We start from the raw sequence: 72,089 nt of genomic DNA on the forward strand, positions 1-72,089 counted from the left end.
CGGCTGGAGAGGTGATCTGACCCATGGAATCAATTGCCAGTGATCCACCAATAATCCACATTAAATGCAATACCGATTCGATGGACTGTAATGATCTATATCTAAGCCTTAATTCAGTAACTTTTCCCTCACTCAATATGTACTCGATTTGTTTGAAAAAAAAACACTTTCTTATCCATGTCATAATCTATTGAAGGTCCTGCATTTCGAATATCTCCAGCCATCAGTCGTAATGTACATGCATGTATGGTGCGGGTGTCGCGGGAAAGAATTTTGCACACGAAAAGCAGATCTGTAGGGCCTGTAACCCCCTGTAACACAAAGCTTAGTATTGATTGTAGAGCAGTTTTCTACGTTTGATTCTATTGACTATAATGTACAATCAAGCTTAAAAATCAAGTGTATGATTAAGCGTTAACTTTTGTGTTAGGGGACCCTAATATTAGCGTCCGTGAGGATTGCGAAAGGTCCCAATTGAAGGAAACCACGCCTCAAGTAATTGTAGACTTGATTTTGGTAGCATCTCGCCGCTATTGTTAAATACAGTTTTCTTTGTCATTTCTGGGAAATATGTAAAGTATTTACGATCAAAGCGATTACAATATGTTCCTTTTAAATCTATATTTGATTGAGACATTGTCTAAGAGCGTTCATTAGAAACGAATGATAAAATACTGATACATTTTAAGTAATTCACACTTCATCAAATGAAAAAAAAAATATTTTCCTTTGAAGCTGGGTTTTCGGAATTATTATTTTGTTGGGTTCCTTATTTCAGAAAATACATATTTCACGATAGACTGTTTATAGAAAGACTGTATATTTGGTCATTTTGATATATGTTTTGATCTGTTTTATATTAATAAAATGATTTCGATTTTACTTTCATTTGTGGTGAACCGTGTCGTTTAGCATGTTAAGTGTTATTTCATCCTCAATTTTATTTCCATCTCGCCTATTTTTGGGGAAAATTAATAATCGATATGATCGAGCCTCAAAGTGAGTCAAAATCAGTGGTTTATGATGCGTGTTGAGGGATATTTCCCGACAAAGTATTTTAGCTTCCTGTGTTATGACGTAGTCACACCAATGAATCTTACTCCAGACCGATCAGAACTATTACGTTATTTTGAATGGCATATCATTGATTTTTGTCTGGACTAATTTCGTTCCTGTGACTGTGTCAATACGGTTTCATGACTTTGGATCTCAAAAGGGCATGACTACATTTTTTTAAATAGAAAAATGATTAATCATACTTCATAGTGCGTAATAATTTTGTATATCCATTGACATATAGATGAAGGATGTTTTCATCTGCCATTTTTACTCGTGCTATTTTCATCTCTGTCATTTCTATTTGGTACTATGCAAAATGATAGCAAGGTCGTGCTAGTTCTCTTTCATTACCTTTGTTTTATTTTCCAACGTCTTTCTCTATTAATCATGCATGTATTCTATGAGGCGCCGAATGTACCATTATTATATAGAACAATTATTTGTTATATAATCATTATTTATTAAATAATAACTATTATTTATATATAATTTACATTTTATTTGTAAATAACTACTATTATATAAAATATCATTTCTAATTATTTATATATAATTCCAAGTAATACTTCATTATTTGTAAATAATAATAGTTCGACATTCCATTATTTATAAATAATGATTATTTGTTTTTCATTATTTATAAATAATGATTATTTGTTTTTCATTATTTATAAATAATGATTATTTGTTTTTCATTATTTATAAATAATGATTATTTGTTTTTCATTATTTATAAATAATGATTATTTGTTTTTCATTATTTATAAATAATGATTATTTGTTTTTCATTATTTACAAATAATGATTATTTGTTTTTCATTATTTATAAATAATGATTATTTGTTTTTCATTATTTATAAATAATTTGTTGAGTTTTCCATTATTTATAAATAATGATTATTTGTTAAATAATGAAAACGTCTACTTCATTATTTATAAATAATTTTTTCGAGTGCACCATTATTCTCATTATTTATAAATAATCATTATTTAATGTTCGAGTTTTCCATTATTTATAAATAAAGATTATTTGTTAAATAATGAAATATCTACTTCATTATTTATAAATAATAATTTTGTTTCAATATCCCATTATTTATAAATAATCATTATTTATAAACAATTTTTACAGTTTGCCATTATATACAAATAATCATTATTTATATACAAATAACCATTATTTATTAAATAATGCCATTATTTATTAAATAATGCCATTATTTATTAAATAATGCCATTATATATTAAATAATGGAAAACTCGCTATAACATGCAAATGTGGGACCGCCCATGATATGAATATTCATGATGCGATTTCCTTTTTCGTGATTTTTCTTCACAAATTTTTGTCAATTTCCTCTTCATAATGACATTTCTTGAAGCAATTTTCTAGGGATATGGTCTGATTGTAATATTCTTCATTTTCTATATTACTTCGTCTTCGTAGAAATATCAAAAAGTGTAATTTTATACGATTTTTCCTACAGTTCACAATCCCCATAGGCGCGCGTGTACGGTAGGGACAACCGGTGAATCGACGGAGTGCTCTTCATCGAAATACTACGTTGGTTGGTCCCCGGAAGTGGCGGGCGGAATTTAGCCCGAATCCTCGATGGAAGTCGATCAAGTGCATATGAGCTGAGAGAGTGAAATATCAGTGTACTGGTGTACTTGTACAGGCCCTTCTACTTTTTATAAATATTTCTTGTTGCTTTTTTTGTTAAGTTAATTTTTCCTGGTGTAGAAATAAGTTTCAGTTCTAATAATGCACTTCAAATACATTTTGGAGTGTCTGTTTGAGGCGTTTGGGGCGATTTCACCCTGGCCCCAAAATGCTCGCAACGACAATACAGGGGCATGATGACCCCTAATTTTTAAAAAACTTATTTTTCTATTGAAAATTATCACAAAATTCACCAAAAGTGTGCACGAAAGCCTTCGTATTTCACTTTTAAAACTCCAAAAAGTGCCCAAATGACAAGCTTGGTCGCTTCGCTGTGTCGCTTTCAACTTGAGAACGTTTACGCGTCTGCTTCCCCCCCCCCCCCCCTCCTCCGAAAGAAATTCTGTATACGGCCATGCTCTAAAGAGCCCGGCACATTGATTTATGTATACTTTCATTTTCATTATCAACATGGCCTTACGCAGAATTTTTTCCAGGGGGGCCGGGGCCGGAGCATGACGCGCGTAAACTTTCTCAAAAAAATCTTGAAAGCGAGACAGCCACGGGACCAAGCCCAAATGACAAGCTTTGTCGCTTCGCTGTCTCGCTTTCAACTTGAGAACGTTTACACGCGTCTGCCCCCACCCCCCGAAAGAAATTCTGTGAACAGCCATGCTCAAAAGAGCATATGGCACATTGATTTATATGTACTTTTCATTTTCATTATTTTTATCACATTATCATCATGGCCTTACACAGAATTTTTACTGGGGGGGGGGGCAGCTAGGACGCGCGTAAAGTTTCTCAAAAAAATCTTGAAAGCGAGACAGCGACGCGACCAAGCTCAAATGACAAGCTTGGTCGCTTCGCTTTCTCAAGATTTTTATGAGAAAGTTTACGCGCGTCCTGCTCCCCCCACCCCCCCCCCCCCCCGGAAAAAATTCTGCGTAAGGCCATGATGATAATGAGATAAAAATAATGAAAATGAAGTATACATAAATCAATGTGCCAGGCTCTTTAGAGCATGGCCGTATACAGAATTTCTTTCGGAGGAGGGGGGGGGGGGAAGCAGACGCGTAAACGTTCTCAAGTTGAAAGCGACACAGCGAAGCGACCAAGCTTGTCATTTGGGCACTTTTTGGAGTTTTAAAAGTGAAATACGAAGGCTTTCGTGCACACTTTTGGTGAATTTTGTGATAATTTTCAATAGAAAAATAAGTTTTTTAAAAATTAGGGGTCATCATGCCCCCGTATTGTCGTTGCGAGCATTTTGGGGCCAGGGTGAAATCGCCCCAAACGCCTCAAACAGACACTCCAAAATGTATTTGAAGTGCATTATTAGAACTGAAACTTATTTCTACACCAGGAAAAATTAACTTAACAAAAAAAGCAACAAGAAATATTTATAAAAAGTAGAAGGGCCTGTACAAGTACACCAGTACACTGATATTTCACTCTCTCAGCTCATATGCACTTGATCGACTTCCATCGAGGATTCGGGCTAAATTCCGCCCGCCACTTCCGGGGACCAACCAACGTAGTATTTCGATGAAGAGCACTCCGTCGATTCACCGGTTGTCCCTACCGTACACGCGCGCCTATGGGGATTGTGAACTGTAGGAAAAATCGTATAAAATTACACTTTTTGATATTTCTACGAAGACGAAGTTATATAGAAAATGAAGAATATTACAATCAGACCATATCCCTAGAAAATTGCTTCAAGAAATATCATTATGAAGAGGAAATGGACAAAAATTTGTGAAGAAAAATCACGAAAAAGGAAATCGCATCATGAATATTCATATCATGGGCGGTCCCACATTTGCATGTTATAGCGAGTTTTCCATTATTTAATATATAATGGCATTATTTAATAAATAATGGCATTATTTAATAAATAATGGCATTATTTAATAAATAATGGTTATTTGTATATAAATAATGATTATTTGTATATAATGGCAAACTGTAAAAATTGTTTATAAATAATGATTATTTATAAATAATGGGATATTGAAACAAAATTATTATTTATAAATAATGAAGTAGATATTTCATTATTTAACAAATAATCTTTATTTATAAATAATGGAAAACTCGAACATTAAATAATGATTATTTATAAATAATGAGAATAATGGTGCACTCGAAAAAATTATTTATAAATAATGAAGTAGACGTTTTCATTATTTAACAAATAATCATTATTTATAAATAATGGAAAACTCAACAAATTATTTATAAATAATGAAAAACAAATAATCATTATTTATAAATAATGAAAAACAAATAATCATTATTTGTAAATAATGAAAAACAAATAATCATTATTTATAAATAATGAAAAACAAATAATCATTATTTATAAATAATGAAAAACAAATAATCATTATTTATAAATAATGAAAAACAAATAATCATTATTTATAAATAATGAAAAACAAATAATCATTATTTATAAATAATGAAAAACAAATAATCATTATTTATAAATAATGGAATGTCGAACTATTATTATTTACAAATAATGAAGTATTACTTGGAATTATATATAAATAATTAGAAATGATATTTTATATAATAGTAGTTATTTACAAATAAAATGTAAATTATATATAAATAATAGTTATTATTTAATAAATAATGATTATATAACAAATAATTGTTCTATATAATATTGGTACATTCGGCGCCTCATAGTATTCTGTGATTGATTTGCTATTATTTAATTCTCTTATCTTCCCTTTTCTGCCTTTCTGGAATATCTTTTCAAAAACTTTCTCTTATCATTCTCTCCCTACTTCATAACGTCTTTGGAAATATCACTGTGATAGATGCGCTCGATAAGTTCGAAAATAATATATTTTACATCGTGTGGTCGACATCGCTGCTTTACATGATATGGATCTGGGGATGTCATATAATTGAATTATAAGCTTTATTTATAAATAGGCCTAATTTGACTAAGTTTAGGATCTGTAACGTTCGAGATGATAGCGTCTAACATTATCGCCGTTGAATAGAAAAGTCCACAATTATTTAATGTTCGTAAGAAACATTTATATGATTCAAATTCCATGAATTTGATATTGAAAGAATTCGTTGAAACAAGTTTGAATGTATAGCAAAAAAAGACTTGGCTTTAATGTACAGTGATCTTGAAAACCATTGACATTATACTTTTGTCTAATAATAGATGATACGTCTACCATTGGTAATATCAAAAATTTTAACCGATGTCATTTAGTGCCGTTTTTCATTTTTGGACATCTGAAAAGTTTATGATTCTAGAAGATCCAAAATGGTTACCTTCCAATTTTATCCGAGGAATATCATTTTTGAACACGTCCAAGATGGGTAAAAGGATGGTTTAAGAAGAAAAGGAATTGAAAAACCATTCTTATTTCTAATTTAAAATGGTGAGGTGATGTTTGAAGGTTTGCATGGTAGTATACACAATGGCGGAAGTGATTTACAGTACCCCATGTCATAGAAAGACTGGGTAGAGGTAGATGTGAAATGGAGAGTCGAGAGATTGGAGGTAAGAAAGCTGACTATCTTTTCATAATGAGTGCAGATATTAAAACTACAAGACACAACATTTAAAAGGTAAAACCAAAACGCAATTTAAGATGGCTCCATTTGACTTTATTTTTAGTACGGAATTTCATAGATCAGTTATATCGAGATAAACAGATAAAATAAGGAGTACTATGAAAGAAACCTTTATTCCCCACAAGTTGATACCGTATTTATGAGATTTGAGATGATGATTCTGGAGCAATAACGATAATTTGGAGTGTTTAAACAAAACTGTAAGCTGTAAAAAGCAATTCGTAATGTATAATGAAAAAATTAGGTGATTTATAAGCACCTTAGAATAATTAACGAATATACACTTAAAGGTATTGTTTTACTTTGTGAGCAGCCGATTTAAAAAATTCTCAAACCAAGATAAAACATGTGTACAAGTGCATGTATTAGAACTAATAAACCCTGAAAACAACCATTATTGAGAATGAAAAGCTAAAATTACAAGGCAAACCCCGATTTTGTAAATAGGCGTATTATAGACGCCTAAATAGTACACATAAGTGTATGGGATGAAATTAAGATGGTGTTTTCGGTCACTTTATATTTCAATTTTTGAAGCACTAAATAATTATTTTTGAATGCAATTTTTTCTGGGCTTCATTTTTGTAACATATCACAGACACAGGTGACAAGTGTGACCTTCTAGCTCAGATTTTAAAAAAGTCAAACCAATATTAACCAATCACTTTAATACTGTTTAACGTTTCAGCAAAAAAAATCAGAAAGCACTAAAACTTTGTGTTTTCAAAATATAAAGCCCCAAATGTGGTAGTCTGCAGGCACAGACCCTGATTGAAACTTTGATCAACAAGTGTGTCTCCAATCAAAGACTAGCACATACACAACTGTTATAATTCAGGCGAGAGCTAGAGGGCCTTCAGTACACAAGGCATGAGTAGGCTGCAATTCAGACCCTTAACTCGACTAAAGGGTTTGCACAGCAGACTACAAATGTGGGACCATGATGTACACAGTATAACATTTCGGTCGGAATCTTCTGAACACAAGTGGTGTATAATCAAAACTGGCCTCAGTTTATTTATTCTCTTAGGCCTCTATTCTGAAGTCAGGTTTAACTTTAATAGACCATGGTCTAACTCTGTGCTATAGTTATGGGGAGCCATAAGTGTCAAAATTTTATTAAGTTGTATGTTTCTTATATTTACTGTGCTCTATCCTGATTCTTCAATGGTGTAGACATTCATCTATGTATACTTCTTAGACCATTATGAATGATTTGAGAGCCAAATGAGCTGAAATATGATATCTTTTACTGTTAGTGATTTATGTAACAATTGGCTATCCATACTTAAACCACAACTTTAAACCTGAGTTTAAGTTAAACCCGACTTCAGAATACGGGCCTTAGACTCTGAGGCCCGTATTCTGAAGTCAGGTTTAAGTTAAACTCAGGTTTAAAGTTGTGGTTTAAGTATGGACAGCCAAAGTATCATTTTTTTATTAAGTTGTACGTTTCTTATGTTTGCTGTGCTCTTTCCTGATTCATCGATGGTGAAGACAATAATCTATAAATACTTCCTAGATAATTATGAATGATTTGAGAGCCAAATGAGCTGAAATATTATATCCCTACTGTTAGTGATTTATGTAACAATTGGCTGTCCATACTTAAACCACAACTTTAAACCTGAGTTTAAGTTAAACCCGACTTCAGAATACGGGCCTGAGGCACCAAAATAGTTAATATGTAAGACTGTGCTAGTTTTCATGGTGGACTAACACACATGTACGACTAGTATCTCAACGTCTTACATTCTCCGTTTTCATTTAATCAGAATGAATTAACGTGTTGTTTTTCCTGAACAGGAGCTGATGAAAGAGTCCGTCTATGCCAACGTCAATATTTGAGGCAACCCTTTGTAACTCTCCCCTTCCTACCATTGACATACAGAGTGGGTCAGAAAAAATGTCCCATCAGTTTGAAATTGTTTTGCCTGAAATATTGCCTGGATATGAAATCACTGGTTATTATTAATATGTCCTGATAGAGTTATCCTCCCTGCATATTTTTCATCCTGACCTTTGCATGCATGACTGACTACGAGATAATCTCCTAAAGGTCGTAAAATCTCAATTGCGTCAAGTTGTTATGGGTGAAGAATCAAACAAAGTATGAAAAAGTCATTTCACCCACAAACTCACACTCACTCACTCATAACTCCTCCCATTTCTCGCACACACACATAATAATGATAAATAAAACATTTGTAGGGCGCTTAATATAGACGTTTCTAAGCGCTCAGTTTTCTGCCTTTCAATTAAATTCCCGGGGGAAATAAAAACTGAAAACATCATGAAAACTTCGTAAACACATCATAAAGCAGAGTTACATTTACTAGTTTCCCTAATGTCTCATTGGTTCTGTCTTTCGTTGATAAATAATGGCCAACTATCTCATTGTTTAACTTCAACATTGCATGCCTGGTTTGGAAGCAGTTATGTTGAGCCCTTCACAAGTGTATGGAGATGAGGATAGATGTGTGCATGGTTGGTGATGGGTGTGGGAGAGGTGATGTGACTTGTATGTGAGAGAGGGTGTGGGTGTGTGTGAGGGTTTGGAGGAGGTTGTGTGTCTGTGTTTGGAAGAATGGGTAGGTGTCTATCTGCCTACACACGAGTTATAACTTTTTTCACACTTTGTTTGATTCTTCTCCCAGCAATATGGCGCAATTGAGATTTTACGACCTTCTAGAGACTACCTTGTAGTCAGTCATGCATGCAAAGATCCGTATGAAAATGGTACAAAATGAGCGAGGGACATATCAATAAACCAATGATTTCTTTCGACAAGGTAACTTCAATCGGATGGGCCCTTTTTGTCTGACTCACTCGGTGATTCGCGTACACAAAAGTGTTAAAGTCAAGAGAAATTCCAGTTGTGGGAACGATCTCAAAATGACTTTTTACAGAATTTAATATAATGATCACCAAAGTGTCTGTTAGTATGAATAAAAAATATGTGCCAAAGGATTCTGGAAGAAATTGTGTAATTGATGAGAAATAAGCAAAATAAGCGCGGATTCGGTCACTTCCGTCGGGTCTTTATTCCAGCAATAATAATACACTGTCCCACGTGCGCCTATCTGTGTTGGCGATCTTCAGTGTGATCGTTTTTTAGCTAGATATTATGATTTCACAAAGTTTAGTTTATGTGACTGTACCAGATCTAGATCCACCATGATATATCAATACTTAACCTTGGTTTTACAGACTTTCTCACTAAATCAGTGTTTTACTGCAACTACGTTCATTTAGCTTTACGGTTTAGGCACCAACACCAGAAAGGACAAGCTGTACACCAGTGTGTGACACTATTGCCATGTTTAAAAAGTGACTCGGCTCGGGGGTGCGCCACGCGAGCCGTGCTCAACATAGCCTCTTGTCGAGGCCCTGTCAGCTGCTTTCCGAGCGAACATGGCAAAGCACGGGAGAGAGCGAAGCAGAGCGCCGCGAGACAGGGCCTCTGGACATCTGACCCGAATTTCACCGACTTTCTTTTGTTTTTTATTGTTTTTACCAATTCACCGACCAAAAACTGGTCGGTGAAAATCATCCAATGAGAGCGCGAGCTGCTATGACGTCATATTAAATATTCATGAGCTCATCTTGAATGGCGACTCTTGGATTCTTGGCGAAGAGTGACGACGAAATATCAAAGAGCACTGAATATGCCTCTAAAACGCTGAATATTGACCGATTTAAGGATTTGCAAGTCGATGAAATTAACTCTGCACTGAAAGGACGAGATGTCTTTGTAAATCTACCCACAGGATATGGAAAAAATGTAATATTTCATCGATTCCACCGGTCGATCCGGGGCGTCGATTATCGATCTCCGCTGTGCAGTGCAGTGAGGGAAGCTGGGGTGGAGTTGCTGGGAGTTGACTCGAGTCTGACCAGCGGCTGAGCAGTATCTCCCGGGAAGTTTCGGGGCGGTGATGGGTCTGCTACGGCCAGTAGTAATAGTAGTAGTAGTAGTAGTACCACTACTTGTAGCATTTTGCTGGTTATATCCCCTTTAGTGTCCCGCAATTAAATGAATCCCCTGCAGAATAGTGGACTACTATATAGTATTCCGAACCTTAACCCAAGACGAAACAGCTCTGACATTTCATTGGTTTACTCGGTGACCGGTAATGTCATGACTCATGTATATTCATTAGGAAGACGTTCCTCATGAATATATAATTCAGTTCAGATGTCAAGAGGCCCTGGCTCGCGCCAGGCCTAATTCGCTTCGCGAATTAGGAAAGCCCTCGCTTCGCTCGGGAAGCAGCCGCCAGGGCCTCGACAAGAGGCTATGCTCAACACGGCAATGCGATCGCGTTTATACTGAAACAAAAAGGCGAAATCTACACGGCTCGCGGGTTGAAACCTACGATTTGGACGGATAAAAAAAGCCGTGTATGACACGGCTCGCGGATCCCACTGATCGCGTTTACACATAATAAAATTGCCGTGTTGAGCACGGCTCGCTTGTCGAACCCCCGAGCCGAGTCACTGTGTAAACACGGTGTATGTTTTACACTGCGGTCACACTGTGTTGATATATACAGTCATTTCACTGTGGTGAATTGGAACACATTTCCACTCTGTGGTACGCATTAAACGACAACTAACAAGGAATCACGTAGGCCTATATTCTGTCAGAGCAAATTTATGAGAAAGGATACATTCAATCATAAATGCATAAAAACCTAAAGTAGTAGCGTCCTCCCTCCTATCTCTTAAAATAGAAGTACTTGGCAACTGATAAGGGTGAGGTTAAAAAGTTTTAATCAGGAAAGGAAGGATATGACATACACAGTGACCTTTTTGCTATATGTAGTCCCACCTTGTTAAACTTGATGTATGCCCTTCAAATCTACACTTTAGTGTAGTTATTTAAAATAGGATAGTTATTTAAAATATTACTAGATGTTCTGGAGACTTGGTTTTTAGTTCTATTTGAACCAGGGAAAGTTGATGTGTTCAGCATCTATCGTATGTAAAAAGTCAAATCTATTAATTTTACGTTGGGAGAATATTTTGGTATAATGTAGATATATCATACACTGCATAACTTTATCGACTGCACGAATTACGAATTCGTATTCATCTTTCTACGCAAATGTAAAAGTTTAACAATTGATAATTAAATCAGAGAGGTATGGTTACTTTCATTAAGACGGATGCATGTATTATAATGGATGCCGGCGATCACTCCAAATATAGTCTGTTTCTCTCTCGTTTCGGAAAGGCGGAAAATTGCCAAAGTGCCTAAAAATACATAAAACTAACTTTTGCCAAGGAGGCGAGCCAATTTAATCTAAGAATAGACTGTGATGTAAGCTGCCCATTTAAAAAGGGAAATTCATCGTCAAAATTCAGGACATTTTCCTGGCAGTAAAATAATCAAGGAGAGTGCCAAAGTGAAGATAATAAGCCAATTTGTTTATTTTAAAATTGACAGTGCAATCTTTTAAAGGAAATTAAAAGATTTCAAAATGAATGCACACATCAATTTAAACCATCAAATTCAAACAAAATGAAGTATGTCGATTTGCCTTGACTTTTGAGACCTCTTTCTATTACATTTTTTATTTTCTTTTGGAAAAATCGTCATTCTGTGATATCTAGATTAGATCCGTTAAACCGTGAATGAGTTGGTTAACTTTTCTCATTCTTCCTTTGACGTGCCACTTGCAGCCACGAGCAATCTTCGCTTCAACTTCACCATAACCCCTTAACCACCTTAAACGTTTGACGTATTTCGTATAATTTGACAGGTTGGGCCGAAAATTCACTAAATTTCAACTGCAAATGAGTAACTGGAGTTGTTTGGCTTGGTTTGAGGGGCATGGGGTTATCTTCAGTAACGGAGAAGGGGCAGGAAGTTCCGGAGACTCGTCGGGGAAGGATGAGGTTTATTTAGGGTATATCACGTGGGGGAAGTAAGAGGTCATAAAAGATGACAATTTTGTGACCCTCTAATCATTCGAATTGCATTACTGTACCCCCTTTGCTTTGACCTAATTGTTAGAATAGTTATTAAGAATACCCATTCCACCCAATATGAATAATTTCAAAATATTTTTGAGGACTAGTGCAATACATGAAAATTTCAATAATTCAGGCCTGCAATAATTACACTGAAATTAATAACAACTGAAATAACCTAGATAAACGTCTTTTTTTTAATCTGTGAAAAAAATCGAGTCAGGTATTATTCATTTGTCACAGTTAAAAGTTCTTAAACGGAAATATTTTTTACTTTACTTGATTAACAATTGGCTTCTTTATCTGTTTAAAAGTGTAGGCTATTCACAAAAAATGACATGTTCCAAATGTTTCACTCGATGAAGAGTGACTTTCATTTGTTTGTAAAGTCAATTTCACTCTTTTGAAAGTAAAATTTGTATGAAACTTTTGTGTGTGTAATATACATTCATTATTAAAAATATACGGGGAAAAAATCGTGTCACCCATTTGCCGCAGTTGACACTTTTTACAACGGAAATTATTTTACTTACTTTAGTGATAATTTGCCTTTCATCTCTTCAAAAGTGTAATTTGATATTTGATTGAAAATATTAATTTAATTTCATTTCAAACTATTTCTCCCTTTCATCATTCTTAGATGCCAATGCATATACATAACGTATTTGTTGAGGTCCAATTCACAAGCTCTGCTTTACTTTACACCCCGGATATGAATTCCTCGTAAAAATACTTATACTAATTCATTTCAGAGTGAGCTTAATGTTTTTTGTTTTTAGTTTTGAATTTTTGGAATTGGCAGTCGAACAAAAATTATAATAATGCAATGTCTACATTCCTCTGCATGCGTTGAATTGGTAAGTCATTAGCACTTTCAACGCCCTTGCGTCACTGTTAAAGATAGATTTCGATGAAAACCGACGAAAGATTCCTAATGATCTCTCAGGTCCCAATGCGAATCTATTGTCTTTCAATCTGAACCTACTCACGAGTATTACTCATCGGCGTGATGCACAGTATGGTGTCTCTACTGTGCCAAACCGCGAGTAAATGATTGATCTTGACCATGCTCATAAATAGGGCAAAAATATCAAACCCAAAGACAGGTATTCCAAAGACTATAAAATACATGTCATACTTCTAGATAAATGAGACTAGATTTATTTTTGTTTCCTAATATAAAAATTGTTTTTTAAAACAAAGATTTGTGTTGAATTATTTTTTAAATTCCTTTTATAAATTGTCCCAGAATTAACATTGCTGAAAAAAACATGTAATGATGAATACACCGAGTCAGATCAAAATAATGAAGTTTACTCGAGACTTGATTTATCCTTCATTCTTGAAAAAAATATACAATTTACAGCAGAGGAGAACTTAGAACTGTTGATATTCAACCCCCTAGACGTTTCGGCATGGGACATTTACGGCCTTTGCCAGCATCATTAGCTTTAATTTATCAATTCTATTATTGATTGACAATGTGATATATGACATTTAAGGCAATGATCCAACAATAAAAAAAAGAATGCATTTTTCATGCAATGCATTACTTTTTTTTTTATTTGTTAAAAAAGAAATAAGGAACATAGAAGAAACATTTGAATCACAATATATTTCATTTCAAATCAATTTAGAATAGTAAAACAGTAAACAACATTAGTAACTTAACCCCTTAATTTGGCTGTTTCCATCTGACGAATAGAAAATACATACTGGTTTTTTAGTGATTATAGTTTTAAGTCCCTCTTTTTTTAGCATGACTTATTTCTTTATATTCTCTTCTCACAATTCCCTTTTCGCCATTTTTACCTTGTCATTTTCCCCTGCTTCGTGAGTCATGTAATAATCTGTTGAACTTGTATTAAAAACATTGCCAAGATCTAGGGTTCGATATGTTACCTTGTTATCGAGGGGGGAACCTAGAGAGTCAAGGCGGGGCAGATATGACCTCCATTCGTCAAGTATTGCTCAGCAGCAAAAAAAGGGAGACCTGTCTTGGGAAAGTTTCGTTCCATTCATTATCAAGACTCCATACACTCTAATATCCCTTTTAAACTGGCCTCTTCTTTTTTCCCCGGCGAACTTCTCCGGCACGAATTCCTCACTTCCCCGGCGAAGAAAAAATGTACCCTTTCGCACTGACATCACTTCCCGGCGAAAGTCGACGGGTGATTTGCTCGGACGGAATTAAATGCAGACCCGTGTCAATGAAAGCGCGCGCTTTTTTAATTTGAATTTTAATCGTACTCTTTCCTTATTAATTGCAGATACCTAATTGATTTTATCAGTGAAGGTTTAGAGATGACGGCTGGTAAACACTTCTCAGCTGATCAGCTCACTCGGCATGTGCATGCAGAATTAGAACGAACGAAAAGAAAATTGCAAACATTGCTTCTTACCGATTATAAAAAGGTGTAAAAATCTAAATTACTACATCTTTTAGAAATGTTAGAAGCAAAAAAAAAAAAAAGTATTTTGATATTTTAAACGCATTTTCAGCATGTGAAAGAACGCTTTTATAATACATATCGTTAGTGAGGGAGATTTATTTGATGACAGAATTCATCCTATTTACTGAAGATTAAAACAAGAATAAGACAATGATTTAGTTCAAATTTTTTTTTTTTAAATAAGGTGCATTATTATTTTATTGTTGCTATATTTTTATTCTTCTATTATTTGAATCTAGTGTTGTCATAATCTTTGAGTTTATCTCTAGTTTGCTAGTAATCCCCGAGTAAATTGTGTCGGTTCGTGGTTTAGTTAGCATGCCTACCAAATTATGCGCGTACTTCAACTTTATGCGCGTATCTGGACCTACCTAAAAGCAATACTGCAAAGTGTTGCTGCCCTCTACATTCGTTGGGCATTTGTATTTATTACGTGTGATGAAAATGTTGCCCATTATAAAGTAATTGCTGCTTATTTTTTAACCTTACTGGACAGTACGCTTCCCGCATTTGGTAAAAATACTGCTCCCAAGTGGTTGGACACATACTTACCCTCGTGTTGGTTAAAATTTGACCCAATACTTTTTTTTACAATGTACATATATTTTCGGGAAATAACGATAAATATCCTCACTTTGCAAGAAACGAATTCGGAAAATCGTCTTTCGAGAGGGTCATTCCAAAAATTTCATTAAATTTAGCGAATATGCTAAAACAAACCAGAACGTTTCTCTAAAGATCTTTTTCCAAAGCTCAGAAAAGTTGTATCTTTTTGTCTTCTAATCTGACCAAACGACCCGGCCCCATATCACAAACGTATTGGCCTCATTGACGGAAATATTGGCGTCACTTCCCAATCTTCGTTCAAGTAATGAGTCCCTGTACACTGCTTATCAGGTACCAGCATATGGCGACTTTGACCAAACATCAAGCGCTGAATCTCCTAAAGCAAGCTTATAATTTAATTTCGAAGGTCTGTTGTATGAGGATGGAAGACGCTAATGAGAATTATCAATTTGACAAGTATCGTGAAGTTTTCGAAGAAGACAACAAAGGCATACACGCACCCACGCACACACATACACCCTCACCCAAATAAGATCAAACAAATACACGCACATACCATTCCACTTTACCTGAAGAGGGGTAGGTTGTCCTCCCTCTGACAAAAATTTAATTACCCTTTTTATTGTTGCAATATATTTCTGAGGGATAGTGCTTAGCAATAATTGGGGTTTTTTAATGAAATGTTTGGCCCTCCTGACGAGATTCTCCATGTACACCATTGCTCCATCGAGTTCACACACACCCATCTTCACACACAGACACACACACATGCACATATACCCAAGACGTGAAGGTATAGTATATATTTCAAAATGATATGGATTACCCTTTGCTCCTTTTTTGTGTTGTTATTTATATCAAATCTTATCTTAATTGGCATTTATCCATTTTCCAAAAGGCAAATATGCATATTTTAAAGTTTATGCATTGAATTCATTTTTTATTTTGGAAATAGAAATCAAATACAGTAATATTGTAGACCTCTTAGGGAACAAAATCCTTTGAAAGAGCTGGCAGAATGGATTTGATTTGTACTTGCCACATAGCAGCAGAGAAATCCAACTTTATTCTAAATTCAATGTAGGGGGTGTATTTTGAAATCACATGAACATGAGTTATCATGCAACATAGTCTCCAAAGAGATCTCATCAACTCCTGATTAACAATTTCCTTGTCTCTCTTTTCGAATTGTTTGTTAATTTTGGACTAGGAATATTAAGAAACATAGAGATCTTGGGAGAGAAGCAATGGAATTTCAATGAAATTATGTGTAAACTAAAAATAAATGAAGTACACAAAATCAAATGGCAAATCGAGTGGGTGTGTGTGTGTGTGTGGGCGTGTGAGTGCGTATGTGAATGAGTGTGGGTGGATAGATGCGATGGAGGGAGGGTGTGTGTGTGTGTGTGTGAGTGAGAGATAAAGAGAGAGTGGAAGAGATGGGAGGTAGAGAGATTGGAGGGTGAGATGGGGCAAACGAGTTTGAAAACCGATTCGATGGTGTATTACGATCATGGTGGGGGATAATACATGTACGTCGCGCTATAATAATCCTTCTAAAAGAGATATGAAAATATCTACAACAAGTATTCCCAGCCTAAATTATAGGAAATTAACCTTAGTTATTTTTCAGATGAACATTTAGATTAGAATGTTCAGCCGTTAGACCCACGCAAATCTAACCGGGCTGTGACGCACAAACACCCGTGCCTTCTCGGTTTTTGGCAGAGCAGTCTTGTAAACCCCCTCGGGGCAAATTTCATCTTCACGTGAAATATATTCATGGGTATCACGACGTCCATTTCAGAGTGGCTCAGGCGATAAGTCGGGCAACCTTTTGGATACCACATTTGGTCATTGGGTACGACTTCCCTTAGAAAAAAATGCAACATCATTTTGTGACAGCATTTACAATAGCCAGGAGCACAATGAGTCTGCAAAACTGCATTAGACGAATGTGCATGTGCTAAAGCGCGGATGACTTGTAAAAGGTGTTTTAAATGATGTTATTTTTTTTTCAATTTTACATGATCATTATTTTTTGTTCTCACCTCGACCAAAATGATAATAACTGCGTTTTCCTTTTGGTATAAAACCAGTTTTAACTAAGTTTGCTATGTTTGTATACATGCTTGATTGATTGGTAACAACACAAATAATTCATGACATATGCATCCACTTTGTGACTGATCCCTTCGGCAAACATTCACATTTTAAATAACTTAGAATCCATACTTCAGCTAAGTTAGCTGCAGCCTCAATTGCTGATCATTAAGCATGCCTAAGGGTAAATTGGGCCTATCCTTCCTAACTTTAGGCCTATCCCATCCTAGTATTCGGTTGATTTGAATAAAAAAAAATCAAATTAACCGTAAAATCGCCGATCAACCCAACCCCCTCGACATTTTCCGCGACCATTCCGCTGTGCGGTACTCGCGGATTTTTTTTTTACTTCGACATCTTACGTATCTATTGAGACCAAATTATAGATGTCCAAGTATAAGAATGAAAAATTACGCAACATTACGTAAATGCATGGCAGACCCCAAAATTGCCACAAAACGTGATTTTTTATATGATTATATATATATGATTATTCTTACTATAATCATCTGAATTTATTGAATTATGCATAATTTTGCTTCTAAAATTTTCTGCTATAAATTTGGTGAACTATAAAGAAAAACAAAAGGTCGAAAAACAAAGAAATACGTAAGAAGTTTAAAAAAAATTAAATACTTAACAAATTCATTTTCAAACAAGATGTTTTTTTCATTCGTAATTGTTAGCAATGCTATAAAGAATATCAATACAGAAAATAAGCATTATAGAAGCTTTGTTTTTAGTGAATTAGAGAAAAAGGTATGATTTACGCATGAATTATCATCGTTGATTCACTAATACTAAAAAATGTTATTTTGGAGAAATAACCATATAGCCTTGTAAAATACCTCCCACACTTTCATCATGCCAATTTTCACGGCAGCCGAGACCTCTTCTTCTTCTTCTTGCTTCTTGTTCTTCTTATTATTGTTAGTATTTTTTTTTGGCTACTGTTATTGCTATCATCACAATCATTATCAAACTACTATTCTTATTGATTAAAACATAACATTTAACTTTGCAGGATGTATCAAACATCTTGTCAGAATCCCAAATTACTGATACGTAATACTGATTAGGTGGGAAGGAGTCTGTCATAAATTCTGCCACGTTTCATAGGAGGGACTAAACAGTCAGCTATCGAATATGATAACGATAATTTCGTTCGTAAACCTGAGAATCGATATCCTTCAAGTCTAAACGATCACAGATATGGATGGAACGATCTATCGTAACATAGTTAGTGTGTGGAAGCAAGTATCATGCTGTGTAGTAAGAATATGAGTGTGTATGTAAGAATTTAAGCAAGGAAGTAAATAAATGAGTAAACAATCAGTTAAATTGGTAGGAATGTTATTAATCAATGAAGTAGATGAAGTATGTACATTTAAGTAGGCCTAATTACATATAAGCCTAAGGAAGGGTGTGAGCCCGAGTTTGGGTTTAACTGACATATCAAACAAATTAGAAGATTGGTTGATATATTCAAAAGTTATTAGTGATCGTGTATTTGATTTGGAGAGGAAAGTTAAAAATCATCGTGACATCATCATGACGTCATTAGTGTTATCATCCTCATCCCGACATGCTGGCTCAGTGGTAGAGTGTCTGTTTCATGAACGGGAGGTCGTGAGTTTGAGTCCTTGGCCGAGTCGTTTTAAAGACTTTAAAAATAGGATCTTCTGTCTTTCTTTTGGGGTAAATATGTATTATTATTATTATAATGATTATCATTATTATTATCATTATCATTATTATTCTTATTATCATTATTATTATTATTGTATATATTATTATTATTATTACCATTCACTACTATATGGGTGTTATTATTGGAATGCGCATAAGAATAATTGGCATCATTATTTTCACCATCTCCACCACAACGTTCATCATCATCATCATCATCATCCTCACCATCATCACCATCATCCTCATCATCACCATCACCACCATCATCATCATCATGATCACCACCACCATCATCATCATCATCATCACCACCATCATCATCATCATCAAAATCATCAAAACCAATGGGATGTACTTGTATTTGATAATCCTTTTCATATGAATCATTCTTACTCATTACCATGAACACCATCACCACCATCATCATTATCATTGTTATCATCATAATAAGCATCACAGTCTACCCCAAGACATTTTGATAGGGGGAGGGTAAGGCAATATAAGAATTTTCCCCTTCCCCTTCATTGATGATCATAGTTGTTAATCCCAGGGCTGCGACTATCTTGACCATCAATTGTTGATCATCTTCAACATCATCATCATCATCATTACCATTGTGATTTAATAATGTACGTCACTCACTCAATTAGACAAACAATTCATCAATCAACCAGACAATCAATCATTTTATCATTCAACCAATCAACAAAACATATAACCGAACGATCATTCAATTAATCAATCAATCAATCAATCAATCAATTATTCACCCACTCATTCACTCGCTCACTTAATCAATCAATCAATTAATCAATCAATCAACCAACCAAACATTAAAACAATACATCAATCATTCACTCACTCACACAATCAGTCACCCACTCCCTTTTTCTCTCATTCATTCACTCACTCACTCAATCAATCAATCAGCCAAACATGAAAACAATGCATCAAGCATTCACTCACTCACTCTCTTCTTCTCTCATTCACTCAATCATCCACTCACTCACTCAATCAATCAATCAATCAATCAAACAATCAATCAATCATTCAATCAATCAATCAACCAACCAACCAAACAAACATGAAAACAATACTTCAAGCATTCACTCACTCACATAATCAGTCACCCACTCTCTTCCTCTCTCACCCCTCATCCACCCACCCACTCACTCAATCAATCAATCAAGCAATCACTTTATTAATCAATCAATAACTCAAACAGTTGATCAACCAATTGAATGCATATTATCAAATATATAAACAATACGTTACTACCAACTCAGTCCTCAATAGGCAACAAATTGGAAAACTCATTCAATTATGTACAATGAAATAAATTCGTTTAATGTAATTTTACACTTGCTGCAAAATATTATATTGTACATCTTTTTAGTTCAAATGTAACATAGATACATCAACATCACAAAACTACACTCTGTCATTGCGTCAATTTAACTGGCTATAGTTGAAATGAAAACTAAAATAAGAAATGAAATCATTGTAAAAGTATTGCTTGTTTAAAAACTGAACAAATATTTCTTTTCTTACTGAGAATTGCACAAACTATCATCTGCAATTGAATTAAATATCAGTGGATAGCAAATTCTGAGAATAATGATCTGAGAATTGCTGGCAAGGCTAGGTAGGTGAAAATTCCTTTGTTAATAAGTTCTCACAGTTTTATTTCCTCCCTGTTTTTCTGAATGTCCTTGGGTCAAAGTTAACACGTCCGCCATTTTGAATTCTTAGGTGACGAGAATCAGGGCACATTATTAAAAAAAAAGATAAAGAGTTTGTCAGAGTCTTATGCGCCTCCAACGTTGTCCCTCATGAGTAGACCGCTTTCGAGCTGAATGTATCCGTTGCGAACCTGAGCTGGTGTTTCTACAAGCATACCCATTCCAGGATTCGAAGGTACTGCACCGGTAAGTGGTGGACTGACTGGCATAGAACACATGGAATACATAGGCTCGTCGCATCGTCGGACAAACCACGCACCCATTCCGTTCATGGCTGCACAGTATGAGTGCTGTTGATCCAGGAGTTGATTGTTAGGTTCCCCTCGTGCCCAGTTAACGAACGGTAGAGGCTGTTGTGTTGTGCTCCAACCGGAAGGCCACTTCCACCCTTCATACCTCTCAAGAAGCTGGTTCCATTTATTGTGAAGACCTGTCCAGAACGGGATGTCAATGCGCATATTTGTGGTTGAAAGGCTCTTAAGGTGGTTGATGACTGCGTTTGATGTTTGGATATCGGGAATTGTCATTACACCAGCGAGAATAGGGGTTCCACAAGGGGCATTCTGCTCACACATCAACTCGGCATCATTCCATTTCAGCGCTCTCGGCATCATCTTAAAACATTGCTGTCCAATGAGGAACCAGCCTCCTTTACATTGTGAGCCAATAGCTTGTCCTTGCCCTGGGCCCATACCTGGCCCCATTCCTGGGCCCATTCCTGGTCCCATTCCTGGACCCTGTCCTGGCTGTCCTGGCCTCATTCCTGGCCCTTGTCCTGGCTGCCCTGGCCTCATTCCTGGCCCTTGTCCTGGCTGTCCTGGCCTCATTCCTGGCCCTTGTCCTGGCTGTCCTGGCCTCATTCCTGGCCCTTGTCCTGGCTGTCCTGGCCTCATTCCTGGCCCTTGTCCTGGCTGTCCTGGTCTCATTCCCGGTCCCTGTCCTGGCTGTCCTGGCCTCATTCCTGGACCTTGACCTGGTTGATTTGGTTGATTTGGTCTCATTCCTGGCCCCTGCCCTGGTTGGTTTGGCTGATTAGGTCTCATTCCTGGTCCCTGTCCTGGTTGATTTGGTCTCATTCCTGGGCCCTGCCCAGGCTGCCTTGCTCCGGGGCCTTGTTGCTGCTGGGCGATACATATCGCCGGCAGGACAAGTAATAATGCCAACAACTTCATGGCTAAAAGGTGCGCTGTCGTCTTCCTCTCAGGCAAATATCAGAATATATTGCCCTGCCCAATGTTCAAACCAAGTGAGAGTGAAATTACAGAATGTCCTACTGTAGTGAGCAACCCAGCGTCGAATGCATATTGGCTTGCGTTGAAGGGGTCGGGGGGATGTTTGCACACGGTCCGCAAGCATAGCAGGCCGCGCCCCTTTTTCAAATGGGGGTGGAGCCCATGTGAATGAAGGAAATGCGCAAAGCATGGGTAATTTGGAACTGAAGTACGCACAAGGAAATCCCGAAAGGGGGGCAAGTTAGCTTCAAGAGTTAATACGGCGTCAAGTATGTACATCCACATGATAACTATTTTCATCAAGACCTGTTTTATGTTAATCCCTCATTTGCTATTCACCCCCCCCCCCTTCATCTTAAAAACAATATCCAAGGTATATTTGTAACATTTCATAAAAAACTAAGATTCTCATATAGTACAAGATGGTATGACAATGTATTTTCAGCCCCTTCACAATCAAGGGTCATATTTAGGACATCATTGTTTAACCTCTTCTCAACAATAATCATTTCGACACCATTCCTTGATATAGTGAAATTTATCCCATTGTTCATGCCGTAAAAAAAAAATACTCGTGAATGAAACTCAATGTTTAATCATTTGTTGCTCGATATTATTGGTATGTACAACAAATTCGTCAAATTATATTAAAGGGAGATAGGGAGGGGGTGATTTTCAAAGGTTTTGATGTTACTCCCTGATTGGAAATATTTGCCAAACCTGTTAATGTAAAAACAAATACTGTTACATTCTCGTCTTTACGAAAATTGTTAACGGCCAAAAACAAAACTAAGCAAAATTTTTTTTTTCTCAGTGTCTAAAACCCCACCTTTAATGATCTATTCTCAAATGTTGCGACAAAAACTAAAACGTGTGGAAAGTGCAATGTGATGGTGTATATCATCATATTTGAAATCTAGTTTTAGGCAACTTTCTCGACATGCCAAACTTTCAGTTATTAGATCTTAAAGTCATCAGTAACTACACGAGCATTGTTCTGAATCGGTCGTTGACAGAGTATCTGTTTAATATAGATATTATCATTGAAAAGTAACTCATTATAAGCTCATCTATCCTTCCACGAAGAGACCCTGCTTCATAAAATGCACTGTTATGGTGTTTAATATTCAAAGGTAACTCCCTCGAAATCCTTTAGTTTGGATGATCATTGTTACCATGGTAGTAAAAATTTGAGTAGCAACAAGATTAACTGTATAGTGTTTATGCAGAGGAGCCCGATTCGATAGGCCTAGATTACAGCATACAATAGCATTAGTACTGTTGGGATGAAAATTGAAATGAGTATTAATTGTTTTCGTACGTATGATTATGAAGAAAAGCTCAGACATTCATTCCCGAACTGTCCAATACTTCTGATATGTAAAAGTAAGAACATATGGATGGAATTTCAGACTAAATGACTCACACCCCTAAACAATAATGTACAGTATTTGAATACTGGAAATTAAACGTGTGAGATGTCAATTTAATCTTTTTATTTATAAATTTGACATAGACATGCATGCATTGGATGATACTGTACAACACATCTGCAGTTTATTTAAAGACAAAAAACACGATAATATCCTCTTGTTTGTATCATACTTACATGTTTGGGTAAGTATATTATACTTACAAATGAACAAATACATTAATAGAATGCAGATGATTATTGCAGGAGTGGATATTGCGGATCAGCTATAGTCCATTTGCCTATATGCTTATCCCTTTATTTGAAACAATCAAGGACTGAGCAATGGATCAATAGAAAGAAAAAGCAACTCTAAACTTCACATAAGATAAAAATATCTAGGCGGGCGATTTGATTATGTTTAAGTGTTACTGTAAAAAACAGTTAACCATTTGCATTTCAATTTTAAACAGGAGAAGGCCGGCAATTCTATAAATTCATGTATAGCCAAGAATGCATATTGATATTTCTTAAAAACTAATTATTGATAAGAGGGATATTCCAATTACAGGATTTACGAAAAACACTTAGCCTACCTCACATTTATCAATTCTGTTTGCCGCAAGATTCTAACAAAAGAGGCGAACACTCGTTATCAATTTCTACAATTATTGTTCTCTAGAATTCTAGATTAAGTAGATTTCCCAAGGAAAAGTGTACCCGATATTTAGTAAGCGGGAAAGAAAAACATGTATGACTGTAGGGTATGATAACGCAAAAAAGGTCTACATTTGACACCAGCCTGTGAGCCAAATTACCTATGGAACAAACTTTTTACCCAATATTTTACTGAATAACCATGCATGTCCTTTATTTATTTACATTTATTTCATTTATTTGATAGACTTAACTGATTTTTTGACAGTCCATTAATACAGCCATACAGGTAAGGAACTCTCTTCTTGGTAATGCAATGAAGATGAACATGTTTCATGGATAACTAATGAGTAATACGTTGTTGTTCTAAACAAGTAATTGACTTAATTTAGGGGAAGGAAGTTTTAAATCAGACAGGTAGCTATAGAATACTGCGTGACCCCATTAAAGGGAGGGAACGATGGGATCCCTTACTTTGATGAACACTTTTCATTTTTATATTTGATATTTAAGAAGAAACCTTCAAAGACCATTAATTGTTCGGGTTTGTGGTACTTGCCTAATGTTGGCCTGGTTTTCACATGTTTATATTTTGTTACTCCAAACTATTATAAAACTGAAGTACAACATTAATACGGGATTCGGTATAATATCTCAAAACGACGAATCTTAGAAGAACCATTAACGTGGTCAGTAATGTGTATGGCATTTATAGTATCATTCAAGTTTTTGTATTAAGGGTAAAACAGGCCTCAGTTGTTGCATTATCGGTTAAATTTTCGATTATTCTTATTTTCCTTTTCCGAATCGATTTAAACTAGAACGCCTTTTAAATATTTTAAACTGCATTGGATATTTTTATTACAGACATGGACCCCCATATACAGAGGCCGCAGAACGGTTTTGAAAGTGGAAGGGGATGGGATTTGATTGACCATTCAAATATTACAATCAGATGGTATTGTCTACATTTTCGTCCTATACATGGGTCAAGCGATCTTAATAGTTTACATTTATTTAAAGAAACAGACGTGAAATGAGAAGGAATGCGAATTACGACATGAAATAAAGGGGAAATGCAATGCCTTAACTTTAGCAGAGTCACAGAAGTTTCTTCGGGGGCAATAAGGGAGACTCCCTCTAATGACTAAATTGATATCCCGCGAATGTCTAATGTATTACGATCTGTATTGCATTCTCCTTACGAAAAGGTATTAACAGTTCCAGGAAAAATATCATTAACACCATTGCTCTATGATGGGGGGGGGGGGGCATGACAGGTGTATTGTTGGTGTCGTTATCGGATATATGTCAATTTGATAACGAGAATGAATTTCATATGTGTAATAACTTTCATAAAGATACAAGCGCCGAATCTTATGATTCATTATTATCACCATGATCATAACCACCACATTCATCATTCATCAAAATATTTTTTTTTGTTTATACGATAGCTTTAGTCGATTAGCTGGCCCTTTGTATTGTTTTATGATTTCTTCTCATTTGTTTGAAAATTGTAAAATCTGTATTTGTGTTGGAGGGACTCGAAGGACATGATTATACCAGTTACCTATGTGGTTACCATATGAAAAAAAGACTTATAGATGAATAAATGAATAAACATAAATAAATGAATGAATAAATTAATAGATAAATGATTGACAGAATAATTTAATAAATATATACATAAGTAAAATGAACAAATAGAAATAAGAGTTGAAATCAGACCCTGTATTATATCATATCAACCTGTCAGAGGGTTCTGAAGTGTATGGTAACAACGATGGTGTATGCGTATAGATCGGAAAGGTGTGTGTGTGTGGGTGTGGGTGTGCTTAAGAAGGGGTAGGGTGGGTGATTGTGCGTGTACCGTGAGATTTGAATGTGAACAAAAAGGATGTTGGTGTAACTGTTGATTGATTTTGTACTCTTTCTTTTCTATTTCCCTTTCTCTTGGGTCAATCTAATTTGCAGATTTCTTTTTTTTTTCTGTACCAAATGCCAAAATCAAATGTTCATGAACATATTTGTATATATGTTTGTTTATGTATGTGTTGTGTGTGTGTGTGTGTGTTGGCTGTGTCAGTGTACGCGCTTTTTTGTGGAAGCTAAATTTAAAATGGATTAGGACAATGATTCCTTTTTTTTTTTCTTCAAATAATTCAATATTAATTACATGAATTATCAGGTTACATAGAGGGTCGGGCTGAGCTCATTTTTTTAAGTATAAACATATATTGTTCTAAGGTATTTAATTCCATCATTATTTTTTCTTTTTTGGGGGGTAATTTTTTTTTTGTATTTTCTTATTAATGTAAAAATGAAGATTTGTCAATTGTTTTTGTTGTATTTATCTTGAATTTATTTGAATGAAATCCTTAATAAAAACAGGCTTTAAAAAGGGGTTATGGAATTAAAGATGTATTGCGCCACCTGCTGACAGGTATATGTCAGTCATAACAGTTTAACAGCTGCTTGATCTATATATAATAAGAAGAAAATTCCCTTGGGCTGGGTTATTGATAAGAACATATGCATCATGGGTAAGCATTTTTTCCATACTAGACATGCTAGAGGGGGTAAATCTTACAGTTGACTCAATTGGAATTAAAGGGGATAGACACCTTTGTAACAAGTGGATTGTGTGGAAACAGAAAAATTAAAGAATAAGATCAAAGAAAGTTTCAGAAAAATCGGAAGAACAACGAGAAAGTTATGAGCATTCGAGTATTGCGATCACTAATAACTTTCCCTTTGGTGGAGTATGAAATACCCTCAAATGTATCTTTTTAATATTTCTCATGGTGATACGAAAATTACTCTTCATCCATTATGCACTTTTTTAACTGCATTACATGTACATGCCCTCTTTTAGAAAGAATACATGAGCTACTGATAGATGTGATAAAAAGGGCAGTATTAAAAGTGAAATATATAGCAAAAAATTGGGACAGTTGTTCACGTCACATCACACATCTTTGTCGCATTGCCAATTGGAGGATCTATAACAATAATGATCTAAACTTCAAATACTTATACCTTTCTTATCATTTATTCAATTTTTCTCAAACTTTCGTTGATCTGTTTTTTTTTTTTTTTTTTTTGCACTTATCTATCTTGTTCTAAAGGTTTCATTTTCCTTAAACGAGCTAACGATTATACACAAAAAATCATTTCTTTTTTGACGAAAAATTGTATGCAAATTCAGAAAGGTAACCTCCATGGCAGAAGCGAATTCAATATATAAAACGCTTACTTTTATGTCTTTGTTGTGAGTAAGGACTCCAAATCTAATTTTCTGATTTCGGGAAAAATGTCATGCAAAGCTAAAGAGAGGTGCATGACAAAGCAAGTTTGAAGAGTCAACCCCAATAAGAAGTTGATTTGAACAAAAGGAGAAAATTCCAACTACAATGTAAAATTTAATCGAAATCGGATGTAAAATAAGAAAGTTATGCCATTTTAACGTTACTAAGCTTAATTTTAGAAAACAATCACATTTATGCACATCCTCGTCGGTATGCAAATGGGAGACTGATGACATCACCTACTTACTATTTCTTATGTATTCCATTATATGAAATAATTTAATTTTCTCCTCATTGTCATTTGAAAAACAGAATAACTCCTACCTAAACATGTGGAATCACCATTGTTTCAACATTTTGTAAATCAGTCAAGTTGCTTATTATTGTCATATTTTTGTTAAAAGCGCAAAGCGATTCCGCTCTTCAGGCTTAAAAGTGAGTGAAGGACATCATCGACCTCTCATCTGCATATCACTAAATTATGTATATAACTGTTTTGTGAAAAATGAGCGAAAGTTTAAAATGTCTCATTTTACATTCGATTTTGATAATATTTTCAGCGTTATGCTTGTTTGATTTTTTTCGATCAATTCTATCAGCATTCTTCTGGAGTAGACTTGACCTTTAAGAAATCTTGAAACGTCTACCCTCAGGCCTTTAATGTTTGGACATTGTGAGCTGATTAAAAGATCAATTATTTTCGTCGTTTTTGTGGTTACATTTATTTGCTACTTAAATCTAGAAACTGTGCGGCACCTGATATTTAACTCTCCAAACGGTTCTGAGGGCATGACATGTGAGTAAGAAATAAGGTGACTGTCCCAATATTTTTTTTCAAGTATTGAGGAGTAGAGGAGATAAAAAAAAAAGAAGACAAAGAAGGTAAAAAAAAGTAGTAAAGAAGAGTATGAAACTAAATGTCATAGTCACGTAACTTTCTCTGTCCTTTTCATCATATTGAGAAAGAACGACATAACTTTAAGGTTATCTTTCACCCTTCAAAAATATTTTGACATCGCTCTGATACCATGGATACAGACATGAAGTCCACAAAAGATCCCTCACGAGTTCTAGAAAATATTGTATTTTGAAATCACAATAAATTATCCTACTCTAAATGCAAAGGAGCTAATCTGGTTCCTAATCACACTCCTCTGAGAGCTAGATGAGAAACCAGTCCTAACGGAGTGATATTTCGGTCTTTCAAGAGTGAATCTGCACCTCTTTTGGAGTGAAAGTGTGAAAAAATGCACATTTTCACTTTTTAAAAAAAGGAAAAAATCACTCTTGGAAGACCGAAATATCACTCAATTCGGACTGGTCCCTTATCTTACTCCGAGTGGAATGTGATTAGCAATGATTAGGAATCAGATTAGCTCTCTTGCATTAAAAAAAAAAGAACTTTTTGTTAAAACGTATGTTGTTTAAATGATGCGGTTATTTATGCATTTTAGGGAATGGATGATCTCCGAAACATAATAAATATACAGGTTATGGGCAAAAAATAATGTTGCGATAATAAAAATCAGAATATATTCTCCCCCCCCCCCCCCAAATGATGTTTATGTTCATTTTGTCGACTATTGTATATATTATTGTTTTGTTGTTTAGATTTCTGTTGATACAGGGCCCCTTGGTCGAGCAGTTTTTATAACTGAAAAGGGCTACCCTGTTAAAATAAAACGACAAATAAATAAGCAAATCATGCCATACATGTACACCACCATATATATTTTCGGTGGATTTACTAAGAACTATAATGATGTGATGTGCCTATGACACCGTCTGACAGTTTGTTTCTTTGTATTTTGCTACTCAGATTTTTGGGAAGGAAAATGTCGACCTATTTTGTGGTTAATAATTATCATTTTTATTCATTCTAAGAATCACAAAATCCTTTCCCATACTACCTACAGTAAACAATTATTCTCCCTATGAACTCCACCCCCCCCCCCCCCTATTATGAAAACATGAATCTGCCGCACATTTTTATTTACGACGGCATTGTAAGTATTACTGATTATTCCATATCCCTTTTTTTTCATTCGGAATAGTTTAATGATGATTTCTTATACACATTATTGAAAATGTAATTTATTCACTATCTACAGTATATAGATTTATGAAAGTCGAGACCACAATTGAGAAAAAAAAATAGGTCGTTGTGTAAGTCCTGAATAATTTGCTATTTTTGGACAATTATTTTCCTGCATAATTCCCTCACCGCTGCCCCCTTCCCTCCTCTTTTCATAACTTTCATCCAATTTGGATTTAATTTAAACCAGTGTGTATGCGTCATTTCCTCTTGCACGTGTTCATTTCAGCATGGTTTCATTTTAATTCCATGCCCTAATATGTGTCCTAATAGCTTTAGGAGTTTCTGATTGAGGTTCCTGTTTAATTCGGTACTCACAACTGATAATAAAAACTAAATGAATAAAATTCATTTTCACGTGATTGGATAAAAGCCTACTTCTTTACGAAAATATCTAGTAAGCGTTTATCGTGGAGAAAAATATGTCCATATTCTAAGCATTCATGTGTGACGAATTCTGGTTGTAATATTTATCAATAAAAAACAAATCATCAGACGAATATAGTAGATTAAAAATAATCGTCATAACTTACTACTACTACTACTTCTCACTACTGTTACTACTACTACTACAACTACTACTAATTATATTACTACTAGTAGTACTACTACTACTACTACAACTACTACTACTACTACTATTACTACTACCACTACTATTACTACTACTATTATTACTACTACTACTACTACTACTACTACTACTACTACTACTACTACTACTACTACTACTACTACTACTACTACTACTACTACTAACACTACTACTGCTACTACTACCACTACCATTACTATTACTTCTTCTCCCCCTCCAACTACTAATAATTCTACTAGTTTCACTACTTTTACCCCTACTTCCATCACAACTCGCTCTTCCATTACCAGAATAGTTTCACTAAACCAAACGACTTCAAGTCGACGCCGTTTTCATGAAACGTCTCAAAAAGATTTCAGCGAACAAAACAGACATTTAGATAAACGCTTCTAAACGCAATTTTGGAGGATAGTAAGTATATGACTGAATTTGATATTATTTTGAGACTATACACGATACACTTAATCAAGTAAGACAGTTAGTGTTTCATTTTCCTGTTGATTTGTATAAATTATTTAGGCTAGTTGAAATATCAGAAGAAGAAAAAAGGTGACGAAGCTATATGGCCTGACGGAAGGAACGGTCGCATAGAGTGTTCTCAGTTTGGTAACAGTGATTTCACAGTGTGTTTACCCTGTGTGTAAAGTGATTCACATTGTTCAAATGCTGGTAGCCAGCACAGTGAGTGAAATACCACACTGTGAATACCTCTAACCTCTGAGTGTCCACATAGCCGACAATGTGTTCATATATATGAGAATATTTAATTCACACTGTTAAATGGTCAAATCAAATATAATATCGCAATGTGAACGGGATTTCAGATTGTGTTCACACAGTGAAACAGTATGAGACCATCCTCAATTTTCAACAACAGCTTAGGTGTTAAAATAACAATGGCTCAAATAAGATCTGGGACACTTTACGCGGTGATACCTTGACATGGGCATGACCAAATGACACTAAAATATCAGCAGGTCAACTCAGACAGTGTGAACGTTCCATAGACAACTTCACTGGCGACATGGACTTCCAAGGATGCAGGCCATCGTTGCCACGCTACAAGTTGACATTCAATCCTATAGTTTTAGATATACCCCGGGAACTATTTTTGTGGGGGTACAAGCCCGGGTGACTTCCTGCTTCTTTTAATTCAATTTCCCTCTGTCTCAGGAAAGTCAAACCCTGACTCATGCCATCTTGGAGGACTTATAAAGGATATCATGAGAGTCTTCGACGGTGAGGTTTTAAAAATAGAGTTCATAGAGGCGATGTAGGGCTTGATGTCGCAATGATTAGCTGCAGTCCCACGTAGTGAAAATAGGGTGTGTCATGAGCACGAGCTCAATGTATCCCTCATCGCGCCAAAGCAGCACTGATGAACCTTCAAGATTTATTCTACTCTGCCCTTTAAGATTTTTTCACAGGTTTTTTTTTATTTTTTTTTTACCTTATTGCGTTAACAACTTTCATAATTACAGTTTTTAGGTAACTTACTTCACTTTAAAAGATTTGAATTGTGTATGGTACCAAGCACTTGATTATGATGAGTGTTATTAATGATTATAGATACACATTGATAATAATATCAACACTAATAATGATGATGAAGATAATAAATTATAATAATAATAATAATAATAACATCAATAATAATAGCAATATACAATAATGATAGAGACGTTATAATCTGAACATGCAATTCTAACGAAATGATATCGACAAAACTTTTAAAGATAGCTTTAGAATACGTATTTCCCCAGCTACTTGGCCACCAGCAAAATATTTTCGACCTAGTTAAGGATTACATCTGCATTTTTCAAATTAGTTTAATTGTTTAAGTTTTGTCGGGTATTGGTTATATAATTATGATTCACTGATCTCTAGAGACCCGGAGAGTGTCTATGAAAAACATGAATAATTATGGAAGAGGAGTGTCGAGGCATACATCCCTACTAATCTTTAGATTATGACACTGCTATCATCTCCCACACCCTAAACAGTCCTCTAAACCTCTTATCACCTAGAAGGTCGGACAATTATTCCGAGAAAGAAAGAGAGAGAGCGAGATTCGTTTTGATTTATTCTTGAAATAACCCTACAAAAGGGATATTACATTAATTTATTATGTTGCACAATTTTTCAGCACACAACAAAAACCTCCACCCGCCACAACAACAAATGTTTAAAGATTATGACGTGTACATGAACCCGCATTAAAAGAAATTAATAGAATGCAAAAACACCTTTCTTTATTAATAAGGCAAATTCTTATACCAGTCCGTAGCAAATGTACACATTTTACACGAAATGATATGATATCTAGTTCATTTCCATTGCCGATGACCATTCTACAATTCAATTTGCTGATGCCGTGGAAACCTTATTGAAATTTCAATACATTCTGTTACCATTGTCCGATTTACTCTAATATAATCAGAAACCTATTAAAAGCTGTGTGATATGAAAGAATATTTTACTCCTTCACACACAAAGTAATAAATATTCCAGTTTGCATACCAAATGAAACACTGGCAACATGTTTTGTGCCATCCTGCATCATATGGAGGAAAAGGGGCAAATATGCACCTTTTTGTTCTTACTTTTACCTGGAAATATCCGTTTGCAACAAGTGAGAAGGTGCAAAGTTTTAGTGACATTCAGTGCCTGCCTTTCGCGTACAATAGCTGCAGACTAAGCACCTTTCCTACGGGATACAACTCTGCAACCTGGAAGTGTGGATAGTATAGTTAATTGCAATTCAATATACAAATAGCAGGAGCAGCAGCAGCCCAGGGCAAATCGTTGAACCCCAAAATATCACCCAGCCCCCCCCCCCCCCCCATCCCTGTGCTGCATCTAAAGGGAGAACAAATTGTACATTCCTTTTGACATGTTTGAATGTTTAGAGTTTTAAAATTTTCACCAAAAACGTTATTGCTTGCAATCGAAATAATATTCAATAAAAATGTACACGAATACACCCGCGCACTCACTAGCAAACACCGAACTACACCAACACCCACCCCTGTACATAGCCAAACACAAAAGAAGTATGTTGAAAACAATATGAGAAACATAATACAAAGGATATATGTTACATATCACATCGTGCAAATAACAATGAATCGACTAGACACGACACATTACTCAGGGGTAAAAACGTAATCGATTCGACTCTTCAGGCTTAAGAGATCATTGATAAAATCTGCGTCTTCCCCAAACAAATAATTGGATGTTCAAATTCAGTAGTCATGGTATGAAATAGTGGACTGTGGTTATCTTCCATGATGTTTTTTTTATTGAAATGCTATCTTTGCGGCAAGTCACGGATGTGCCATGGGTTCGGACTGGCTCAAAATAAAAACCTAAATATTAAATCTTCTCGGATGATATATTATCTGGCTATTTCCCATTTTCATGATTTTTGAGCCGTAGGATAATTTTACGATAAAAATCTGATTCCCAACGCGTGACACACACGTAGGCTTATCTCTATAAACTTTAAAAAGAAGAGTAAAAGAATTTACCCAATATTGGGGAGGAAGGGAACAGCATGTTTGCTGTGTAATTTATGAGTTTAAAGGGTAAATTTCAGCGCCACATTGCGTAAAGTTTGCCAAGTATTTAGTATCATTTTACCCAGCAAACATACATGTTCCCATTTTACCCAATATTAGATAAACTTTTTTGTATAGTCCTAACATTGTGCTTACTTTACTTTTAAAAATTATATTAAAAATATCATTCCAAGGGTACTCTAATCAGTCCTAAGAGAATAATGTTCTATAATTATATAATATCTCCAATAAATGCAGGTATATACTCGAAACGGAATAAAAAGAATGCGTAAAATCTTTTAATAACATAAAGGGATTTGCTTGAATACTTATTATTAACATTCATCTGTAATTCTTAAACGTGCAGTGATATATACATGATCTTAATAAATCCATAATTTCTGCAAACCACTTGGCAATGGGAGAATACATTGCACGTTTTAGTATTCCAGATGATCATTTATAATGAGTATTGAACATTCCTTAATGATCTGTTTGTTGTGGCCATGCAGCAGATTTATATACCTTCTGTTGAGCAAGTTATAAGATATAGTCTACTGAAACTAATACCATGGAATTTTATTGATAACAAATGAAATAAAGTTAAATGAACGCAGTGTTTTATTCCATGTATCGAGTCTTTGAAATTTTATACGTGACGAGGAAATTACTTGAAACATTACTTAATAAAGATGATCGATACAGACAATTTTGAATTTGATGAATGCAGCATTGAAGCAAAGCAATGAGAAAAGGCAAATCTTATGGATGCATATAGGCAACCGATATGCGTTTTAATGGAAAAGTACAACGTAACCAAAACTCAAGTATTTACATGTATAATGTATTAGCCTTCCAGTAAAAAGTAGACATATTTTAATGAGAATTGAAAATAAAGGGAGAAATGTTAAATACTAAGCCCCGATAAATAGACCCAAAAATTAGTTGTTGATGCAATGCCAGGAATAAATATGAAAAAATAATGTATACATACTTATTTATAGTAGACAAATAAGAACATAAAGTACCATTGCCAGACGTGATCACATGACGTGTAAATATATAAAAAGAAACGGAATTTCTGTTTACCCTTCTGCTTATGCCCCAAGTAGTTCAACCAGCCCTTTCCACATCCTTTTGTTTATTTCGAAATAACAACGGGACAATAATTGTCATAACGAATAAAGAGCTGACATATCTAACAGGAGTGTATCCTTCTTATTAAGTAAATGACCTCGGTAATTTCAATTAAGTTATATCACGCAAAAGGGTACAAAAATACGGATCAAAACACAATTAGATTGGGTGGTCCTTTTCAGGACCAACACTTGCCCAAGAAAGATACATGGTGTACAGTGAAACCTACTACACTACAATGAAAATGTTCATGTAATAGTTTACATCGTTAATAAACATGATGAATATATAGATTAAAACCAATTACCGATCTGGAGAGTGTTTTAATATTCGCAGACTAACGTTGATGGCAGCATACCCGCATTGTCAGCGGAGGCTAGCTTTCGAAATATTTTACAGTTCCCTGGCGCAAGTTAAGGGATTTTACTCTCATGTGTGTTGACGTCAAGGAAACATTTTTTGGAGTGAACCTATAGGGAGAACAATACTTTAAAGAAAGTGACATTTTCCTCGAATTTAAGTTGTTAAACTTAAAGGGCGAAATTTACTCTCTCAACAACGAGTACACTGTAAAAAATATTTGGTAAATTTTTTTATCACCACGAGGGTATTATATGTCCAACCAATTTGGGGCAGTATTTTATTCAATGCGGGAAGCATATTGTCCAGTAAGGTTAAAAAAATAAGCAACTATTACTTTAGAATGGGCACAATTTTCATCACACTGGATAAATAAAAGTGCCCAATGTTGGTTGGACACATAATTACCCACATCACTGCTCATGGAACACTTTTACCCAATATTTTTAGAGTGTAAAATTCACTCTTAATCCAGTGAATAATATTCACTCTCTCCGGTGAGTGAATTATTCCCTTGAATTTGTTTCAGAGTGTATTTCAATGGAAACCCAACGTTCATGATTTCTGTCAAGCAAAGTGAAGTGAGTCAGAATAAAAATGATAGAAATTTATGTCCACAATTTATTTGCACTTGAATAAGACATTGAGGTTTTATTATGACCAGAGATCACGGAACGTCATTATCCTGTAAATTATAAATATGAAGCGAATTTCAGTTTTTTGATTGATCAAATTATGGATTTCACTTGCCGAATTTTCAAAAGTACGAAATAGTTAGTTTATGTCGTTAAGAATGACAACTCTGTAGATATCTTTTCACTCCATTAACGAAAGTCAAGAATTCCCCTCAAAAATTGACGTGAATTTAGTATATAGTATTGTATTATGGTTTTGTCATTAATGTTGTTATCTTTACTATAATTATTTTCAATGTTATCATCATCTCATACGTTTTTTTATATTATCAATTAGACTGTGGTAATTTCGTAATATGTCTCTCCTACCCCCCCCCCCCCCGATCCATTAAAAATTCATTGCTTTGCTGACCTGATGAGATATAAATAAAGAGCAAACTTTATCTGAAGTGGATATGGATGTAGTAAAGCGCCCTCCTGTGCTAAAGGGTACGTTCATGAAAGAACAACAATTTCCCCTACGGCGAGTCGAAAAAAGCTTTTTTATTCAAACCACCTATACTATAGTATAGGTAGATGGTACAAAAAAAATAAACGGTTGTTTCCTACTCGCCATACGCCGCAGCTGAGCAAATGTGATTGAGGTATCAAGATAAATGTAAATACTAGTACATAACAGTTGCTCTAAACACTGATCTCATGAGAAAGCGTGTGAAATCAAGGCCACTTCCATTGACGTAAGAGTTCCTCTTACGCGTTTTTTTTTTTTTTTTTTTTTTTTTTTTTGGGGGGGGGGTCACGCAATGCGTGACAAAAAAAACCGCGTAAACATGGTAAAAGGAACTCTTTTTCGAGATAGGGCACGTTACGTACCTAACGTAATATGGGCCCGGTGTCAAAAACACTAAGATTATGAAAAAAGGTATATATTTCGCTAGAAAAACTACGTGTTTACGATCCAATTTGCGAGGGTATAAATAGACTAACATATTTTATGACTAATGTTATTTTACACTAACTTCCCTTTGTGTCTGCCTACTCCTTTTCTTTCATCCCCTTCACTAACCTGATTGGTCTTCTCTACTCACTAATGCCCCTTTTGTCTCCTTGTTTCTAGTGTTGCTGTAGCTTGTTTGTGGTCTATATTATGGTTGTTCCACTTTATATGTTTGTCATTTTGCCTCCGACGAAGATTCTGCTAGGATCGAAAGCTTAGGCCCCTTTTTTGACTTTATATTTTATGAAGGATATACTTTCTGTCGATTTGAGCGAGGTGTGTAGGGTGGTACTACACCCAATGAAAGTAAATCAGACTTCCGTGACATAACATTTAAGATATAATTGTACTTGTTTAGAGGGTCAATTCAGGGAATACTTGTGAAGGGTAGAGTTTCACACGCCAATACTTGTTAAGGGGTGCATTTTCAGAACATGGAATACTTATTAATATAATTTAGGGTGCTTTTCCAAACCCCATGGTCACGCATGGTATCCACTCGTCAATGGAAGTAGCCCCCCCCCCCCCGAATCAAGGCTGATATTGGCAATATATCATCGTACATCTAAATCTGGTACAGTAACATAAACTGAACTTTGTGAAATCCTAAAATCTAAGCTGATAAATGGTCACATTGAAGATTGCCAACACAGATAAGCACATGTGGGACAATGTGTAGTTATTATTGCTTGAAAACAAAAAGAATTGGTGGAATGTCATGTTGATTTCCCAGCAATCACACAATTTCTTGTAGCATCTTTAGCATGTTTATAGGCACATATTTCGTTATTCATAGTAGTAACTTTGGTGGATATTCTATTGGGTTCTGTACAAACCCATTTTGAAATCGTTACAACTGGCATTTATCGAATAAAACAAAATTACCAACAATAGACATGATAGATATTGCTGAAGGTTTGGAAGGAAAATTCACCAAACCATATAAGAGATTGATGAACTTATAATCTGTGTGTCGTCAATGGTAATCATACAGATGCTTGGTTTGTCGTGTAATCAACATTCCGTAAATTCACAATTATAGTTGGTTTACGATGACTGACTTATATTTCATAGAAACATGTATGGCAAAGTAATATCCAGTAGGCCTAACAAACAACAATTCTTAGGTGCAATCAATAATTCGCAGTCACTTTGAAAAAGCTTCCTCAACAAGTGTATGTCATGAGCAGAATTAGTTACTTGTTATTTGTGTTTAAACTTTCTTTTGATAAATTGTTCAACACTGCAGTCAATCAAAATGATAGAATAAGATATGATTTTTTTTTTATTGTTTCTGTATTTATTTAGACAAGTAAAACATACAGAGTAAAACATGGCAAAGGATTAAAAAAAATTGGTTTAAAAACCTGTACAAGTTGGTATCCCAATAAAATATAATAAAAAGCAGCATCAAGATAAAAAAAATAAAAAATAAACAATGTAAATTACTGTATACTATGATATAGATTACGCTTTTAGATTTATGTAACAACTAAAAATAATAAAAACGTGATTTGAGAGCAAAATGATAGAACAGACATAATGTTTTTGGGTTTTTTATGAGTTTTATTTGCAATTCACATTTTAACAAAAATATCTCGGAAACAGATACATGATTATTTTACATTCATATAGATAAACACCATGCTAGGTTAAAGTAATATACAACAAATCTTATTCAAAACAACAAAAAATAGATATATACCCTTTACTCTTTCATAGTAATTATATTCCTCTTTTTTCTGTGAAACTCCGAACGATTATGTTTAAAAGAAATGTAGCGTTCTGTTTTTTCTAACTGTGTTGGAGTGCATACAAACGATTTAAAAAGAGGAATTGTTTTACTATATTTACATGAAAAAATGAAATATTTGCTGTATAGTATATTATGGTATTTACCAAATAAAAATGTTCTCTTTCCAATGTTCCAAAACAAATTTCTAAATTAGATAACTTATAAGAACGGATATTTTTTTAAGTCAACCAAGTACACAAATCGTTCCAAAAGTTCGAAACAAATTGGCATTCAAAAAATAGATGCATCAATGTTTGATTTTGTTCATTACAAAAATCACATATGTCTTGAAAACAAATTCCGATTTTATATAAATAATGATTTGTCGATACTCTTCTGTGTATAAATTTAAATTGGAAATTCCTTAGTTTGTTATCTATTGACGATTTGTATGTCAGGGTAAAACGAGAATTCAAAATTTCATTATTTGATAATTGCAGTGAAAGGTCGTTTTCCCATTTGTAACGTTGATCTGTCTCTGACACGTCCAAAGTATAATTATTTATAAAATGAGAATAACGTAGTTTAGAAACTTTTTTGTGTTTAAGGAAATTACGTAATCGATCGTCGTGTGGTTCAAAAGGTGTATTATGTTTTATGTATTTGTTTCTAATAAATCTTTTCCATTAATTTGGTATGGCATATAATAATGAATTATACATCATGATGGATGTGTAACCGTAGTTTTCAACTATAACTTCAAAACATTTTAAAGTCCATCTTCTGTTAGAAAATCGTAAATAGTGTTTAAAGAAGATTCGGACCATCTTTGAATATAAAGAGGTTTTCCATTGACTAAAATATGTGAATTGAACCACAGAGGTTGCGACAGTATTTCCTTAAACTTAACAGGATTATAGTATCTGTAATATGACCATGAACTCAATACATCATTCCAAAAAGTTTCGGTACATGAATTGAATTATAATTATGTGACTTTTGCTAATATTCCAAATCGTAAATTTGCTCTCACCAATAAAACGAACAGATTCTTTAAAAAAACACTTCCATTTCCCATTGTTATCATCATCTAATAACCCTTTCATAAACCCAATTATGCGGCTAATAGCAGCATAATTTGGTCGTAAAATCGGAGGAGGACCAGAGTTATCCGCATTATTTTGATGCTGCAATTATCCGCATAATAGCGGCACCGGGATCAGATTTTGACTTTATGAACGCATTTCCAAATAATGCGGATAATTGCCATGGTGCGGTCACAAGGTCACCCTTTTCCAACACAACCGCATCGGAGGGGGCGTGTGCAGTTGTCATGACGATTATCCGCCTTTTTCAGGACGGGCGCTCGTAAAAATAGTGCGGATTATTTTCGGAGTTTGTGAACGCATTTTTTATTGAATTATCCGCATTACTCTTAGGCGGCTAATTGGAGGATGGGTTTATGAAAGGGGTATAAAAATCTTCTGACCCATGATACTGTAAGTGCTTGATTAAAACATGACAAATGTAACATTTTGAGACCAACATCTTTGTAGTCATTGTTTAAAAGAGAACGATTAATTTTATCACCTTTTTTAATTAAATTATTAAATTACATTAAATAATAGCCGTTGCATTTCGATTAAGAAGGTCGGTGGTGGGTCTGAAATAATGCTTTAAAGATATATTACTTTTGGAATGACCAATGTTTTTATTACTACTATCTTTCCATACAATGTAAGAGATCTACCATTCCAAATGTTTAACAGAGATTTGATCTCATCCAGTTTTGGTATAAAGTTTAAATTAAAAAAAGTATGTTTATCGCTCAATGGGATTTTTATGCCTAAATAAGAAAAATAATCTACGGGCCATTGAAAAGGAATGTCTTGACATGAATACATCGTACAATTCCCAAGTTGAATAACATTTCACTTTTCAACATTGACTTTCAATCCAGACATAATGTTACATGTATGTTAAAGTGAAGAACCTTTTACCAGCAATTATTTTGTGAGGATGCTGAATTCACAGAATAAACAAACAAAAAGCTCACCATCCGCTTATGGAATTCATTTTGAAATAATTTTACAAATCTTTGATTCTCACTGTAATTGGTTTACACTTTACCTCGTTAAACTATCGAGTTAAAGCAATTCTCTATAATGGGTAGAATTGTATGTGGGATGTTTGTCTGTTTGTACAGTCGTGTGTATGTGCGCGAGGGTGAGGATGAGAGTAGTGATGTGGGGGTGTCTACGCGTGTGCGGTTGAATGTATACGTGCGTTTATAAAGATGTCATTATTTTCCTATAAATAATTTTCTGCTCTTAACAATCTTGTTTTTCCTAAATTCTGATGGCAAGGTCTATGGATGACTAAAATTCATCTTTGAGCTGTATAATTTATATATATCTTAGATATATAATTTTCCACAACTCATCGACACTCTGTTCACCCATGCACCTACATGTATATCACCCAATTATAAATATGTATGATACTTTTCTTTTATTTTGATGGAGTAATACTTTATATAAATGATTTAGACTGCCAATCCTTTCTTTTGCATTATTTAGGTTCACCGAGGTTAACTAATTAATCTCTTTAATAACTGTTCTCACCCTGTTCCAATGTATAACATAATGGTAATGACTTTCATACATGGTCGCTGGTACGCATGCATGCAGAAGCCAGAAGGTCCTATTTTTAAACAAGTCTTTGGTATGAACAGACCGGGAATCGAACCCACGACCTCTGTTCATAAATTAGCATGAGTCACCCGGTCACCTCACCATTATCACTTATCATTTTGGCAGAATAGCCCTACACTGTAAAAAAATGAAGTGCTAATTTAGCACTTACAGTGATTGTATAGTGACTGCATTACGAGTAATGATTTTCTATAGTACAAATTTAAACTAGAAAATCAACACTCGTAGTGCAGTCACTATACAAGCACTGTAAGTGCTAAATTAGCACTTCATTTCTTACAGTGTATCCATGATGTAAGAGGGTAGAATAGTTTTGTATAAAACTGTACGTAAAATAATCACGTGATTTCTGAAATATTGCGAGGAAACAAATTGAACGACTCAACATAAAGAGTACTGTTAGGTATCTTATAATTCTCATAAATTTCATACCCAAGCTTTATATTACTGTGTGATCTTCTTTAGTAAATACGTGTAGATAGCAGGCCTATACTAGCCAATTTTTTTAGTAAAACAAGCTCCTTTCAAACAGCCGGATACTCAGTAGTAGAGAAAACCCAATATAGACTTCAATATAAAAGATGAATGAGATTATGAAACAAAAAAGATACTTTTTTTAGGTGGCAGGAAAGTTATTTGAAAAATATGTGAAATTGTTTGAAAACTACATGATATGGCATTGGCCTTTTACTTTAAGAGAAGTTGGAGCTTATATCCCATCTTCTGGTTAAAAAACAACAACAACATAATACTTAATCAAATTGACTAACATTTAGGAAAGATTACAAAGAAAATGAAATTCATTAATCTTTGGGACTTCACTAGCCGACTTTACGACAAGACCTTTCCCCAATAGGAATTCCTCAATGCGATCTTTTCCCCAGACTGTCCCTAGTCCGTAGGTGTCTTGAGGCAAATAAGCCTGTGGCAGGCAGTAGAATGTGCTGATTGTGGAAACCATCGCTGCTGCAGCGTTCCCAACATTTTCAGCGACTTTCGATTTGAAGTTTAACTCAATAACAGAGAGAAGCCCGTCTCGCTTCATCACCCGTTTGGCATCATCGATCACCAAATCGGGTCTCGGAATGTCGTGAAGCACGTTGAAGAAAAAGATGTAATCAAAGGTCGCCTCCCAATCGCTTGGCATTGCGGAAGCGTCGACGCAATGGTACGACACGTTCTTCAGTCCTAGGTGAGACGCTTCTTCCTTGGCCGTATCTACGTTGGTCTGTCCGATGTCAATACCTACGAATTGGCTCTTGGGGAACTTCTGAGCTAGCAGTCGGGTTGCTATTCCAGCACCGCATCCTACATCCATCATTCGAATTCCACTTTCTGCAATCACGAACGAGGGGAGATCATTTGTAAGATATCCAGGTTTGTCTAAATGATGTATTCTATCATATGCATTGAAAAAATCCTTAGTCTATCAAATATTATTAGTGTTTTCGTTAATGAATTCAAAGAAGATTTACATTGTCATTAACTTTACGAAGACATTCTTTGCTGGAAGCAGTAGCGTAATTAACAAAACTTTGGGGTTGCCAGACATGGCGTATATGGAACAACATTATAGAAATGTTGTTCCATACGCCAGGCGAAGCCTTTTTAATTAAAAAATATAATTTTGTTATAGATTTTGACATACGATTCAGACAGTGATATAATATTCCACCCATCCTTTTGCTTTTCTCTCATTTTTCATCACTTTTTTTTATTTGTGGGGAGGGGATGGGGACCATGTGCTCTAAGGCCCCATCTGTACACCAGTGCCTGGATACTGGATGAAAGTGATATTATAAATTGAAAAAACAAATCAATTTTTGGCAAGATTTATTTTCAAAGTGGCTACACAGCATAAACTTCGGTGTTAATTTGACACCGGTCCAATACTTAAGAGATTTTGAAACTTCACCATCTTGGTTTCTGGCTAAAATAGAATAGGTGACAATGAAGAAAACGCGAAGGGAGAAATCGTACAGCGAGGCTATCGCTTCAGATGCCCCGAGCAGCCCGCGCCAAGGCAATGAGGCCAAGCCTAGCCCTGCTAATACAGCTGACTTAATAGTCGGGTAGATATGATCGAAATTATTGCACGACCGTCAAGTTGGGTATATACGCATTTTTTTTTACTGATAGTTGTAGGTATAGGGTGTCTACTTTAAGAATCCGACGAGTGCCACTTGGGCACCCTTGGGCATATTTTAAATTGACGTCATAGGCCATGCCCACTTTTTTACATACCTCTTATATATGACTTTCATATTTTACGAAAATGTTTGGTATCAAATTAAAGCTAATGAAAGATCAAATGCGTTTAACTCACATTCTTGTCAGTTAAAGGTCATTTAAGGTCATAAAAGGTCAAATTGCATTACAAATGTAAGTAATACATATCAGGCGAAAGATATCATGTTTCAAATACAAATAAGTTGGGAATTATGTGCATTTTGTGCTGAAAGTTAAGTTGAGGGTGCACATATTAAGAATCCGATGGGTGCGACCTTGGCATCTTGAGGAATTTTATTTATGTGACGGCATTAACCACACAAACTTTCTTACATTCCCCCGGAATTACTACTTTTCTTTTGAGCGGAATAAACATATATGTGATATCAAATTAGTACAAATGCAAAATCAAATCCACATATCTGAATCACAAGGCATTTAGAACGCATTCAGGGCAATTAAAGGTCATTTAAGGCCATGAAAGGTCAAATTAGGTAACACATTTAAGCATTGCAACATATAATGCGGACTCATGGATGAAATACAAACAAATTGGGTATCATATCTATCTTGGGCTTTAGGTTACATGTATGTTGAGGATGTGTATTTTAAGAATCTGACAGGTGATACTTTGGTACCCTTGGGGCAACGTCATTTTCTGACGTCATAAACCACGCCATCCTTTTCACATAGGACAACCTCTTAATTATGACTTACCTCTGATCTAGTGTATGGAATAAACGTATCATGTTTGGTATCAAATTTATGGAAAATGGATTGTACTATTATACAAAAATAAAACACACTGTGTCATTAACAAGTACGGCTAGGCCTAATGTCCTGTTCCACGTTATATCAGTTAACTTCTGAAGATGTCATGGGAGTAGAAGCATATATAATTTTTCTCTGACGACACTGATATTTCTGTTTTACCAGACTGTTCTCCTGTTTGGGTTTACAAGTCTTCTGCATACTAATGAAAAGGTAATCGATATGTATGGTATTGAAACTAGGAGAAACAAGCTGGCTGTGCACAGACAATTCCTTTCATTAGGTTGGGATACCATGTTGTGTTAATTTGGCAAGGGAAATACTTTCACTCTGAACTTACTGCTTACTCTACAGAGTCTGATGTAGAAAAAGTGGACAGGAATCAGAATCTTTCTTAACTAATAATAAATGTAAAGATTAAGAGCCTACCCCAACTCCAAGTCAGAAAAATGTGCTCTTCTCCAGGATCTTAATCAGGAGAAAATCTTATCCGAAAGACTCCCCTGCAACTAACCTTTCATGTATGGATGGGAAATATAAGTTAGGAGGGCATTCCTGTACCTGTTCTTAGCACAGTGGATACTCCCATCATGGAATTGTAAGAACTTGTTCCATGTGGATTGATATATCAGGGCCACCATACATATTCTACGGCTAGCGTTTTTCACTTTGGTGTATCGTATTGTGCCATTCTAAACACAAGAATAACTTAACATGCAATCGAGATTGAAGAGGGGCAAATCAGTCTGGAAGAGGATTATAAAGCAAGTTCAGAGTGGAAGTCTTTCCCTTGCCAGATTGACACAATATGGTATCCAACCTAATATATTGTCTGTGCACAGCCAGCTTTTTTCTCCTAGTTTCAATACCATAACTTTAATATCGATCACTTTTTCATCAGTATGCAAGAGACTTGTAAACCCTAAAAGGAGAACAGTCTGGTAGAACACAAATGTCAATGTTGTCAGAGAAAAATGATGTATGCTCTACTCCCATGATATCTTCAGAAGATAACTGATACGTGGAACAGGACATAAGGCCTACCCGTACTTGTTCATGACACAGAGGATGCTCCTCTTGCAGATGCAAGTCAGTGTCACCCTGTTCTATGAGGCTTAATGCAGTTGCTGTCCAGCCGTCGAATCTTGTATTTCATAATTCATACTGCAAGTGTGAAACGAACATGACGAAGTATACAGCTAAGGCAGAGACATGCAGTCGAGATTGTTGAGGAATTTACACTTTTTTTAAGTACTTATAAACTCCCGCCTTCATTAGACCCTTCATGAGCTAAAATTACCTAAAGGTGACCTTGGCATGTGATTTATTTTTGTATAAATGTACACTCCATTTTTCCATAAGCTTTGATTTGATACCAAACATGATATGTTTATTCCGTACACTAGAAAAGAGATAATAACTGCAAATCATAATTAAGAGGTTGACCTACATGAAAAGGATGGTGTGGTCTATGACGTCAGAAAATGACGTTGCCCCAAGGGTACCAAGGTTGCCCCTGTCAGATTCTAAATATACACATCCTCAACATAATTATCAGCCAAAAATATATTTAATGCTCAATTTGTTTGTATTCCAAACATGAGATAGTCCGCATTATATGTTGCATTGCTTACATTTGTGACCTACGTGTATCTTGACCTTTTTTTTAACCTTAAATGACCTTTAATCGGTCTGAACGCAATATAAATGCCTTGTGGTTCATATTTGTGGATTTGATTTTGCATTTTCTATAATTTGATATCAAACATGATACGTTTATTCCGCTCAATAGAAAATTAACAATTAAGAGGAATGTATGAAAGTTTGTGTGGTTTATGACGTCACATAAATAAAATTCCTCAAGATGCCATGGTCGCACCCATCGGATTCTTAATATGCGCACCCTCAACTTAAAAACATGATATTTCTCGCCATATATGTATTACTTACATTTGTAATGCAATTTGACCTTTTATGACCTTAAATGACCTTTAACTGACAAAAATGTGAGTTGAATGCCCAGTGATCCATACATTTGCATTTGATTTTTCATTAGCTTTAATTTGATACCAAACATGACATGTTTATTGCGTAAACTATGAAAGTCATATAAAAGAGGTATGTAAAAAAGTTGGCGTGGCCTATGACGTCAATTCAAAATATGCCCAAGGGTGCCCAAGTGGCACCCGTCGGATTCTTGAAGTAAACACCCTACACCACAACTTTCAGCAAAAAAATTGCATATACATGTATACCGAACTTGACGGTCATGTTGTGGTTCTACAAATCGCTTAATGTCTCTTTTATCATTCTTTTCGTTCTTTGTTTTTAACTTGTGTCTCATTGTATATTTATTATGTCATCATGTGCCCTTGCACTTGTTTCCTTCTATGTACTATGTACATACCTTTATATATTCATCACGTAGGTGTTAATGTGTATGTGTGTGTGAGGGTGTATGTGAATATGTGTAATGGTTGTCCTCAGATTTCCTTGTTTCATCTATCCTTGTTGATATTTTATATTTGTATGGTCTGTGACGGATTTGGTTTAAAAACTGTTGTGGTATATTGTTTACTTGTTGAAATCTCTCATCATAGATGACGGTTCTAATATTTCAGAACCAGTTATTAATGAGTGTAAATACATAAACTGTGAGGATTTCCAATGTATTGGTGAAAACTTTTCTGTTATGCATATTAATTTGAGAAGTCTCTTTAAATTTTTTGAAGATTTAGCATTCCCGTGTAGCTTTGTTTGATATTCCTGGATATTCACTTGTTCAAGTATGTCGATCAAATAAAAAAAGGTGGTGGTGTAGCATGTTATGTCAGAGAGGGGCTTGATTACAAATTACGTAATGATTTATCAACGGCAAATACTTACTATGAGTCTGTATTTATTGAATTGAATAATGCAAACAAAAAGTCAATTGTTGGTTGTGTGTATAGAGCCCCTGGTAATGATCTTCGATCATTTACTGATGACTTTGACCAAGAAATGCAAATATTGAGTAAAGAAAATAAAGACATTTATATTATGGGTGATTTTAACATTAACTTGTTAAATGTGGATACAGATGAAAAAGTTAGATATTTTAATAATTTCATGTAGTCATTTGGCTTGTTTTCCCTAATCACTAAACCTACACGCATAACATCATCTTCAGCAACCTTAATTGATAATATATTTACTAATTCTGTTCAATATCAATTCTATTCTGGAATATTTTGTCCTGATTTTTCTGATCATATGCCGATTTGTAGCATTAACAAAGGCAATGCCATTATTTCTAGTAAAGCAAATAGAAAAGTGTTTAAACGTGTAATTACTGATGTAAGAATGAATAACTTTAGACAAGATTTACATAACACAGATTGGTCTACTTTGTATGATTTGTTTGACGCTAATGTGTCATTTAACCATTTTAGTGATCTTTTTTCTAAGTTATATAATGAACATTTCCCTTTAATTGAATGCTTTTTTAAAGTTATATAATGAACATTTCCCTTTGATTGAATGTAGTGGTAAGAATAAATGCAGGAAACCATGGATCACTCCAGTTCTTCTAAAATCCATTCATGAAAAACATAAGCTTTATTATGCATATACAAAAATAAAAGTGAGATTAATCGGAAAAAGTATATTGATTACAAAAATATATTGACAAATCTTGTTCGTCAAAGTAAGAAGAATTATTATGATAACGTTTTTCGAACAAATCAAAATGATATGAGAAAGACTTGGTCACATATCAATTAATTGCTGGGGAGGGAGAAGAAAATGCCACTCCCAAATGACATGTATCAACACGAATTATTGTTAAATTCGGATTTACATAAAGCAGAGTATTTCAATAAATATTTTATTGATCTACCTTCTAAAATAAGCAAGGAAATTCCTCCTGTCCAAACATCATACAAAGTTTTTATGTCCGTCCAAAATCACTCCTCATCCTTGTATTTTCGACCAACATCTGTTCGTGAAATTTCTGATTTGGTTTCGACTTTAAAACCATCGAAGGCATGTGGGTCAGATGATATTTCTCCCAAGGTAATAAAAAGTTGTATTCAATGCATTGTTGATCCCTTATGCAATATTTTTAAATAGTCCTTGTTTCAGGGTATTGTCCCTGACAAACTGAAAATAGCTAAAGTAGTCCCAGTATTTAAAAAGAATGATCGTAAATGCATTGAAAATTACAGACCTATTGCGTTGTTACCCATATTCTAAAAAATTCTTGAGAAAATAGTGTACAAAAGATTGGATGATTTCCTTCAACTTCATAATATCATGATACCACAACAATTTGGCTTTCGAAAGAATTGCTCCACAAGTATGGGTGTTTTTAATACATACCATTTTAATAAATACCATTATAAGTGCAATTGATAGTGGAAATTTTTGTATTGGTGTGTTTCTAGATCTATCGAAGACATATGATACTATCGATCATGATATATTATTGTTCAAGCTTGAGCATTATGGTGTTCGTGGGGCAGCCTTAAAGGGATGGCTAAATATATATATATCTTAATACATAGAGTTGAATTCACTGAGCAAAATGCCGAAAATTTCATCAAAATCGGATAACAAATAGTAAAGTTATTGAAGTTTAAAGTTTAGCAATATTTTGTGAAAACAGTCGTCATGAATATTCATTAGGTGGGCTGATGATGTCACATCCCCATTTTCCGTTTTATTATGTTATCACATAAAATCATATTTTTTCATTATATCATACTTGTGTGAATAATATGTCTCCCTTATAATGAAATAAGTTGCAGCAACAAATACCTAATGCACTTAATCAGTTGTCAATCCAATTTTTCTAGTTTTTGGAGGAAAAAAATGAATAAACCTAATTTCATATAATAAAATACAAAAAAACAAGTGGAGATGTGACATCATCAGCCCACCTAATGAATATTCATGACGACTGTTTTCACAAAATATTGCTAAACTTTAAAATTCAATAACTTTGTTATTTGTTATCTGATTTTGATGAAATTTTCGGCATTTTGCTCATTGAATTATATTCTATTTTATAAGCTATAAATACTTTAAGCCCGGACCATCCCTTTAAGTTGGTTTAAAAGTTAATTAAGGAATAGATGTCAGTATGTAATGATTAATGGAGTTAAATCACAATCTAAGGAGGTTAAATGTGGTGTACCCCATGGCTCGGTTCTGGGTCCATTATTGTTCTTGATTTATATTAATGCCATTATAAATTCATCAAAATTGTTTACTTATTCACTATTCGCGGATGATACTTGCTTACTTTCCCATCTCAAAGATATGCATACTCTTATATTCTCAACTAACAATGAAATTAAAAGTATATTTAAATGGTTTTGCTGTAACAAGCTTTTATTAAATGCTAGTAAAACTCAATATGTTGTCTTTAGAACAAGGGGTAAAAGAGTCCCTAAAGATACTTATCCATTATCAATAGGAGGCCATCAGATCAATCGAAGTCAAGATGTAAGGTTTCTGGGAGTTGTAGTTGATGATCATTTATCATGGAAAAATCACCTCAGTTATGTTTGTACTAAGGTATCAAGGAGTGTTGGTGTCATTTATAAGTTACGTTCCTCTCTACCACAGCAGACCTTAGTAACTCTTTACAATGCTATTATTATGCCACACTTAAATTATTGTAATGTTGCATGGGGAAATACATATTGGAACCATTTAAACAAACTGCTAATTTTTCAGAAGAAAGTTATGAGGCTCATAACATATTAGAATTACAGATGTCCAAGTATTACTTTTATTTCTGCAATTGAAGATTTTGCCTCTTGATGATTTAGTCTCCTTAAATTGTTTGATATTTATGTACAAATCACAATCCTCGAAAAAATGTTCATTTTTAAAAGATGCATTTGTTGTTAACTCGAATGTCCATTTGTACAATACACGGCAGAAAAATCTTATCCACCAATCACTTACAAGAACAAATACTGCTTTGAATTCTTTTGTGATAGTTTGTATCAAAGAATGGAATAAGTTACCACAAAGTTTTAGATCCAGTCCAACACTGCCCATATTTAAAAATTCATGTCGAAAATATTTTTTTGAAAGATTAAAATATCTTAAATTGAATCTTGATAAACCATACGTGTGCGTGTGTGTGTGTGTATTTTTGTATGTATTTTATTTACTCTCTAGATTATCATTGTATATATTTTTCATCTCATTTTTGCTGTAATGTTCTGTATAAGGGGCCTGCTTCTATGTGGTCCCAAACCTATCATGTATTCTCATTTTTTGTTAAACTGAGTAATATGTCTCTTGTTTTTGATTGGTTTAAATAAACTTGAACTTGAAGAACACGAGTGAAATTACATATTAATCATTTTCATTCTAAAGTAGTGGAGTGAAGATCGGTTTTTTTTTTTCTTTTGCAGGGTACGTATATGAGCATTGGAGCGTAGTCCACATTTGAAAATAGGTTATTCTTTTTCAATCAAATAATGAGTGTAGTACTTGCTTCATATTTACACATTTTAAAGCTAAATGAACGTAGTTGCAGTAAAACACTGATTTCGTGAGAAAGTCTGTAAAACCAAGGTAAAGTATTGATATATCATCGTGGATCTAGATCGGGTACATTTACATAAACTGAACTTTGTGAAATCATAATATCTAGCTAAAAAACGATCACACTGAAGATCGCCAACACAGATAGGCACACGTGGGACAGTGTATTATTATTGCTGGAATAAAGACCCGACGGAAGTGATCGAATCCGCGCTTATTTTGCTTATTTCTCAGCAATTACACAATTTCTTCCAGAATCCTTTGGCACATATTTTTAATTCATACAAACAGACACTTTGGTGATCATTATATTAAATTCTGTAAAAAGTAATTTCGAGATCGTTCCCACAACTGGAACTTATCTTTAAGTATTCAAATGTTGAATAATGTTATCTTACCGAGTTTTGCCTCGATCTCCGGGTGTGACGGAATGAATTCTTGGATGAAACAATGATTGTACCAAGCTGAGCCATATTGTTTGTCAAATTCATGGAACGGTTCGATAGTTGACAGCTCATGTCCTGCATAGTATGAACAAGTGGAATGCCTCTGGCCGTCTCACCTGCATCACGCGATTCAATATAGCAGCAGTGCTGATTTTGAAAACTACTATAACTCGCACAAGATGTTCAGTGATACTTGGTTACTCTTATTTCCACGTTTTATGAACTAGACCAATACACTTATAGAGATATGATGGCAATTCAACAAATACCCCCAACGTGGCCAAAGTTCTTTGACCTTACATGACCTTTGACCTTGATCATGTGACCTGAAACTCGCACAGGATGTTCAGTGATACTTGATTACTATTATGTCCAAGTTTTATGAACTAGACCAACACACTTTCAAATTTATGGCTGTAATTCAACAAATACCCCAATTTGGCCAAAGTTCATTGACCCTAAATGACCTTTGACCTTGATCATGTGACCTGAAACTTGCACAGGATGTTCAGTAATACTTGATTACTATTATGTCCAAGTTTCATGAATCAGATCCATAAACTTTCAAAGTTATGATGGTAATTCAACAGATACCCCCAATTCGGCCAAAGTTCATTGACCCTAAATGACCTTTGACCTTGGTCATGTGACGTGAAACTCATGCAGGATGTTCAGTGATACTTGATTAACCTTATGTATAAGTTTCATGAACTGGGTCCATATATTTTCTAAGTTATGATGACATTTCAAAAACTTAACCTTAGGTTAAGATTTTGATGTTGATTCCCCCAACATGGTCTAAGTTCATTGACCCTAAATGACCTTTGACCTTGGTCATGTGACATGAAACTCAGGCAGGATGTTCAGTAATACTTGATTAACCTTATGGCCAAGTTTCATGAACTAGGTCCATATACTTTCTAAGTTATGCTGTCATTTCAAAAACTTAACCTCAGGTTAAGATTTGGTGTTGACGCCGCCGTCGCCGTCGCCGCCGCCGCCGCCGCCGCCGTCGCCGTCGCCGTCGGAAAAGCGGCGCCTATAGTCTCACTCTGCTATGCAGGTGAGACAAAAATGTGGCAGGGCATGGATGGTATATTAAAACACTGCTTGGCCCACAGTGTGTTCACACTATGAAAATCAGTGTGAAATAGCTGTGTTTAATTTAATATTTTAACAGTGTGAACTATATTTTTCACTCGAGTCCACTTTGAGAAGACTGTGAACACCCACACTCTACAGTGTAAAAACACTGGTGTTAATTTAACACCAGCCCGGGATCCCGAAAACACCAGGAAAATGTTTAACGAACACTAAATAAGAATCAAACCGATATATTTTTTTTACACTGATTGGTGTTGCTTAAATGCCTATCTGGTGTTAACCTAACGCCAGTCTGGTGTTGTTTCAACATTTCGTTGATATAAAATTAACACCGGACTTTTTGCGATGTTGATGTGACCAGAGTGTGGAATAATGTCCATATGGTTAAATCAGGGTATTATAATTGCGTGAATACACTTCACATAGACCACAATATGTGAATACTCTGTGAACAGTGAGGAATTACCATTACATTGATAAATTCGAGCCTTTCAACAGACCCATTTAGAATGCGCAGTGTGACAATGTGTTCTTTCGGTCGCTTTGAGAGATGCTCTTTAATATTCCATAGATATTCAACGGAGATAATATTTCTTGAAGTAAGGCCTACAATTGCATATTTCAATTTTAGAGACAGAAATAGACTCTAATTGTCTTTGTTTATACTTTCAACTTCGTTGGGTATTTTACCTCTTAATTAACAGATTTAGAACCAAATAACCTGACATTTTCCTGGTATTCCTCCTTTTTTCCATTCATAATCTAAAGCGACCACTGTCTGTCCCAATAGAAGCCTTGTTCTCCCCAAAACACGTCGACTCAGCCATGCGCTTAAGAAACGACTCATTACGCCCCCTGCACCCTATAGCAAGTCTTACCTCTGGGTCCATCTTTCTTTAGAATCTCCAACATATCACTGAATACACTACTGAACATTGGGATTCCAATAGAGAGACTTGCTGATTGGCCGAGGAGGGTCCCAGGCTGAAGGCTCTCCAGGCGAGAACTTGGAACATGGTATTTCTCTGAGGATTCGTCGACGTCAACGATATGGGCGGTAACCATCGTAGCCAACCATTCACGGACATATCTGCAATGAATAGACACAGATACTATATTCTAAAAATGTAAAAGAACTAATTCAGACCCTAATCACTATCATCTTGTAGTGAATATTTGAACCAATCCCTTAGTGAAGTGAACTGTACATCCATAAAGAGTGCATTATTGTGTGGCGCAACAGGCGGGGCAGTTTGCTACCCCCCCCCCCCCCCACAGGGCCCTGTGAATGAATTTTCTGAGTGGGGGTGCTGATTAAAATTTGAAAAGCAAAAAAAAAAAAAAAAAGTTTTTCGCAACAAAATGGATATCAAATTGGTCCTGAGAAATTTGAAGAAAAAAAACCGACAAAGTTTTCACTACAAAATGAAGGTCATTTTGTTTACATTTTTCCTTATTTACATATCATCCCGAAATACTGATAAATGGGTGAGAAAGGGGAAATGAATTAAAAGAGGCACTGGTATATAAATGGAAGGGTTTGCGGCACGGCCCCAAATGTTTTATGATCAAGTACAAAAAGAAAAGGGGAAATGAAAGAAATGGACCGGAAAATTTATGACGTTATATTTTTCAGAATATGTCAAAAAAAAAACTATCACCAACTAATGAAAAGATGAAAAGTTTTTCTCGCTCGCTTCGCTCTCCGAGACTTTAAAAAATTGCCACACACGCCATGCTGTGCCATCACGCTACTCCGATCCCGCATATAGCTTCGTGCAAACGCCCACTTGCAATCATGAAAAATCATTTTCACATCATATGACCTGGAAATTTTTTCTCTTGCCCGCCCCCCTCCCACTCCCTGGCCACCGACCCCTGTTAGGCCCCCGGTGCACCATTTCTTCTCCTGAAATGAACTGTGCATCGTGTTTTCACTCCAAAAATTCAACTCTCAAAAGAAGCAAATCTCACTCAAAAAAGGAACATATGTAAAAAAATAAGCCCGTACGTGTTTCTTAAATATTTCAATTGGAAGACCTTCTTCGAAAAGTGTTTTTACTTACTGATACACACTGTAGTGGTAAAAGATTGGTCCATGCATGCGCATGGATGAAGTAATAAGTTCAGGGAGTTCAAAAGGGCAGGTCAATGTCATATAGTATATGTTTGTTATGGTCATACATTTCAAGTAGCTATAAGCAACCCGCTCGCTCTCCGTGCACTGTTCCAACCCTAGTCATGCTCTTGCGGTGTTGTAAATGATTGTATATGCCCCTACATGTATGATTTATCTACACGTAGATGTATTATGTCTACCAAAATCTACATGTTCTAATTTAAATCATGGTAATGGAAGATAACAACAATAGATATATACCACATTTCATGCCAACAATATCAAAATACAAAAACAAAAATATATTTTATTTCAATGCAAATGTATGATGTAGTAAAAAGGAGCTTAACCACAATTTTCAATTTCCAAATACTAATTTTAGATATTTTTGTTGGAGTTGAAGGTAATGTTATTCAATCAAGGTATTCCCAGGCTCCCAGCTGTCTCATTTGACTGATAAAAGGTTATGTCCCTTATTTTTGTTGTGTTGTTAACAAGTGAAATGATATTTGTTCAATTACTGAGGCATGATGATCCACTTTTTTATCAATGTATTTAATCTTTAAACTATGCTTCATTTTTGAAGGGCACTTTTTAGTAGAAATTGATTTGACAACATTGCACCATGATCTGTTTGAAAAATAAGTTGATGTGGGAGAATGGAAAATTGAAAGCTTACAAGTGTTCGTATAGACAAATGTCTAATTATGCGTAAATTCTGATAAGCCGTTATTGGACAGAATAAGAACCCCATTTTGGGTTAATTGTCACAAAACCAAATTATTTGTAGCTTTGAGGTTTACAGCTTTTATACAATATACATTTTAATACTCAATTCTAAATGATTGCTTGTAATTAATATAAATGCGTGGGTCGGATCAAAATTGGAAAAAAATGAATTTTTTTTTTTTGCCCTAAAATGACAGATAGGTTAACGGTGTAATTCAGATTTTTGTTTCTCTTGCGGTTCGCTCTAACAGTGCCCGACAGCTTGTCATCGTGGATTGTGAATTAAAGCACACATATTTCTTTTCAAGATGCACAAAACCCCTTTACCCCCCCCCCCCCCCATTGCAAAACAACCATTGACGTAAGTTAATTATTCCAAATACAAATGTTATTCAATACACTTTGATATTGGAAATGTGGACATAGCCCTTCTGCTTAAAACACGGGCATTATTTTTGAATTTTTAGAGTAGGTCTAGAAGTATGAGCATACCTTTCCTTCATTCCTGCTAGATCGGCTAGTTCTTGAGAAGTCAGAGGGCTACCATGATGAGATACAAGAACATCGAAGAGACCACTCTTGACTCCTAATGCGATGGAGAGACCAGTCAATCCTCCACTCACTATACTAAAAATTCGTGAGGAAAACTCCTCGGGAGTCTCGTTACCGTATTGCTCCGCCATGTTTAATATCTCAACCTGTTCTGAATGGCTTCTACTGTCCGTTGCGTTTAAAGTATTACTACTATAGGGTATTTCAAAAGTAAACTAGCAAACCATTTGCACTTGGCCACAGTGGCTTTGTTAGAAAATTCGCATGTGAGGGCAAACTGTGGCGAAATGGGTAAAACATTTTGAGGGGACCAGATGTAGCGTACCGGGCAAACTTTGCGATATAGCGAGGTGACCGAGCAAAACATATATTACAAAAATCAAATTTTGATATAATATTCAGAAAAAAATATATATTTCACCATTCTCTCTTTCTTTTCATCTTTCTCCTCTTCTAGGTGGTGAAAAAAATATTATGATAAAGCGCCCCCAAGCCCCCCCCCCCCCCATCTCTCCGCCACTGAGGTCAAACATGAAAATAGATTTGTATTCTAGCAAATTATTTCATTTTTATTTTCTTTATAACAATTTTCATTTAAATTATCTCGTATATTTTGTCATGCTCCCAGGCTACCCCGTCGTTATCAGATTTTGCCCAAGCATCTTCTCCAACATGAACCATAATGTCTTCAGTCACTCCCGAAAAGATCCACTCTCCCTGGAAATAGAATGGATGATGAAGAAGTACATAGGAGGAGTTGTCCCAGGATAAAATATCATGTTAAAAATAATAAAGGTGACACTACTGATAGAACATATACTTGATCGCGGTTCATGTTTCTTCGTGGTCTTCTACAATGGGGCTTTTAGTATACAAATCATGCTTATTGGAGATGTGTTTTGGTAACATAGCCCTCACTATACCCCCCTCCCGGCTTTTATTTTTATTCAAAATATCATTGTCAGTGGTTTATGGGACAATGATATTTCGGATAGTCGGGTACCAAGAGCAAGTTCAACGGGTCTCCTAGGCCTTACCGGATATGGCCGAGTGATAGCCGGGTGTGGTGGGGTGATAGCCGGATATGACCGAGAGATAGCCGGATATGACCGAGAGATGGTTGGATATGACCGAGTGATGTTCATTGACATCCACCTATCCACATTCTTGCATTGATATATCTAGAGGTCATTCTCAGAAGATATTCGTTCCCTTTGCCAGAACACATGTTTACCAGAAGAACCTCTTCCCAGATGCAAGGTGACTTTGGAACTCCCCCTCTCCAAAGCACCGTTAACTGTAACTCTCTTCACAACTTCAAACCTGAGGTGCGTTGGCTCAGATAGTCATGATAGTAGAGCGTCCGTCTCACATCCGGGAGGTCGGGTGTTCTAACACTGGCCGCGTCAGACAAAAACACGTAAAAAGAATAGTGTAGTAGGTTTCACGGTACACCATGTATCTTTCTTGGGCAAGTGTTGGTCCTGAAAAAGACCACCTTATCTCAGAACGCCACACCAAATAGTCTTCTTTCATTTAGTCTAATGCCATGCCACCCATCAACATTTCGTCTAACAACCATTTGGTCCAATACCCATTTGGTCCAATCATCAATTCAAATATCCTGTCCAAGGACGGATTATAAAAGAAAGTCTTTTGAATATGTTGCTGCCGTCGTATTTAATTCTCTCCCTTGTGATATACAATGATGCACATCCATCCATGCATTAAAAAAACACTGTAAATCATTAAAATTCTGACTGTCATACATGTAATTACAATGAATAACTTGATGTAAATGTAATGATTCCATGATAACTGTTAAATTTTACTATATATGTATGTAATGTATTGTTTTTACTTAATTATATATGTTACATACATTGAATTACTATGGTGTTGAGTTATTTGTTAAACCGCAGGGCGCCTTTTGAAAGCAGTTTTGCATAACTGAACAGGCCTACCCTGCAGTATAAAATAAAAAACAAACAAATAAATAAATAATCAAATAAATGAATAAATAAATAAATAAATCAAACCAAATTTGACAGTTCGATGATACTCGGGTTATTTTTTTATAAGACACCAGATACAGAAATTTAGGAAACTATAAAATAGGACTAGATATTTCTATGACCAAGAGATTTGGTGGGTAGGATTAAGCAATATGAACGATTTAATGGCCCAAAGTCGGTTATCATTTCTTCGTCATTTCTTTTTTTTAGCTCGAAACTTTTCAGTCGCCCTCTTATATCGATATGTTTTTATTTGGCACGCCACAGGACACATGTGATTGTAGAAGGAGCATCTTTTCTGTTACTATGTACCTTAGTTTTCACCTGGCCAAATAAAAGTAATCCTTATCCGATCAGAATAGTAGGAATTTGATCCAACTGTGTACTTAAGAACACCTTGAATTGAAACCTTTTGACACGAGTGTTCAAATGTATCCTTGTTTGTAAACATGGGTCACCTGAGGAATCTTTCAAGCGATGTGAGCTTTTGGAAAAAAAGGTTGGAGCCAGGGGCGGTGCCGGGATGTTTTCATGGGGGGGGGGGGGGGCAAGACGACCTAAATGTGACGATATGATTATATTTGTTAATTGGATTATAGGGGTAATATTGACCACCTAAATGCAGGGTATTAATTATTGGGATATGACATAGCTACACGGCCCAGATCTCTCTTTACCCCTCTTCATGTTTTTTTTATCAATTCGAAAGAGGTGGCTAGAACAGGGATAGATAAATGGAGAGAGAGAGAGGGGGGGGGGTGGAATGGGACGAGGGGGGTTTGGTTAGAATCTGAGTGAGAAAGAGACAGTTCTACGATTAAGCTAACAAACCCACCTCATTTGGGTGGAAGTGTGCGTTTTAAAAATATTTTTAGGGGCAACCCTAGAAAGAAAATCCTAAAAAGAGACTCGTAAAATGGCAGAGGTTTTGATGGTAGACAGGTAGAGGTGGTGGTAGTGGTGGTGGTGGGGGTGGAAACAAAAGACGGCATAATAAATACAGACGGATTGCTCACACTTTACCGATCAATAATATCGATACAAAGGCGCTAACCGATAAAACCACTCTGTCAGTCAAATCCCCTTCATTCAAGGTTACTCCATTTCCCCCATGTAACTATCTTTAACATAAAACATACATATAACGGCCCGTAGTCTCATTACCCACCACAAAACTACAAAATGCAATATTTCAACGCACGTGTGGGTACCATCCACAATCATGGTTAACAAAACAACACCGTACAAACGACTGTTGAAAGAGAAAACGACATTAGGCATTCAAATGCTACACATGCGAAAAGTAGGATGGGCGAAAGTCTTTTATTTAAAGTGGTGTTTGCAGAACAGTTTTCTACTGCAGATAACGAAGATGCCCAGGCACACAGGCAAACATAAATTGTTTTACCTGAGCTAATACTCGTCTTTTCATTAGTCTCAGAGCAAATAGTACGGACTTAAGGATGTTCCAGTGGCTGTTGAGGAGAAGAAACAAGTTTGTATTGTTCCGCAGCTTCACGAACCGTAACGAGGTAACGAGACCCGTGAGGTCTGGCATGTTTGGGTCTCTTTTGTCAACAGAACAGTCTTGATTGTACGGGGATCGGACGGAGGTCCCAGTGGATCGCACCTTGCCACTTTAGGCCTAGGACCAGAAGATGGACTTGTAACATGTCTTCATTATAGAGTCGTAGATCAGATTGACGAATAAACTTCATGACGAATGGAGTTCACGCACCAATTAATATTGCCATGACATGCATGAGGAAGTCAACAACATTTCGAACTGAGCTCATCTTTTAAATGTTTCTTTGGGAATTATTTTTTAAACATTTATGGAGAAGCGATTACGTCTAGTACCACAAGGAAATGCTTCATCGTTGGCCTATTTCTGTTTGGTTTCCACTTTCCAAGACCTGATCAGGCAAATTTATCAGTTGGCTTACTGAGGACATTATCTTTCTTGTCTCATCGATGGAACAATTCTATCCAACCTGATATGAAAGTCTACTTGATTTAACGTATACGGTATAAGAAGAGACGTTTCATCAGCAGAATTATGAGTGACAAATTTACAATCAATGCGGACTCAAAGAAAGATGAAAATGGTCATGCACCGGAACTATTGTGGGCAACTAAGGAGTAAATCCTGGTAAGTTGTTGTAAAAAAAATAACCATGCAGCGAAATATTAACCATACCCTTCTTTTAGACAGTAACTTTGACATGCAAGAAATCACAAATATGTCATAATCACTTCATAGCTTTAAAAAAACACATGATGAAGAATATTTTAGAAGTTAGTTTTGATTTTTTTTTTTTTTGGAAGAAATTAGTCTGTTCAACTGAAATCAGAAATAGATACTTTGCAGTCACACAATTTGTATCGGTCTGTTGTAAATATTGACCATAAAAATACGTGTATGTCTGCTGTAGGTCTTTCGTCGTCTTTGAAATAGATAAAGAACAGATTAAGATCTTGAAAGGTTTCCTGCTCCAAGCTTGACAGAGAGAATTAAGTTGGATTTGTTGTGCGACAAAACCAGCAGGACCATGGGGTCGAATCTTTGTTGAGCACATAACAAAAGATGGTGAGCCGATGTCGATCTTTGCCCACATGCATAGATCAAGTAAGTTTATCGCCAATCCACTAAGAATAAGCATTCTGTCCTGATTTGATTCCGTTAAGATATATATATATATATATATCTTTCTTCTGATATAAAGTGCATCATTTTTTTTAATGTATCATTTGCGTTGCGTATGCATATCAGCGTAGCAAAATTAACTTGAGTTGTTGGTAATGACACATTTGGCACGCTCTTAAATAATACATTTTAAGACTTGTGCATTCATCTTTATATTTGTCATTACAAAAGCAACCCATAGTCAGCCATTCACAATACGTGTGTTATCAGAATATAAATTCGTATGGATTTCTCCTAAATATTATTAACTGACCAAATCATAGTAAAAATAGTAGCAGCAGCAGTTAGTAGTTTTAGTAGTGGTGGTAGGAGAAGTAATAGTCGAAGTAGTTTTAGTAATAGTTATGAAGCAGTAGAAGAAGAAGCAGTAGAAGAAGAAGCAGAAAAAGAAGAAGTAGAAGAAAAGGAGAAAAAAGGAGAAAAAGAATGAGAAGAAGAAGAAAAAGAAAAAGAAGAAGAAAGAGAAGAAGGAGAAGAAGAAGAAGAAGGAGATGGAGAAGAAGGAGAAGAAGAAGTAGGAGGAGAGTGAGGAGAAAGTGTAGGATAATAATGATTAGAAGTATTAAAAAAGGAGATGAAAGGAGAACCAGATACGCCATGATTGGCAACAGTATATATTTTGTTAATAAAATCACAGATCTATACAGTGAAGGGTATTTGTCTCACTGCGGTCGAAATCTGACCATGATCAAGACACCTAATTAAATTCCTTTTTAACAATTCAAAATCTGCCATAGAGGCAAAGCAAACCACAATACTGAGGCAAGGTTAGAGTGGGTAGATGGATGGGTGCGCGTGGGGGGTAGTAAAGTCCCCCCCCCCCCTCACACACACACATTTGAAACAAATTTAACAAGGTATATGGCTTGCAGTAAAGATTTATTTTAATAGCTTGGAAGATAAAACAATTCATCGATTCAGAATAGATTTATTTTCTGTGATATAGCTCCACGATGGGATTAAAGTGATCATTTCACTTTGTTCTGATTTAAAAAATTCTCATTTTGGTTCTTGAAAATGGGCTAAACATTAGGCTTATAGTGTAAAAATACCATCCCAAAAGTTTCAAAGTATTATATCTACAGGATCAATTTAAAACATTGGAGATGTAAACCAAAGTTTCAAAATAATTGGGAGTTGGTTTCAATGACTATGTGTATATAGCGAATCTGTGCAACACAACACATTAACTCTAGATGAACACAGCATGACCTACATACAGTGTGTACAAGGTATACACTGAATGTACAGTGCAGCTAATAGCGTGTGTATAGGAGATACACACAGCAGAAGGCAGTCAACATAGCCAACGGACTTTTTGAATTGGAGAAAACTGGTCATAAGCTGAGCCTGTCTACTAGACGGTTCTCAAAATCAAGCTAATAGATTGCTACTTGTATCTAAATTACGGTTTTTCATCCTATATTGAAGTCTATTTCAGGGTTTTTGAGGACAAATACAGGCACTCATACACATGTTTCGTCTCAGTTTGATAATTTTTTAAATCAGCTGCTCACAAAGTTAAACGATCCCTTGAACTCTTAGTTGACATGGCAATCTTCCTAGATAGGACAATTTTAACTTTGTATTTATGTTTGTCATTTTAATAATATTTTTCGTTTATTAACTTGTAAAAATCAAATCAAAATCAAAGCTTTTAGAATATCAATCTTATAGAGGGTTGTGGAATCTTACAAATGGATCTTCTGATAAATACAACTTTCTGAGCATACTGGCCATTTTGTAATGACCACACTGTAAACATGCAGCTTTACAATTTAGGCATGTTGTTTAAACCTGTCTCACTAACAACTTTTGTTTATCGCCTTTTACAATTTTAAAAAGTATCAAACACTTTCAAAATTGTAAACAGCAGTTCTTTCACTACAATCATGCAAGTATACCAATTTGATTCGGAACATCAATTCCCTCTGACTTCTTCACTGCTGATATGACTGTTTCTAAAGTAAACCCTTCTTAAAATGGTGTAATTTCAACAGACCACATACAATATGGCAAGCCATGAAAGTATAAATGGATCGACTGGATATAACAGGTTGAATTCATCAAAAACTAAATATGAAATCGATAGCATCTATCGATTTACAAGGAAGCATCAAAGAACTGGATAAAGATTAATCCCTAGAAAGGGGGTATATAATAAGTGTCTCCGCACCCGATGTATTTTATTACACCCTTTACCGTAACGAAGCCATCCTTTTGTATTATTCATTGTATAGATTTTAAAGGTATAATAGGTGTCGGCTATGTGTTTAAGAACGTTATGTTATGGGGGTCTAGTAAAATCGACCTGTCTCGGCAGAATGATTTAGTTTGGGTGTTACATTACAATGTGTGTTTTATAGGTTGCTGTATATGCCTTGCAAAAGCTCTGACATTACACAGTTGATAAAAATTCTCCTCAACTTTGGAACATTTGGGCCTAAAGTAACTCTGTACATTTGTCGTTGATTGTTAGTTTCTTGATTGTGTTATGTTAATTGGAATGCCTGATGACTAGTACTAGTATACAACATTAATGATTTATTATATATCATGATTTTTTTTTCTTCTGTCATTGACGTTTATGGTAAGATTTGTGTCATAACGTTTGCCAGTATGATGATTTCGCTTTATGTTGAATCGTTTAAGTTTCAACCACCGGCTGTTTCTTTAATTTAGTCTCAGGTTGTTCCACAAATCTTATCGCTTTATATGCTAAAGATCATATTCGAATATCGATGATTTTATCGTTTTACAAACCTTATCCTTGTTTATCTTTTTTCTGCTTCTCCCACAGTCCTGAAACTCGACGACAACAACTTTGAGCCCAAAGGATGTGTGGGTTAGGGACAGAGCGCCATCTGTTGACAATGTGACGTATAGTCTGAGGATACTCTTCGCTATTGAGATCTGATTGTAAGCAGCCACCTTCAAAGAGTTAAAGGACTACGTGCATCACTTCAGAACAATACTGTATAGGCCTTCTGATTGAAAAGTGGAATTTATTCTCATCTCAAATGGAAAGATATAAATCAGCATGTCGAACAACACTAACCTCATGTTTATTCCAATTCCCTCTCCTAGACGACCAACAATGCCATCCACGACAGGTTATATTCGATCGCTTGGGACATCAAGGGGAGGAAGTATGAGCAAGAGTGGGGATTTTACGTCTCTGAGGACCGATGATAAGAGGAAAGATGGCAATAGTCCTGTTCGGCCGGCGTTGTGTCTCAAAGATATCACGAAATTCGATTTGATGAGTCCAGTTGCAGTACAGCAACTGACCGGAAATTTCCAATCTTCCTTTTCCACGATCACCGGTAAAGAGACGAGGAACATCAAAATGTTGAACTTACAATTGCCAAAGAATCCTTACGCAACTTTGCCTCGACTAGCACTGACTAAAAGGGATGATTGTAGAGACGTGGTACAGACGTCGAGTTTCACGCATGGACTGACGAGATCGCATTCCGAACTGTCGCACTACAGAACGCGCGATTCGCACCGCGCGTTACTGCAAGACAGACCGCACACCGAGAGCAGGCTTACGCGCAGGGCACAACATGGTGGACCAGTGTTTTTCTCGAGCAGAGCGAGTACCATATCGGAGGAAAGCAGAGCACCTGTTGATTCCGAAGTGTCGTCAACCTCCGGGGGCATTAAGGAAACCGAGAAAATAAACAATCGTTTGGGAGAATACCCTTTACAAACCGTTAAATCGGGTACTTTTAAAGATCTGGCCCCACTCCGTAGAGCGAAGATGCGGTCTCAGACCAAACCGACTGCATTCGGTTCTAAAAGAATGCGGTCTGGTCATGCGAACACGGCTGAAAAGGTGGCGAATCTGGCAATGAGTGCATACACAGAGGTACACGCTAACAATGGTGAAATAAATGGTCAGGTTTGGGGAGGAGAGAGTCCGGCGAGGAATACACCCGATGGATCAAGACTAGTTCGTTTTAACACACAAAATGACGTCTTTGAATATATTCCTGGTCAATGTTTAAGGTGAATGATGGACAATTCCGTCCAAAATGTTTAGTAAGGTTTCTTCTCCAAAATATTGGTGATTTTTTTTTATAATAAATAATATAGGATTCGTATAGCGCACATGTCCACCTTGTTAGGTGCTCATGGCGCTCCTATAGAAGTTCCCATTTTAGAAGTTTTACCCAGATGACATATCTTTGGAAATTGTTTACCCAACAGTCATGACAGTGATGTATCTTTTGTTCTCACCGAACACAAAGTGTTTTTCGTAGAGATGTAGTTGTAATTCTTCATTATTGTCTTCAACTGTGTTCTCTTCATCAACCCGGTCAGTCATTATTCACACAGAAGCCTAACATGCACATGTGCACCGAGATTGTGAGATAATTCAGAGCCAGAAATAAGCGGCATAATAAAAACTTGAGTACACATTATGATAGGTGTCGGGTTGATTAGGCGGGACGAGAAGTTAGAAACCTAAAGGTGTTGAGAACATACACAATAATAAGATTCCGTATCTCATGTTGTCGATTACAGAATGCAAGATGCTGTATTTCAGAGGCCGTATTTCGTCAATTAGACTTGAATAGAACAGAAAATAACAAAATTCCCCATCTCCTCGTGTCAACTTGGTGTTGACTAAATGACAAGAATATAAGATGTGATTTCTACTCCTACTCAAGTCGACATCATGGGAACAAGAATTTTAAAAAATGACTAGATGATGAACCTTCTCAAGTTTAAAGGTATTGTTTAACTTTGTGAGCAGCCGATTTAAAAAATTCTCAAACCAAGATGAAACATGTGTACAAGTGCATGTATTAGAACTAATAAACCCTGAAAACAACCATTATTGAGAATGAAAAGCTAAAACTACAAAGCAAACCCCGATTTTGTTAATGGGTGTCTAATAGACGCCTAAATGGTACACATAAGTGTATGGGATGAAATTAAGATGGTGTTTTCGGTCACTTTATATTTCAATTTTTGGAGCACTAAATAATTATTTTCCAACGCAATTTTTTTCTGGGCTTCATTTTTGTAACATATCACAGACACAGGTGACAAGTGTGACATTCTAGCTCAGATTTTTTAAAAGTCAAAACAATGTTAACCAATCACTTTAATTTATGAAGTATTAGTACACGAGATAAAAATCAGATGATAAAATGTCGTATCCCCTCATATCGATTTGATGATGAATTAAGTATGAGATGACAACGTCTCTCGTCTTGTTGAGTCGATATGATGGAAAGTGCGCTATACAAATCTCATGTATTATTATTATCTATTAAAACAAGAATCCAAGATGCTGTATCTCGCCAAGTCGATTGGAAGAAGACGAGAGGGTGGGATACCACATCTCCTTAAGATGACTTGATGTTGACGATTACGATAGGTCGAGTCGAAGACAAACCGTATGTCGACGAATCGATTCCATGACAAAAAGACGAAACGACTGGCAGGGGGACTGGATGAAGTGCTCCCTAATCAGAAATTTTAACTTAGTCATTAAAGTGCTAAATATTCAATTAGAAATTAAGGAGATAAATTATGCCAGTTTTTCGAACTGTTACAAGCTGAGTATTTCTTGTGTTGGGACGTTCTCATGTCTATGAAGTTATTAATTATATTCTCAGCCAATTTGTTCCGAGTTTCAATATAGCTATTGTGTCCATGTGCATTCTGCAAATACTGTCATTCCATACTACTCCAGATCAAGCGAAAAGTCAAGGGAAATACAGAACTTGATAGAATCTCTTGAAGCATTTTGTTTGCTTTATTCATGAATGATTCGGAATTAAAAAAAAAATCTTTACCATTTTTTCTCATTTGAACATTAGTTTTATTTTGCTTTATAGTATCACCAAATTTGACTTTTTTTTTAAAGTAATTTGTCGAGTAAATGACAAATGTGTACTATTCTTTTACGATTTACTCTACAAAATGTGCCATTTTTAATACTTATTTCTTTGCATGCTTGCCAAACATTTCATTACATATTTTTCAATGGTTTGATATTCTTATATTTCAATAATGATAGAATGATATTATGTTCTATCTGATGTCATTAAATTTCATATAAAAACAAATAATACTGATTTACATTTGTTGTGATTTTGTTATGTGATTATAATTTTTTTTCGTTGGGGTAAAATAATAGGGCCCTACAGTCTAAAAAATATTGAGTAGAAATTTACCCAATAATGTGTAAAAAGGGAACATACATGTTTGTTGCGTGAGGTTTTGTCCCATATTGCGGCAAAATGCACGTTTTATGGGTAAATTTCAACGAAACATTTGGGGAAATTTTACACAATATTAGGTATCATTTCGCCTAGCAAACATGCATGTTAGTTATTGGGAAAACTGTTTTTAGAGTGTATACATTTTCAAGAATACACACCGACATCAACATGATTCCAGCAAAAAAATAACAGTCATTCCATATGGAGTGAGTGATATTCCCGCTTGTTAGAAATATGCAGTGTTATTTTGCTTAACTTCTATCAACCATTACAATATTTATGTTTTTATGTTAGGAAGCGAGATCGTCTTGATGATCTTGTCATAATTGGGCCCTGCTAATAATGGCAGGGCTCACTGGGAAAACAGTTTTCGGAACTGAAGTGGCTACCCTGGGTAAATATGCCGTTATTATTATTATTATCATACCTCTGCGTATTTACAAATGAACTTAATGCCTCGAAAGATTTCAGCGTCTGCTTAGTTTCCCCTTTCTTTTCACTCTAACATGTTTAAAGGGGAAGTTCACCCTAACAAAAAAATTATTGTAAAAAGTGCAAAAAAATTGTGAAGTTTGAGGAAAATCCATCAATGATTAAAAAAGTTGTTAGTTTAACTTCTGATTTATGACATGCCAATATTATGCGCGCAGCTCTCCATGTATATATCGTGAATTAAGAAAAAACAATGAAAAATCAGTTTTTCAAAGGACCAAAGTGTTTGGTAATTGCACCTTCAGTATATTAAGATATAAATCATATAGAGTAGCTGCTTGTTAATGACGCCACAAATCAAAAACTTATCATTCTAGAATGTTTCTTAATCTTTGACCGATTTATTTTTACCTTCACCAATCTGTTTTATTTATTATCCATTCATATATTTATTTTATTTATTACATTTTATTTTATTTCTTTTTATTTCATTTCATTTTTTTTTTTGGGGGGGGGGGTTATACAGCAAACTTTTCGTCAGGGTAAAATTCCCCTTTAAAATGTGATAAATCATCTTATAATATAGTAAACTGAAATGGAATTCTGAGTGCCCTATTTGGATTGCCAAGGTTTAAATCTACTTTTAAAATAATGCATGCGCGTTCTTTTTTTTTTTTTCTAGAGAGTCGATGGGTAGTTGTTACTTTGAATAGGCAAACTAGTATTTTTTTTACTAAAATTGCTGCCTTGCTAATTCTAGTTAGGAAATGGTAAAGGGGGAGTGAACTGCGTGTGAGCTCTCATCGACTGTTTGTTATAAATACTTAGTCTTAAAATATACGTTTTCAGATATCTACTAATACAACAGAGAATAAATTGACCTATAATTGTATTTGTATAGAGAAACTAAAGCGTTTTGAGAGAAAAAGTAATTGTTTTGCTACTTGGTAACATAATTATTGCGGTATAAATGTATTGAATAGTTAATTAGCATGCTATCATTCAAGTGGGTCTGTATTACTAGACTGCACTATAGCATTATGGGTCAGGAAACTGGCCAAGTATGAGTAGTTGAGGACTCGAGATGGCGCTATTGGTTCATATCTGCTTTAAAGGTTCTCAGGAAATCGGCAAGACCACCACATCTGCCCTATTTTAACACGTTATTCTGACAAGCACGCTCGAGTAGAGATTATGTGTCAGGACAAACTGAAGAGGGGGCTTTGAAAAGGGAAGGGGAAAGACAAATCGTAAGAGAAGTAGAAGGAGAGCGAGAGGGAGAACATGGAGAAAGAAAGAGAGAGAGATCTCGGGAGAGGGGAGGAAGGGGGAGAGAGTGAGTTGTTTGTTTGTTTGTATTTATTTCCATAAAAAGATAAAATATATACATGCTCAATTTAACATAACATACAGATCATATGGAGGATGGCCCATTTCAGCGGTATTAATAAAATACCGCTGTTCTTCCATGGGGTCCTTTAAAACATAAATACATGCATATAAAGCAAATATACAAAAATATACACAAAACTTCAAAACTTAATTTAATGCATGAAAAGAAAGAAACTTCACTACAAAGAAAGCAACAACAGGCAAAATGATTATGGAAAACCGAGATACAATTGAAGATTTGATTTAAAGGACTGAATCGTTGAACTAGACGATAAATTAATTGGTAATTTGTTATAAAGTGTAGCCCCCCTATACAAAAATGTCCGTTTACAGCTGTTTGAATTTGGTTTTGGGAGACTGAGATGATTTTCAGTACGCAGAGAGTAAGGGTATGTTTTACGAGAAAATTGTGTTTTCATGTAGTCAGGTGCAAAATTATTCAAAACTTTAAACATCATTACGTACATATGTTCCTTTTGCCGGGTATTTAAAGTCTTCCATTTCAAGATATCATGGATGTATGAGGATGAAGTATGCAAATATGGATCGATTTTTAGAATAATTCTTCCTGCACGATTTTGTAGCTTTTGCAATAAATCCAAATACTTTTTCGATGCAGATTGCCAAACAATATCAGCATAATCAAAGTGTGGAAGGATAACCGAAGAATATATTAAATTTAAACTAGATTCATTAACAAATCGCCTAAGTCTGCCAAGGAAACCAATCATTTTACCGATTTTTGAACACATGTGATCAAAATGAACATTCCATTTAAGTTCCCTATCTATAAAAACTCCAAGATATTTAACACTTTCTACCATTTGAATATCTGTTTCGCGAATGCGTAAGTGAAGATTTTTATGTTTTGCCAACATATGCCGAGTACCTAAAAACATACTTACGGTTTTATTACAGTTAAGTTTTAATCGATTTTTGCTCATCCAATTTGCAACATTTTTCAGTTCATTATTAAGTGTTCTTTCAACTACAAGTGGATTTTTGTCCGAGAAATATAAAACAGAGTCATCGGCATATAAATGAAAAGAACATTTATGAAGAGAGCATGACAAATCATTTATGAATATGACAAAAAGAAGCGGACCCAATATAGACCCCTGGGGTACACCATTTGAAATTACATATTCATAAGAAAAGACATTATTCAAACAAGTTTTAATTTTGCGATCGGAAAGATAGCTTAAGAACCAATCGAGTGATTTACCAGTAACTCCAAGATGAGAGAGTTTAGATAAAAGAATTTGGTGATTGACTAGGTCAAATGCTTTTTGTAAGTCTAAAAAGACGGCTCCCGTATAATCCCCATTATCCATGGCATGAAGCCATTCATCAGTAACCTTTGATAGTGCTGTCGTAGTTGAGTGTTTAGGTCTAAATCCTGATTGTTCAGAAATGAGGATTTGGTTTTTATTCAGATAATGCAATAGCTGTTTTTGAATGACCCTTTCAAGTAACTTAGAAACACATGGGAGTAATGAAATTGGTCTAAAATTATCAGGATTCGATTTGTCCCCCTTTTTGTGTAAAGGTATTATCTTGGCAACTTTCCATTTACCCGGTACTTTTCCTTCTACAATAGATTTATTTATTAAATAGGTTATTGAGGGGACTAATTCATTTGCACAAGTCTTTAGAATAAATGTAGATATACCATCAACTCCAACAGACTTTTTGTTTTTAAGTGTATTGATTTCTTTCAAAATATCACTTTCTTGTATCTTGTTTAAAGTAAATATATCATCAATATCAAGTACTTGAGGAAAATCTGTTAAACCTTGCGTTTCATCAATAGATACGTTGTTAGCAACACTTGCAAAATGTAGATTAAATTTGTTAGCAGTATCGAAAGCGTCACCAGTGCATGAATGGTTAGCAGATGATACATTACGATTTGATATAAATGATTTAATACTTTCCAAGACTCATTTCTAGTTTGATTTTGACATAATTTTTCATAATAATATATCTTTTTTTCTTTTTTAATTTCATAGGTGACTTTATTTCTTAAGCGCCTATACTCTACCCATAACCTTTCCTCTTGTTTAGATTTAGCTTTACGTTTAATTCGATCTCTCTGTTTCATTAAGTTGAAGAGATGTTCATTAAGCCAGGGAGAGTGTTTATTCTTTACACGTTTAGTTTTAAATGGCATATGTTTATCCACAACCTCTAGCAAAAGTTCTTCCCACCTTTTTACCGCATCATTTATATCATCAAAATTTTCTATCTCATTCCAATTTTGGTTTTTAACATCAGACTTAAAACGATTGATATCAATATTTCTACACTTCCTGAAAGTAATATATTTTTCATGGGTACCTATTGAATGGGATTTCCAAATGAGAAAACTCATAGCATGATCACTAAGCCCATTATCGATTACACCAAAAGACCTCACTTTATTTATAGAATTTGTAAGCATATGATCAATTAGTGTTGCGGAACCGCCCACTATTCGTGTATATTTAGAAGTATTAATTTGTTCTAGCGAATAAATACTATTGATTTGATTGTATTTCAAAGTCTGTGAATTACTCGGGCGTTTTAGATCAAAATTTGCATCTCCCATTATTATTATTGAATAGTTAAATCCACTAACAAAAGATAACATTTGTTCATAGTAATCGAGAACCGCACTATGGGAATTAGGAGGTCTGTACCAATTAACAAATATAATAGGTTGAGTGTTTTTTAAATGAGTAACAATCGCTATTGCTTCTATCGAGGACAAAGAATCATGCTCTAATAGCGTAAATTTTAAAGTTTCGTGGATGTAAATTGCAACTCCACCTCCTACTCTATTTCTATCTTTACGGATTATTTCATAATTTGGTATAAGTACCTCACCATCATTGATGCTATCATCTAATCTCGTTTCATTAAGTGCAAATATGTGAATTTGATTGTCAATGAGAATTGAACGTATTTCATCAATATTCCTCAATAAGCTTACAACATTTAACTGCGCAAAACGTAATCCCTTTAATGATAACTCCCGATATTTACAATTTCTTTCGTCATGTCCAACAAATGGTTCACTATAAATCGGTAGGTTTAAAGTATCAGAAGTATCATTATAAAAAGGTAATTCTTTCATTATACATTTTGGACATTTCCAATCTAAGAAAAGTTCTGAATCATCATTATAAATCCTCAAAGCAATGTTGACACAAGAAATATGAACCCATAAATTGCAAGATGTACAAAGTAGCCCCTTTTGGTTGTTTTTCACGCTGTTGTTACATATAGCACAAGGAAAACGCCTATTCATTTACAATGATATAGAAGAAAACAAAGAAAAGAAAGAAAAAAAAAAAAAAAAACACTAAAAGAAACCTCAAGAATCCCCAGACTACAATTACATAAAATTCAAGAGTAATGATAATGAATGGATTGAATGAAAGTTAAAATAAAAGTATCTTGGTAAGCGAAATGTCGTTTTTCCCCCTACCCTTGCCAAGTGTAG

The 72,089-nt window shown here is 35.2% G+C and overlaps 4 protein-coding genes across 4 annotated transcripts in view; 2 read left to right on the top strand and 2 right to left on the bottom strand.

The window, feature by feature from the left end:
- Nucleotides 1–882, top strand: part of LOC129282391 (snaclec 27-like) — a 7,832-nt gene extending 6,950 nt beyond the window's left edge. The window contains exon 2 of the mRNA XM_054918279.2: nt 1–882. This exon is cut by the window's left edge and continues 1,193 nt beyond it. The gene's annotated coding sequence lies outside the window, so the exon portion shown is untranslated.
- Nucleotides 883–20,455: 19,573 nt separating this feature from the next.
- Nucleotides 20,456–22,184, bottom strand: LOC135157890 (27 kDa primary mesenchyme-specific spicule protein-like). The gene has a single exon (XM_064115027.1). The coding sequence runs from the start codon at nt 22,046–22,048 to the stop codon at nt 20,942–20,944; it is 1,107 nt and encodes a 368-aa protein (XP_063971097.1). The 5' UTR covers nt 22,049–22,184; the 3' UTR covers nt 20,456–20,941.
- Nucleotides 22,185–38,411: 16,227 nt separating this feature from the next.
- Nucleotides 38,412–56,056, bottom strand: LOC135157903 (S-adenosylmethionine-dependent methyltransferase Rv2258c-like). Its single transcript, XM_064115053.1, has 4 exons — nt 55,752–56,056; nt 53,290–53,501; nt 51,260–51,382; nt 38,412–42,650 (listed from the first exon to the last, which is right to left on the bottom strand). The coding sequence occupies exons 1-4, from the start codon at nt 55,940–55,942 to the stop codon at nt 42,088–42,090; spliced, it is 1,089 nt and encodes a 362-aa protein (XP_063971123.1). The 5' UTR covers nt 55,943–56,056; the 3' UTR covers nt 38,412–42,087.
- A 7,319-nt stretch (nt 56,057–63,375) lies between these two features.
- On the top strand, nt 63,376–66,100 carry LOC129282484 (uncharacterized). The gene has a single exon (XM_054918380.2). It carries the CDS (start codon nt 63,574–63,576, stop codon nt 64,549–64,551), a length of 978 nt encoding a protein of 325 aa, XP_054774355.2. The 5' UTR covers nt 63,376–63,573; the 3' UTR covers nt 64,552–66,100.
- The last annotated feature ends 5,989 nt before the right edge of the window (nt 66,101–72,089 follow it).

Source organism: Lytechinus pictus, unplaced genomic scaffold (assembly GCF_037042905.1).
Source record: "Lytechinus pictus isolate F3 Inbred unplaced genomic scaffold, Lp3.0 scaffold_20, whole genome shotgun sequence".
Taxonomy (NCBI): domain Eukaryota; kingdom Metazoa; phylum Echinodermata; class Echinoidea; order Temnopleuroida; family Toxopneustidae; genus Lytechinus; species Lytechinus pictus.

Bases quoted from the DNA above. Each gene is read 5' to 3' on its own strand.
- LOC135157890 (XM_064115027.1), bottom strand. From the start codon at position 22,048: ATGAAGTTGTTGGCATTATTACTTGTCCTGCCGGCGATATGTATCGCC.
- LOC129282484 (XM_054918380.2), top strand. From the start codon at position 63,574: ATGTCGAACAACACTAACCTCATGTTTATTCCAATTCCCTCTCCTAGA.
- LOC135157903 (XM_064115053.1), bottom strand. From the start codon at position 55,942: ATGGCGGAGCAATACGGTAACGAGACTCCCGAGGAGTTTTCCTCACGA. The intron at 53,502-55,751 runs GTATGCTCATAC...TATTCATTGCAG, and splicing joins CTAGCAGGAATGAAGGAAAG to ATATGTCCGTGAATGGTTGG. The intron at 51,383-53,289 runs GTAAGACTTGCT...CATACTATGCAG, and splicing joins AAAGAAAGATGGACCCAGAG to GACATGAGCTGTCAACTATC.